General features: G+C 42.1%; 1 protein-coding gene and 1 non-coding gene across 2 annotated transcripts; one reads left to right on the forward strand and one right to left on the reverse strand.

Annotated features, from left to right (window-relative positions):
- Positions 1-30,214: 30,214 nt before the first annotated feature.
- Positions 30,215-30,378, forward strand: LOC126007809 (U1 spliceosomal RNA). The gene has a single exon (XR_007495291.1). It is a non-coding gene; the product is annotated as a U1 spliceosomal RNA (small nuclear RNA).
- Positions 30,379-37,302: 6,924 nt separating this feature from the next.
- CD24 (CD24 molecule) lies at positions 37,303-43,224 on the reverse strand. The gene is made up of 3 exons (XM_049771227.1): positions 43,047-43,224; positions 37,670-38,806; positions 37,303-37,468 (listed from the first exon to the last, which is right to left on the reverse strand). The coding sequence occupies exons 1-2, from the start codon at positions 43,113-43,115 to the stop codon at positions 38,621-38,623; spliced, it is 255 nt and encodes an 84-aa protein (XP_049627184.1). The 5' UTR covers positions 43,116-43,224; the 3' UTR covers positions 37,303-37,468; positions 37,670-38,620.
- Between the last annotated feature and the right edge of the window lie 26,677 nt (positions 43,225-69,901).

Genomic DNA, 69,901 nt, shown 5'->3' on the forward strand with positions numbered 1-69,901 from the left:
CTAACATCATGTACGAAGGTAAAATCCAAATGGATTAAAGACCTCGATATCCGACCCCAAACCATAAGATATATAGAACAACACATAGGCAAAACTCTCCAGGACATTGAGACTTCAGGCATCTTCAAGGAGGAAACTGCACTCTCCAAGCAAGTGAAAACAGAGATTAACAGATGGGAATATATTAAGTTGAGAAGCTTCTGCACCTCAAAGGAAATAGTGCCCAGGATTCAAGAGCCACCCACTGAGTGGGAGAATCTATTCACCCAATACCCATCAGACAAAGGGCTAATCTCCAAAATATACAAGGCACTGACAGAAATTTACAAGAAAAAAACATCTAATCCCATCAAAAAATGGGGAGAAGAAATGAACAGACACTTTGACAAAGAAGAAATACAAATGGCCAAAAGACACATGAAGAAATGCTCCACATCACTAATCATCAGGGAGATGCAAATCAAAACAACAATGAGATACCACCTCACACCACAGAGAATGGCACACATCACAAAGAATGAGAACAAACAGTGCTGGCGGGGATGTGGAGAGAAAGGAACCCTTATCCACTGCTGGTGGGAATGCCATCTAGTTCAACCTTTATGGAAAGCCATATGGAGATTCCTCCAAAAACTGGAAATCGAGCTCCCATACGATCCAGCTATACCACTCCTAGGAATATACCCTAAGAACACAAAAATACAATACAAAAATCCCTTCCTTACACCTATATTCATTGCAGCACTATTTACCATAGCAAGACTCTGGAAACAACCAAGATGCCCTTCAACAGACGAATGGCTAAAGAAACTGTGGTACATATACACAATGGAATATTATGCAGCTGTCAGGAGGGATGAAGTCATGAAATTTTCCTATACATGGATGTACACAGAATCTATTATGCTGAGTGAAATAAGTCAGAGAGAGAGAGAGAGAAACGCAGAATGGTCTCACTCATCTATGGGTTTTAAGAAAAATGAAAGACATTCTTGCAATAATAAATTTCAGGCACAAAAGAGAAAAGAGCTGGAAGTTCCAGCTCACCTCAGGAAGCTCACCACAAAGAGTGATGAGTTTAGTTAGAGAAATAACTACATTTTGAACTGTCCTAATATTGAGAATGTATGAGGGAAATGTAGAGCCTGTTTAGGGCACAGGCGGGGGTTGGGTGGGGAGGAGGGAGATTTGGGACTTGGGTGATGGGAATGTTGCACTGGTGATGGGTGGTGTTCCTTTTATGACTGAAACCCAAACACAATCATGTATGTAATCAAGGTGTTTAAATAAAAAAATAATAAATAAATAAATAAATAAATAAAAAGTTATCTAATCTGACTGAGGGTATTGAACTTCCTGATCCATTTTATATTCCAAACTTAGAGACTGCCATCAAGTTCAACATCAAATTTTACACTTCTCTGTTCTAGGTTTCTCTTCAGTTCAAAAGACCTAGTAGCCTCAGTTAAGAGACAGTTAAGGGTACAGAGAAGGAAAGAGTATCTCTTTCATCTAGGTCCTTCATTCTCAATAGTTTCTTTTCTTTGCCTACAGCTAAGACAATGGTCTCTTCTCACACTGGGGTGGTTATACTCTTTCAAAGTGTGGATGGTAATGATAGCAAAGCAGTATATTCTGTTCTACCTAGATAATTTTATCAAAATTAGGCATAGGTGGGAATACTTTAAATCTCCTCAAATTTCAGATATATCCTCTAGATGGACAAATTCCTATGACATTAAGCATGGCATATGGAACAACTAGTTCCATGGTATATGGGTCTATAGAACAACTGGAGAAATATGAAAACATGACCTCACATGGAGGAAGAAGAATTAAGTGATGTGATATGATTGATGTGAGATAATATTACATGATACTATATTTTGGTAATTAAGAGACAGAACTGCTAGAGTACTCAATCAATGACTTCTTATAATGAAAGTTTAAATTGTTTTGTTTGGTTTGGGGGGCACAGTGAAAGTTCTCAGGGATTACCTAGAGATTACTTCTGGCTTTTCACTGAGGGGTTCCCAGGCCAAACTCAGGAAACGATATAGGGTCTGAGGGACCAAACCCAAGTTGGCCACATGCAAGGCAAGTGCCCTACCCACTGTGCTATCACTCTGTCAATATAAAAGTTTAAAGTTTTAGAGGCAGTTCATTTATTTATTTTTTATTGGGGGGCACATCTGATAATGCCAGGAACCATGTGGTGGTAGGCTTACTGTATGCAAAGCATACACACTAAGCCTGGTGAATTGTCTTTCCAGCTCCAAAGAGAAGCTGTAAAAAACAGTAATAAAGTGAACATTCTTGTATTCCAAACTCAGATTAATAAATGGAATGTTTCTAACACATTAGCAACCTCCCACATAACACTCTTCAATAGCACTACAATTAGTACCACAATCTGCGTTTTATACTGCCCTTAATAGTTTAAACACATATTTTTTCACTTTGCCTCTTCAATAGTTTATTTCTGACATGCTTTTAAACTAACTTCTGTATTCACAAAATTTGTTTCTACTGTGTGCAACTGGGTACTATTCTGGTGTATTAATAAAACATATCTTTGGTTCTTTTTCAAGTGTATATAGCTGTTCTTGGATATATGCTTTACCATATCAATTTTAGAATTATTTGCAAAGTTTTTATAATAAAAGCTAATAGGATTTTAATTAAAAGAGCAGTGAGTTTATAGATAATATTTGTATGTGTTATATATTGCAGGTATGAGTCAATATAAATCATTATTTGCATTTTCTATACTAAGTTCACCTTCCAAAAGTCTAATACTCTTCACTCTTCTTTACTATTCAACTCAGCTGACTCTTTCAACTCAATCTATCTTCTCTCTCCTCCTGGTAATATTTTTTTTTTTGGTTTTTGGGTCACACCCGGCAGTGCTCAGGGGTTGGTTACTCCTGGCTCTACTCTCAGAAATCACTCCTGGCAGGCTCGGGGGACCATATGGGATTCCGGGATTTAAACCATCATCCTTCTGCACGTAAGGCAAACATTCTACCTCCATGCTATCTTTCCAGTCTGGTAATACTATTTTTTAATTTCCATTGTTTTTTCACATAAATTTCATCAGCTCTTCTTACCCCTCCCTACTTTATGTGCTTCTCTACTCTCACCTCTTCAACTAGTTCTTCTATCAATTTTTACTAATTTTTATATTCTTAATTTATAGTCATCTATTTACCAATTTTATATTCTAATTTGTACACATAGGTAAAAGTGATACAATACATTTTGTGTGTGGTTTTTGGGTCACACCCGGCAATGCTCAGGAGTTACTGCTGGCTCTACACTCAGAAATTTCTCCTGACAGGTTTGGGGGGACCATATGGGATGCTGGGATTCGAACCACCACCCTTTTGCATGCAAGGCAAATGCCCTACCTCCATGCTATCTCTCCAGCCCCTACAATACTTTTTTACCTTTATTAAAACACAGTGGTTTACAAAACTGTTCATAATAAAATTGTGGAATTCAAAGTTCCAATATGAATCTCACCACCAATGTTCACATTGTTCCCTCCATCACTGTCCTGAGTTTCCCACCTAACCCCCATGATATCCCCCTTGGCAGGCACAAAATAATTTATCTTATATATTACTTGCTACAACTAAATGGCATGTGAAATTATCAAAAAATAGTTCAATATAAAGCAATTTATGAGCATTGTTATATCTCACAATGATGTTATTAAAGTAATTGTCTGAGAATTTACTGAACTATTTGTTACTGTTTTTTGCTTTTGAGCTTAGTTGGCTTCTGCTCTACTTCTCTAATTTGGTGTGCTCCTACTGAGATGTTATATTATAGAATCTGGAGGTATCCCAGGGCTATGAATGAGGCTGCATGGTCTAAGAACTCCAGGATCTGTCTAACTGAGACCATTCTTAATCAGACCCCTCCTGAGAGGGCCCAGAGCTTTCAGCCCACAGACAGGTAACACGCATTAGTTTCATTGGCTTAGCGTGGCATCTCTTACAAGATCAGTTGTGAAACCATGAAACTGGGAATACTTATCTTTTTATAGCAGCATTTTATACCTGATACTAATTGATATAATACATTTTCCTTTTTCAATCATTTACCAGTGATCAATTTATAACTATCATAAATAATGGAAGATAGTTATAACTTTTTGTTAATGTTTTGCATTCTTTTTATAGATATCTGGAAGTGGCAGTATTGGATCATATGCCAGTTCTATAAAAATCAAACTTTTAGGGGTCAAGGAGATTACTCAAAGACTGAGGCACATGCACCACATGCGGAAACTCCAGGATCAAACCCATACACCAGACAGGTGTGATGTCCTAAATTCATTAAAATTGTAACCATCCATCTTTAATTGACCACCTTGTATTATTAGAAATTTTAAATGAGCATAACATATCTCTTCTATTATTTGGGTCTTCATTATAATATAATATTTCAGGGAAGTTTTATGATCTGCCACATTTAGTTCCTTTTTTATTGCTATTGCTATGTTTTTGGTAAGTTTTTGGAGTAAAATATTTTTTATTTTGTTTTGTTTTATAAGCCAGGGCTTACTCTAAGCTCTATACTCAGAGCTCACTCCGGACAGTGCTCAGAATCATATGATGCCAGGTTGGTAAGCAACTTACACACTGTACTAGCTACCTGATCTTATTGTGTTAAAAAACATTACAAATGGTAATTTTTAATTGTTGTTAACAGTAATAACAGTAGTAAGAAGCATGGTAATGATAGCAAACACTATGTTTTTACTGTATCTAGACATACATCTAGATGCATTCTGCTCATACTACACACCCTACAATCCTCATTTATTGAAATATGTGTCCAGCAGCATGCAGCTAGTAATTGTGAAAACAAGACTGAAGGCCATCAAACTTTCTCTTTGCTCATTCAACCTTCCAGGTGAGGTTATCCTCTCAGTTGACATTCCCAAGGCCTTTTTGGATTCCTCTGCCTTCCACATGGGTTTCAACAGCTTCGATACCCTACATCCACCATCTCAGGAAGCCCACATCCATATCTCAGACCCTCTGCTTTCACACTGAACCTTCCAACACAAATCTACACCTCAGCTCATAATTCTGCTTGCTCTTGCTTGTGCCCTGAACTGAGTGGTTACATGTAGTTGTGTAACAGCTCTACAATTCACACTGCACAGGTCTATCTCCTGTTACAGAGTGAATACTGGCAGGGAAAGAAAAGAGTAACACCCAGATGAATCCCTCAGAGATTTGTCCCAGTGGGATAATCCACAAAGATCCACCTTCAAAGCACAGCAAACACAATAGGGAAGCTTCAAAGAAGTCCACCAAGATCAATGAGTAAAATAATAGCAGAGAAGACCATCAGTACTGTAACCTCAGATAATTCCTATAGAGACACTATATTGAGGGCATTTAATAAGTAAATAATGGTACAGGTGTTCATCAAAAGAAAACTACAGTTAGATGACAGAAATGAAGAGTGTAGAAAGTAAAAAGAAAATTAATCCTCAATAGAGGGCATTAGCAACACAGTAACAGTGGTGATAAGCTCCAAGATAAGATTAAAGAATCCTTTGGAAATCAAAAAGTGATGGGGAGAAAACCTAAAAATAAATGAAGGATACAACAGAAAACCATGGGATGAGTTCAAGAGGAACAATATCAGAATAATAAAAATCCCTGAGGAATAGGAAGACAATTTCAATGAGAAACCACTAATAAAGAAATCTAAGAATAAGAATTTCTCAAAGATGATTCAGCCAGCTTCAAAGACTCATTCTGTTCTATTAAGAGATACAAATCAAGTATGAAAAATTGTGGGTACACTGTGCAATAGAGACAGACCCTCAGATCAATAAAATGGACTTAAATATTCTGGAAAAAAAATAATGGAGCCGAAGAGATAGCATGGAGGTAAGGCATTTGCCTTGCATGCAGAAGGCTGGTGGTTCGAACCCCAGCATCCCATATGGTCCCCCGAGCCTGCCAGGGGCGATTTCTGAGTGTAGATCTAGGAGTAACCCCTGAGCACTGCCAGGTATGACCCAAAAACCAAAAATAAAATAAAATAAAAATATTCTGAGATTGACCCCAGGTATATGATCATCTTTATAAAGGAGCAAGAAATAAGAAGAAATAAGAAGTAGAGCAAGAAAAGCTTTTTCAACAAATGGTATTGGGAAAATAGTCAACTACATGCATAAAAGTGAACTCAGGCCTCTCTTTAACACCATGCACAAATGCTAACTCAAAATGGAATTAAGATCTTGATATCATACCTGAAACCATAAGGTAAATAAAGGAAAAATAAACCATAAGGTGGATAAGGTAGGCAGAACATTACATGACATTGAAGCTAAAGGCATCTTCAAGGATCAAACACCACTGGTAAAACAAGTGGAAGCAGAGATAAACAAATGGAACTACATTAAAGTGAGAAGCTTCTGCACCTCCAAGGAAATGGTGACTAGGAAACAAAAGCTACCCTTGGAATGGGAGAAACTATTCACCCAATACCCATCAGATAAAGGGTTAATATCTGATATACAAGGAACTGGTAGAACTTAGCAAGAAAAAAAAGCATCTAACTTCATCCAAAAATGGGGGGGGGGGGATGAACAAACATTTCCTCAAAGAATAAATACATTTGGCCAAAAGGCATATGAAAATTGCTTCACAAGGCCAGAGTGGTGGCACAGGTGGTAGGGCATTTGCCTTGCTATGTGCTAATCTAGGACCAACCACCTATCTATGACAGTTTGATTTCTCGGCGTCCTATATGGTCCCCAAGCCAGAGAGCATAACCAGGAGTAACCTCTGAGCATCACTGGTGTGGCCCAAAGCCCCCAAAATAAATAAATAAAATAGTTTAAAAAAAGAAAAGGAAAAAATGCTTCACATCACTAATCATCAGGGAGATGAAACCAAAACAACAATGAAAGAGACTGGAGGAATAACACAGTGGGTAGGGAGTTTGCCTTGCAAGCAGCTAACCCGGGTTCAGTCCCCGCATCCTTATAACAGGAGCTATTTCTGAGCAGACAGCTGGGAGTAACCCTTGAGCACCGCCGGGTGTGGCCAAAAACCAAAAAAAAAAAAAAAAAAAGACTATCCAAAAGCTTCTAGAAATAATAAACTCATTTAGCAATGTGGCAAGTTACAAAATTAACACACAAAAATCAATGGCCTTTCTATACACCATTAATAATAGGGAAGAAATGGACATTAAGAAAACAACCCCATTCACAATAGTGCCACACAAACTCAAATATCTTGGAATCAACTTGACTAAAAATGTGAAGGACCTATACAAAGAAAACTATAAAACTCTGCTCCAAGAAATAAGAGAGGACACGTGGAAATGGGAATACATACCCTGCTCATGGATTGGCAGGATTAACATCATCAAAATGGCAATACTCCCCAAAGCATTGAACAGATTTAATGTGATCCCTCTAAAGATACCCATGACATTCTTCAAAGAAGTGGATCAGGCACTTTTGAAATTCATTTGGAACAATAAACACCCTAGAATAGCTAAAGAAATCATTGGGAAAAAGAATATGGGAGGAATTACTTTCCCCAACTTTAAACTTTACTATAAAGAAATAGTTATCAAAACAGCATGGTATTGGAATAAAGACAGGCCCTCAGATCAGTGGAATAGGCTTGAATACTCAGAGAATGTTCTCCAGACATACAATCACCTAATTTTTGATAAAGGAGCAAGAAATCCTAAATGGAGCAAAGAAAGCCTCTTCAACAAGTGGTGTTGGCACAACTGGCTAGCCACTTGCAAAAAATTGAACTTAGACCCCCAGTTAACATCATGTACGAAGGTTAAATCCAAATGGATGAAAGACCTGGATATCAGACCCGAAACCATAAGATATATAGAACAACATGTAGGTAAAACACTCCAGGACATTGAGACAAAAGGCATCTTCAAAGAGGAAACTGCACTCTCCAAGCAAGTGAAAGCAGAGATTAACAGATGGGAATATATTAAACTGAGAAGCTTCTGCACCTCAAAAGAAATAGTGCCCAGGATACAAGAACCCCCCCCCAACTGAGTGGGAGAAACTATTCACCCAATACCCATCAGACAAGGGGCTAATCTCCAAAATATACAAGGCACTGACAGAACTTTACAAGAAAAAAAAAAATCTAATCCCATCAAAAAATGGGGAGAAGAAATGGACAAACACTTTGACAAAGAAGAAATACAAATGGCCAAAAGACACATGAAAAAATGCTCCACATCACTAATCATCAGGGAGATGCAAATCAAAACAACTATGAGGTACCACCTCACACCCCAGAGATTGGCACACATCACAAAGAATGAGAACAAGCAGTGTTGGCGGGGATGTGGAGAGAAAGGAACTCTTATCCACTGCTGGTGGGAATGCCATCTAGTTCAACCTTTATGGAAAGCAATATGGAGATTCCTCCAAAAACTGGAAATCGAGCTCCCATACGACCTAGCTATACCACTCTTAGGAATATACCCTAGGAACACAAAAATACAATACAAAAATTCCTTCCTTACACCTATATTCATTGCAGCACTATTTACCATAGCAAGACTCTGGAAACAGCCAAGATACCCTTCAACAGACGAATGGCTAAAGAAACTGTGGTACATATACACAATGGAATATTATGCAGCTGTCAGGAGAGATGAAGTCCTGAAATTTTCCTATACATGGATGTACATGGAATCTATTATGCTGAGTGAAATAAGTCAGAGAGAGAGAAAAATGCAGAATGGTCTCACTCATCTATGGGTTTTAAGAAAAATGAAAGACATTCTTGCAATAATAATTTTCAGACACGAAAGAGAGTACAGCTGGAAGTTACAGTTCACCTCATGAAGCTCACCACAAACAGGGATGAGTTTAGTTAGAGAAATGACTACATTGTGAACTATCCTAACAATGAGAATGTATGAGGGAAATAGAAAGCCTGTCTAGAGTACAGGTGGGGTAGGGTGGGGAGGAGGGAGATTTGGGACATTGGAGATGGGAATGTTGCTCTGGTGATGGGTGGTGTTCTTTACATTGCTGAAACCTAAACACAATCATGTATGTAATCAAGTTGTTTAAATAAAATATATATATATATATAAAAAAGAAAATGAAGGAAGCCAATAGAAAAACGTGTGAGCAACAGAGTCACCCACCCACTTTCCCAAACCTGCCACCAACCAAGCCCAAGGCAAATAAAATCATTCTGCACCACACATAGAACATAACCCCAACTGGATCCACTACAAAAATACCTGTTCACACACTCACAAGCCGGCAATGCAGCTGTGTATCTTCATTACAAGGACAGAAAAGAAAGAATGTGGCAAAAAAAAAAAAAAAAAGAATCCCAGACAGAAGCATCATTTGTTCCAGAAGCTTGACCAAGGTAAGCAAATCCTGCTAAACTATAACCCTATTCAAACCCCAAACGTTTATAATTTTCAGAAGCCTGTGCCTTTGTTGATGAGGATTTTCAAAGCAGTCCAGGAGCCTTAAGCAGAAAACCACCCCCGTCCCCAACCCCACCCCGGATGGTGAAGCCCCTGCCTGCGTGGATGCTGATCTGGTGGTGACCTGGTTCATAGGGAAGTTTGTGGGCTGCTAACTTTCCTGGGTCACAACCTCCAGGAAACAAAGAAGCCAGAAACAGGGCAGAGGGGTTTTAATGAGCTGGTAGCTGGGCTTTTTAAGTCTGGAGATATTTCCCTCCAGTTCACAGCTCTGAAAGGACCCCTATGGAGGTATTAGAGGTTAATCCTTGCACAATGGGAAGGGATTTTGTTTATTATTACAATTTTGTTTTTTGCCAATTGAGGCTAGGTCAGAAATGACTGAGAAATCCCAGTCCTTTGCCTGTCATGGTGCCTGAAATAACATCATGTTACAGTCTCTTTCTGTCCTGTATTGCAACATTACACCTTAGTCACATGTAGCTTGGTATTTTTTTTTTCCTTTCTGCAGGGTGAGGGGACAGCTCTTGATGCCATACTCAGCAGCAGTGAGTGCTCAAGTACTACTCCTTGCTCTACTCATAGGGTTGCTCTGGTTAATGCTTAGAGGATCATGCAGAGTTGAGGATTTAACTGGACCTTCCACATACAAACCTCTTTTTAAAATTTACTTAGTTGGAAAAAAACATTGTTATACATTATTACATATTTCAAAAACGTCCTTTCTCACCTCTTCCACTACACCCTCAGTAAGTGGCTGAAATTTCTCCACCTCCATCTATTGCACCCCACCCATCCTTTGCGTACACTACACCACCCTCTCTGGTAATCTCAATTCTTCAGTCTGAGTCCAAGAATTATTTTTGGTTTATTTTGTGTGTGTTCCTTTACTTTCTTTTTTATCCACAAATATAAATGAGATCACTGTATGCGTTTCTTTATTTCACTTTGCCTACTAATAATACCTTCAGCCCCACCCCTGTTCTCTCAAAAGACAAGATTTGTCCTTTTTAAGAACAGAGTAGTTCCTGGGAGCCGGGAGTCTAGCAGGAGGAGGTTTGGCAGGCCCCCGCCATGCCGGAGGCCTGCTTGGCCAGGCCTACGGGGGGGTGCGGGACTTGGGTAACCCCAGCACCCCTCTGCCGCCTTGCTCCAGATCTCGAGGGCTTCCCCGGGCCACACGCCTGGGCAAGCCGGTGAGTTGGGTCCCTTGGTGGAGCTTGAAGGTACCCTAGGCCTTCCCCCACTATCCATGCGGCTCCTTAGGGAGGGTCTGGGTGGGGCTCTGCACTTCTGGTCTCCCAGCTCCTTGAAGGATCTCTCCTTCCTGGGAGCTGGGAGTCTAGCAGGAGGAGGTTTGGCTGGCACTGGTAATCTCTGTCCAGTCTACATTTTCAAACCCCGCGCACACAAGAAACATTAATAGTACTCTCACAAGAAACATTAATCGTACTCTCACAAGAAACATTAATAGTACTCACTATCATTGAATTATGTTTTTATGTATGCAGAATGTCCATTTTGTATTCTGCCCTTTTGCATACCCCTTCATAAGTTCATATTTCTCTTTAACTTCTTTAACTCCTATCATCATTACTCCTTTTTTACCCTTTCTAACTTAAGTACTGTTGAGTCCTAAGTCACAGACCAAAGTGGTGCCCTAGAGTTAACACCCACCCAACTATTTTTAAAGGCATAAAAAGGACACATATCTTTTCAACATTTTATGGGTGTTTTCTTTGACGGCTATAACTTTTGCTAAATACTTTCTTATACAGTGATGATCCCCCTCCATGTTTTTTATCTTCTCTTTGTGAACTGCTCAATATGGAATTTGGTGTGAAAGAATCCCTCAGTTTAATACTTATGTTTGAACCAAGTCATGGGTCTTGTTGGAAATGTTCTTACGCCCCCATATACTCTGATAGCACCACATGGCTTTATATCTTGTTTGCGTAGGCACACTAACATGGGAAAATACTATACATACCAATAAGTTCTTATCTAATAGAAATGAGAACACACAAATCTTGCAGTGCAATGAGACCTTACACCCTGAACATTGACATAAAGACCTGGCACAGGCCTCAGAAGAATGGGCATTCTCCATTTACCCCTTGATCTACAGAAGACATTTACAAAACATCCAAGGTTGTATATAACATCACCCGGAGGCATTCCTGTACCAGGGACAACCCTACAGCTGCACTGACATCGATCTACTTAAAAGAGACACCCCTTAACACTGAGAAGACAACAAGAACAATGACCTGCTTACTGGACAGGGCTTGCTGTATTGCCCCTTTATGGTGAGGTTTGTCTATAACATCACCTGGAAGCAATCCTCTACCACGGAAGACGCTACCACTGCTCAGACATCGTCCTGCTCAAAAGAGACTTCCCTTAACACTGAGAAGACTTAACAACAACAACCTGCTTACAGGACAGGGCTTCCTGCATTGCCCTTTCATGGTGAGGTGAAACAAGAAGGCACTCCACATCATGACTTCAATGTAGGACATGCAGATTCCAGAATCTTTAATACAGAAACATGAGACCAACAACAGAGACTGTGTGATAAGTGTGTTGGCGCTACGGACAATGTCTTGGAGCAAACGATAACTTTCCTGAGGCCTAGAGCTGGTCTTATGCCAGGAAACTTCAGGGATAGGATCTCTTTGTATTTAGGCCAAGGTTATTCCTTTCCATGCCTCTCATATTTTGGTGGGCCTATGCAAACAACAATTGCCACTCTAAAACCGTTTTTACTGTGCTCCTTTGACTTTAATCCTTAAAACGCACCCACTTAAAATTTGAGGTTAACTTAAGCTAATATGCATGTACATGGAAATGTAAAAAATACTATGCCTCTAATGTTTAAGGAGTTACGTAAGTTTTATGGCTTTAGATTGCCTTGTGTGCTGTTAAGAAATATTATAATGTGCTACAATCTGGAGACTTGAGGGACAAAGTAATTGCACATGGATTCTGTTTTATTTATCCTAACTTTCTTTGGTGAAAGTTCAAAGTTAAGATATCAGCAAGGGAACTTCTTCTGATAATTATGTTATGGGTGATTGTCCTTCCACTGTAACTTTACCTTATCCTCTTTCTTTGCATCTTTTGTTCTCATAATTCAAAATAAAAAAATTATAAAAAAAGAACAGAGTAGTATTTTATTGTGCAGTTATGCCACATCTTTATCATCTTGTCTCTGGGAAATTGGGTTGTTTTCATATCTTGATGACTGTAAGTAGTGTTGTGAACACAGGAGTACCTATGTCATTTCAAAATGGTGCTTTTAAATGTATTAGGAGATACATAGATAGAGACTTGGGAGTGGGGTTACTTGGTCACAGAATATATTTAGCATCTTGTGAAATTTCAATTCTGATTTCCAAAGAGACTGCATACCATTTTGTTTCTTTGTTTATGGTCCTGTATTACAGCATTTCACCTTAGTCACTTGATTTTCATCTGAACTTGGTAATAGCTGGGAGAAAGAATTTCTATGAAATTTAAGCAAAACTGAAACAGAGGAATAAAAAATAGTGAAGAATAGAACAACCCTGAAGAGGAAATGGTGGGGCATTAAAGAGAGCATCTTATAGCAAATCCTCATACATAAAATCTTCTTTGAGTATGAATAATTCTTCTGGATTTTTTCTCTTTTTTGTTTTGTTTTGTTTTGTTTTGTTTTTGAGCCACACCCAGTGGTGCACAGGGTATATTTCTAGCTCCATGTTCAAGCATCTCTCCTGATGGGTGTCCTGGGATCAAACCCAGGACAGTCACATTTAAAGAAAGCAAACACCTTGCCTGCTGTACTATCTTCTGGGCCCTAGTATTTCTGCTTAACTGACTGACTTAACCTCCATCTTATACATGTCCCAAAATTCTTAGTGGAACAGATAGGTTTCTTGGTAAAGATTCAAATAAAGAAGAGTTGTGGGGTAGGAATGGGAAAGGGCTAGCACTTTTATATCAAAGCTAAAAAATAATGTAAATCATAAATAAAGTCAAAGAGAATGTCACAGAGGCAACAGCATTTGTATTATTTATGTTAGTTTCTGTATGTAGTTCACTCATCAACAGAATTGATGGCTTCACCCCTGTGTTTCTTCTTTTTCTCACTCCTTCCTTCAGCTTACCTCTTCTCCATCCTAGTGTAATTTCAGAAAGAGTGCCTTTTGCTTCTGATCATTAGTGAAGAAATAACTGTGGCTAGGATCTGACTAAGCTGTGTGTGAAGTCCTGAAATCTCTAAGTATTCTTCTGTCTACCATCCCAGCTATGACTGCTGAGTGGTTCTGCTTTCGGAGGACTGAAGATTCGCTAGAACTGGAAAATCTGTGTTATATTGTTTCATAAACCACTTAAATGTTTCCATAATTATTGGAAGTTGTTGGAAAATTGGGTCAGCCTTGAAAGTTAATTGCCAGCTGTTTGGATTGTAAATATAGACACTGCTTTACAACACAATTACTTGGGTCTCCAAATTAGTTTGATTTGGGGGGTCTACATTTGTTGATCTCAAAAGATTCTGAAGAAAAAGATTATCTATGCTTTGAGTCAAAAGCAAGGGACAGAATGATAATACCTTGGTCAGGACACTTGCCTTGCATGTAGCTGACCTGGGTTTGATCCCAAAGTTTCCTATGGTCCCCCTGAGTACTGCCCAAAATAATTCCTGAGTACAAAGCCAGAAGTAACCCCTGATCATTGCTAGGTGTGACCCAAATTTTTTAAAATATCAATAGAGGAAGGTAAAGTATTTAAATCCAAAAGTCAGAATTTCTTTTGCTGTCTAGTCAAGCAGGAAATAGAGATCTTATATTTTTGTTTTCATAAGTCTCAGAAATCGCCCTGGCTTGGGTGGACCATATGGGACTCCGGGGGATCGAACCTCGGTCCTTCCTTGGCTGGCTAGCACTTTAAGGCAGACACCTTGCCTCTAGCGCCACCTCGCCGGCCCCTGTTTTCATAAGTCTTGATGTGAACAAGAGACCACCTGTTACCCAAAACAGACATTGATTTAGCGTTAGATCAGATAGAAAATTTTGCTCTGTGAGAAACAAGCAAGTTACTGAACATCCCTTTAACCCATTTCTTCATCTGTAAAATGGGTTGTCAAGTGACTTAAATACATGTCAAATTGAGATATATCTAGTGATGAATAGTTACTTGCTTTGGATCTAATGTTTATATCCCCCAAACTCATTTGTTGAAGTTCTAATTCCCAATTAGTCATTAGTATTTGCACATGAGGCCTTGGGGAGATAATTAGATTATAAGAATAGAACCCTAGTGAATAGAATTAGGGATTTCATCATGGAACTACAGCTGTCTGCAAATTAGGAAGACAATACTCACCGGAAACCAAATCAGTCAGCCCTTGAATATACAATGCTTAGCCGTGAGGACTATGAGAAATAAGTTTCTATTATTCAAACCACCCAGTTTATGGTATTTTTCTATAGATGCTCATGCCAAGACAATATATTTAACAGTTCAATAAAACATTATTTTTCAAATATGAGGGTTACTTCCTTCCTCAATATTCCTTTATAACATTTTCCTCTTTGGTACCTTTCAGATAAGAAGTGTGAGAGAAGAAGGAAGAGAAAAGGATTGTATCTTTCTAGCTTTTTTGTTTTAAAGACAAAGCATCCGACAGTAAATTGATGGGATATTGAAATAATTCTAGGCTTCATTAAGAATGTCTTATCAGCTCTTGCTCTTCCTGCACAATTGGACCAGATTCAATCCCTGGCACCACAGAGATTGTCCCCTCAGTATCACTGCCACAGATACCTAAGCTCAGAAACAAGTAATCCCTGAACAACCTATGTGTATCCATCTCCATAAAAAAAAATTTTTTTGTTTTTCTCATTAATCCTGACCATGAGGATTCCCTGGGCTAGAAGATAAAGGCTTTTCTTTTGACAGGAGTAACATGTATACCCCCTAAATGTAGGATAGATCCACATTCCTACATATATAATAACATATATAATAACATCCAGAGTCACCCCCTGTACTCATTGATTTTACTTCCCTGCTCATCATACAGACAGTGAGGAAGCACCCATCACCTCTGGGCTTGATTACCAGTGGGGTTGAAGGCAGCTTTCCCTCAATGTAAACTTATTGACCAGCAGCCTTTATAAAGTGTGTGTGTGTGTGTGTGTGTGTGTGTGTGTGTGTGTGTGTGTGATGTATATGGTCTCCCTGAGTCAAGGACCAAAGTGCATAGCGAAGAAAGTGAGTTTCTTTGAGGCCCTTGAAGTTGCTATCATCCTATGAAGTTCCTTTTGAGCAGCCAGGCAGCCTCTCTGGAGTTCTTGACTTTCTTATCTAAAATACCAATCATAATATTTTCATTTGAAAACCAAGCATGTGAATCGCCCAAAAATGTACTCTAGACCACAGCCAAATCTTTATTCATATTGATTTTAGCCATTGTTTATGGCCTTTATTGGCCTTACACATTCACTTCCCTTCTCTGAGAAATGACTGTGCTTCCCACTCAGACAGTGATGGGTTTGAAGACTTGCCTGAATGGAAACAAGAGGACTCCAGCCCTCCTGGTCAGGCATCTGTCAGGGATAAAAATCCAGCCCAATCTTACCTTGCTGCTTTATCTGAAAAACATAAAATGAGGCCAGAGAGATAGCAGAATGGGTAAGTTTGATCCCCAACATGCACATCAAAAGTGATCACTGAGCACGGAGCTAGGAGTAAGCCCTGAACAACACCAAACTGCCCCCATCATAAAAATACATAAAATTGAGCTACTTATTTAAGTATCTGTTCATATCATTAGCTTGTGAGAAAAACAACTGATAGACACTTGGATAAGGTAACTATTGGGGCAAAGATCCTTTTCTTGAAAGGACAGCTTTGATCAAGATTGTCTGGAAAGTTTTAACATAAAAGGCTCTCTCCAGATTCCTTTGTTACAGAAATCTAACTAAGAAATAGGTAGCACCCAAGAAGTATAAGGGAGGCAACTCAGTTTTAGTTCTCATGCGGACTCTAACTGGCTATTGCCACAAATAGTTTGAGCCAGTTCACAGAGCTTTCACAGGTTGGATACAGGCTGTAGCATTTCTAGGCAACCATTTCTCATCTAATATACACAATGATTGATAATATTATTATTAACATATAAACTGTTGGGCTGGAGTGATAGCACAGAGGTAGGGCATTTGCCTTGCATGTGGCCCTGGTTTGATCACCGTTATCTTATATGGTCCCTGAGCAATTTCTGAATGCAGAGCCAGGAGTCACTCCTGAGTGCTGCCAGGTGTGGCCCCAAAACAAACAAACAAAAACAGATAAACAGTTTGTACAATCAACGATTTATACAATTTGCTTTAAGTTCCATATAGACATTCAGTAATTGTTTTGTTTTGATTCATGTCCAGTGGTTATTATAATAACTCAGGGTTATTCCTATCTCTATTCTACTGGCTTTGGGGACCAGATAGGATGCCAGGAATCAAACTTGCGTCACGTGCAAGGCAAGCACCCTACCCACTGTTCTACCAGCAGACCCCTATCTTTGTATTTTTTGGGAGGAGGTACTTGGGGGTTACTCCTGACTCTGGGATAGGGGTCACTTCTGGCTGTGCTCAGGGGATGTCAGGGATCAAAGCCAGGGGGGCTGAGTGCAAGGAAAAAGCCCTACCCACTGTGCTATCACTTTGGACCCTATCTTTGTATTCTTAGAAGCCTGGTTGCTGACCAAAATTGTTAGCCTGTCAATTTCTTATCCCAAATCAATCTTCACTCCGTGTTTGGTCCTTAGCCTTTGTTAAAAAAAAAAAATCTTTCAAAAATTAGAATCACATAATATCATGGAATACAATTACTTTTATATGAATCGTCTAAGGCAAATTTTCAGATAATTGTGTTCAATAAGAAAAAAATGGGGTTGGGGGAGGGGGCGGAGAGATAGCACAGTAGTAGGGCATTTGCCTTGCATGCACCCAATCCCAGACGATCTGTGGTTCAAATCCCAGCATCTCATGTGGTCCCCGTGCCTGCTAGGAGCACATTCTTTTTTTTTTTCTTTTTTTTTTTTTTTTTTTTTTTGGTTTTTGGGTCACACCCAGCAGTGCTCAGGAGTTACTCCTGGCTCTATGTTCAGAAATTGCTCCTTGGGGCTGGAGAGATAGCATGGAGGTAAGGCGTTTGCCTTTCATGCAAGAGGTCATCGGTTCGAATCCCAGCGTCCCATATGGTCCCCCGTGCCTGCCAGGAGCAATTTCTGAGCATGGAGCCAGGAGTAACCCCTGAGCACTGCCGGGTGTGACCCAAAAACCACAAAAAAAAAAAAAAAAAAAAAAAAGAAATTGCTCCTGGCAGGCTAAGTGGACCATATGGGATGCTGGGATTCAAACCACCGTCCTTCTGCATGAAAGGCAAACGCCCTACCTCCATGCTATCTCTCCAGCCCCAAAGGAGCAATTTCTTTTTTTTTTTTTTTTTTTTTTTTTTTTGGTTTTTGGGCCACACCCTGTGACGCTCAGGGGTTACTCCTGGCTATGCGCTCAGAAGTTGCTCCTGGCTTCTTGGGAGACCATATGGGACACCGGGGGATCGAACCGCGGTCCGTCCTAGGCTAGCGCAGGCAAGGCAGGCACCTTACCTCCAGCGCCACCGCGCCGGGCCCCATAAAGGAGCAATTTCTAAGCACAGTTCAGGAGTAATCCCTGCCAGGTGTGACCCAAAATCCAAAAAAAAAAAAAAAAAGAAAAAGAAAAAAAAAATCTGGGGGGATGGAATTATAATTAAATATATAAAATATATTTAAATTATTTACCTAAATATAATTAACAGATAAGATATTTAATGTCAAATAAGCCTAAATCAAAACATTATAAATGAGAAAAGAAGTGAAAATATTGGATATAAGTGCAAAACAGTTTTTTCAGAAAGCATCATAGTATACCTGAAAAATATGGTAGGCTGATATGCAAAAGTATTAAATATGTAAATGTTTAATTCAGCAGTCATATTAACACAGAATACTTAAAAAGCTTTTAAATTAAGCCTCCATAAAGTTGAAATTAAAGTAAAGATTGCTTATGAGTTGGCAATAAGTTGGCCAAAAAATAATCCCAAAATGCTGTTTATAATAGAAATAATGTGCATCAAACACGTGGAAATAGGATGAACCTAGTTTGATCCCATATGGTCCCCTTAGCCAGGAGCGATTTCTGAGGCATAGCCAGGAGTAACCCTTGAATGTCACCAGGTATGGCCCAAAACAAACAAACAAACAAAACAAAACAGGGAGCTTCTTTGAAGCTTCTCTTTGTAACTGTCATTTTTAAATCGATATTTTATTTTTAAAAAAAACTCATATGCCTACTTCCTTTATGCATATTTTTCTGAGTACATTGTCCTGAATGCAAAATATGGCAAAATCTCAACTGTGGATATAACTATATGATAGACGGAATCTGTTCAGTTTATCTTTTTTCTGCAGCAAAATCCTGCCCTGAATCTCACAAGCTGGTTTTGTTTTGTGGTATTTGTAAAAATTAACTTTGAAAATAAACATTGGGATTATTAAAAAAAAACACGTGGAAATAAACTTCGATTAAAATATTCATGTTATGTTTAAAACATACACACACACACACACACACACACACACACACACACACACAAAATAGCCTTACAGCGTGAACAAACAAGGAAGAAAATTCTTTGCACTCTCATCAGTTGCCATCTTTGTTACCACTGCTGTGTAGGATCACTCCCCACTAACATCCAGGCCTTAGTTTCCGGGACAAATCTCTTTTCTCTGGTTCCCATAACGTACTGTGTTTAGGTTTGTTGGCACTGCTACTCAGATCCACCCTCCCTCCTTCATCCAAAGGAAGTCTAAGCAAACCCAAGTAGTGATTGCTGAATATTACAAAGTCTGAATGTCTGGTCAGTGTTTCAAATACCTTAAACCAAAGGAACTAAGAAATGGCAGTTGAGGGATGTGAAGTTGACTACAACCATAGCTAGTGTGCCTGTTTTTATCTCCCAATCGAGGCCGTCCAGCTTCTCTTGAGTTCTCAGAGCTACCTCAAATCCTTTCAAAAAATTCCTTTAGTGCACTGTAGTTCTCATTCAAACCAAAGTGTATTTATGTTTTTTATTTTTTATTGATTTTTGTGATGATTCACACCTGGCCATACTCAGAAATTATATCTTATTCTGTGTTTAAGGATCAACCCCCCTCCTCCCCTAAAAAAACTCAACATAGTAAAAATATAATATGCAAAGATAAAAGAAAGGATTGGTCTGTGTGTGTGAAGCTTGCACAAAGAGGAAGGTAGTGCAATTGGGACAGAGAAGTAAGTCAATAAGACATGATAATTGGCAAGTGATCACTCTGAACAAGAACTAGGTGCTGAATCAAGATAAAGTGATATGCATGATAGACTTTCAGTAAGAGTACTACAAATCACAGTGCCTAAAAATGGAAAAAAAAAAAAAGAGGAAAGTGTCTGCCACAGAAGCTGGGGTTGATAGTGGGTATGTGAGGGGAGGCTGGGAGGTAAACTGGACACTTTGGTGGGTGGGGAAGGGATGAATGTTGGAAAATTGTATGACTGAAACTCCTCTATCAAAAAACTTTATAACTGTCTCAAGATATTTCAATTTTTAAAAAAAGGAAAAAAGAGCCACATTGTACAATTTAAGGTATAATTTTAAATATTTACATATTTATGTGTGAATATTTATGTAATACTTAAAATATAATAAAGCAATTAAAATCAATAAGGAGGAGCCAGAGAGATGTTATGGTATTTGTCATATGCAGCAACCCTGGTTCAGTGTCTGCACTGCAAATAGTCCTCCCAAATACCATCAGGAATGAGCCTTGAGCACAAAGCCATTCTATCGCAATCTAGCATATATTTAGAATTCAAGTACCACTTCTAGTAAGTCTTTCGTAAGAGAGCTCGAAAATCTCAGTGTGGAGGCTTCAAAAAGGCAGTGCTGATCAATCAGTTGGCTCAATAATCAGCATTTGGTGCCTAGTATAACTGGAAATCAGCACTGGACATGATTCCCTAATGGCCCAGGACTACCTCCAGAAATAGATATGAAGCCTGAAAAGTAGACACATACTGAGTGCTTGCTATTTGCAGCAGCATTGCCCTAAGAATCTAGAAGCAGAAAGGTAGATCCATCAGCGGTGAAGTAATTGTATAACAGAATACAAATAGAAGGTAAATAATCTCTACAGATACTAACTTAGCACTTGAAAGTATAACCTTAATATTAATGGCACAGTGTAATGTCAAAAACTTTAATGACAAAATTCATCCATAAAGATCTAATATAGTAAATTCCCAACCATTTTTTGTCCTACTGTCCATAAATAATCTACAGAAGAGTTCCCTTAGAAAAACATTTGAAGGAGACAGGGTGATAGTACAACAGTAGGGCATTTGCCTTGCATACTGCCAACTCAAGCAGACCCAGGTTCAATCCCTAGCATCCTTTATGGTCCCCCAAGCTGTCAGGAGAGATTTCTGAGTGCAGAGCCAGGAGTAACCCCTGAACGGCCCTAAGTGTGGCCCAAAAAGAAACAAAAGAAAAGAAAGAAAGAAAAACAAATCAACTGGCAGAGGAAAAGCATCTATTCTGAAGATTCTCCTTGAGGTGAAATCCCACTCCAGAGATGGGGAAGGACAGCACAAAGAGGGACCATCACCCATCATCACTGGTTACTAATCAGGCTTACCTCCAGGCAGTCCCTCCTTCCTCACAGAGAGCTCAGGTAAAGAAGAGATTATCTATCAACACATATCTATCAACACAAATTCCCGAGGCATTTCTAAATTCTAATGTTTATGCTTATCTTCTCCCTGGAGCCACTTCTCCAGGCTATGCTTCTGTTTTGTCCTACTAACCTGCAAGTATGGGTCCCAGCTCCTCTTGTCCTATATAAACCTTGTTGAAATGGAATAAATTATTTCTGGCCTAGGACCCTTCTTTCCCTGTCATCTACTGTGGAAACTGTTCTCAGTCCCAAACACACAACTGACACACCCTGAGGTGTGAGGGGAGGTCATCCAATAAAAGACAAACTATTCATTGCTATAGATTAAGAGATTGGCAACACATTCCTCACAAATCTCCAAGATTTTGACCTTTCCATGGATCCTACAAATGTGTATATTCTAGTTCTTTTTTAGTTCTTCTCCTAGCACTCACCTTCATCATCCTTGTTTTCAATATTGTTGCCATAACAGGGAGAGGGAGGGACTCCCAGCACACCCCTGCCATGGTGTTTCCAAATGTTTAGTAGAGCTGCTCTTTGAAACTCGCCTACCAAGTTTTGGGGCTCCTGTTCACGGCTCCCTTTGGTTGAGGTACACTGCCAGAGGCTGTTGATAGGGTGGGGAGGTAGTTGAGGCTCTTCTGGGGCACCTTAGGGTTGTGGGGTTCTGATGCTCACTAGGGGTGGCTGTGCAACCACACACTTGCCAATTCCTGGGCATGGCACTTTTAGTGGGGTATGCGTTGCGAGTTACAAGCCCTTGTTTTTAAGGCACTCACCAGTACCTGGCTCCTTACAGATGGAAATCTCTTATGGTCCCAGACTCATCTTTGCTGTCCTGCAAGACTGGTGCTCCTCAGCAAAACAGGCATACTCAGCCTTAGTGTGCTTCCATAAGCCCCCCAGATTTGATTTCTTACTACAACCCTCCCCCTTGTTTTGCAGATAAGCTACCTGTCACTATCCTGCCAGGTCTTCACATGATTTTGCTGCAGGCTATCTGCATTTTACATTCTTCTTAGAAGAATGTTAGTAAAAGTACAACAGGACTAGGTCCCAACCCTAGAAGTCATTTTACCTTAATTACCTCTCTTCAAACACAGCCCACTAATTTGATTTTGTATTTTGGGGGGTTTATTTGTTCTATTTGTTTTGGGGCCACACCTGGTGATGCTCAGGGGTTACTCCTGACTGTACTCAGGAATTATTCCTGGCAGTATTTGGAAGACGATTTAGGATGTTGGAAATAGAACCTGGGTCAGCTGGATGCAAGGCAAGCACCTTACCCACTTTACTATCTGGATAAGGGTCCTACAGCCCTCTTCTTTTGGAAGCCAGGACTCCAATTTACAAATAGGGGCATTCTTCAATATTAACACCATTGCTCTTGAATAAGTCAAATTTGTGTCTAGACACTGCAGATCTTGGGCTGAGTGGCCTGAATGAAAGGTCTCAAAGGTTACCCTAATAACGTGATCAGACTTACCATGGTTCTCTCTTACCTAGAGAATGTAGCCAATGGGAAGTGCCAGGAAGAGACATGTAGGGTGGGAGTAGGTAAAAAAAACAAACAAACAAACACAAAACAATGAGGTGCTACTTCTCTCTCTCTCTCTCCTTTCAACCAGTTGTCCTTGAGTTGGTTGCATATTCCCAGGGAAAAGATGCTCCATCATTACCTCACACATACACATAAATACCTATGTGCCACTCATACACATCTGTACCTGTATCTTCCACCATCACTAAGAGTTCCTGGAGGATGGTAGCTTAAGCTTAGTTCCTTCTTTAAATTGCCCTCCAATTACTCAATTATATGTGTAATCTCTATGCCCTCCCCCAATACAATAGCTTGCAAACTCCTTTCTGGTCTATTACAAAAGACTCTACCTTCATCATACCATACTACTTTTCTCCTCACTCTCTTCAAATTTAGGCTGCAATTTATTAAATTCTCTTTAAGTTCTTTCTTTAACTTTCTGCAACTTTCTTTTAGCTCTCCAAATTGCCCCACCACTTGAAAATTAGCAACCATCCATCCTGATATTTTAAAAACATTGCAAATGCCATCTAATCCAGCCTTTATAAAAAAACACTATGGAGTTTTATCAAATAATTGGACATTGAGCTCCCATATAATCCAGCTATCCCACTCTGAGGGATATACCCTAGGAACACAAAAACACAACATAAAAATGTCTTCTGCACACCTATATTCATTGCAGCTCTATTTACAATAACTCTCAAATCTGGAAACAATCAAGATGCCCTTAAACAGATGAATGGCTAAAGAAACTGTGGTACAAATGCACAATGGAGGAGCAGAAGAGATAGCATGGAGGTAAGGTGTTTACCTTTCATGCAGAAGGACGATGGATCGAATCCTGGCATCCCATATGGTTCCCTGTGCCTGCCATGGGTGATTTATGAGCATAGAGCCAGGAGTAACCCCTGAGCACTGCCGGTTGTGACCCAAAAACCAAAAACAACAACAAAAAAAGAAACAAACAAATACGCAATGTAATATTATGCAGCCATCAGGAGAGATGAAGTTATGAAATTTTCCTATAGCTGGATGGACATGGAAACTATTATGCTAAGTGAAATAAGTCAAAGGGAGAGAGATAGACAGAGAATAGTCTCACTCATCTGTGGGTTTTAAGAAAAATAAAAGACATTATATAATAATGCCCAGAGGCAATAGAGATGAGGGCTAGCAGGAACTTCTCATGATATGAAGCTCACCACAAAGAGTGGTGAGTGCAATTAGAGAAATAACTACCACTGTGCTACCACTATGCTCCCCACCCAATAAACAGGAAGTTTATTGAGGATTTCCCAGGACCTGGACACCTATGGCAGGAATGAGGGGTGGAGAAGCAGAATTTAACAGTAGAAAATACAATTTTGGTGGTATTCAATAGACCATGTATGATTCAAGTAATCAAACCAAGGCCAGCCACATGCAAGGTGAATGTCTTAAACCCTATTCTGTCTCTGGCCAAAAGTTATCTTTAACTAGTTTGGCATTTTTTGTCTTCAGTTAAATTTCTCTGTATTTTCAAAAGTTAAATGGGTTGTCGTAACAGTATTCTACTGAATGAAGAAAGGGGAAGGGGAAGAATGAAGAAATAAGAACATTGGATACAGTGGACTTAATACTCTTTTTCATTCTTCATTCTATCCCACACGTCCATGCTCAGTTTCTTCACATCCATTTTGAAAAACAAAACTACAGTCATGCTCCCTGCATCACCAATTTGCACAATTTGTTGGTATGCCTCAGTATGAACATGCCATGCTACTTACACAGTTCTGAGCCGTCTGCTTTGCTTTATTTTTTGTGACATTTTACTGGACGTTTAAATGTAAAAATGAAGACTTTTTTTTAAACAGTAAATGACAAGGCCATACTCAGTGATCCTGGCCTCAAAACCAGAACATTGGAGAGATGTGGGTCTGAAGCAAATGCTGACACAGAAAAGAATCCACACACAGTGAAAGGGGGTAAAAGAAGTTCAGTAAACTACAATACAGAAGCCTTCTGCTCCTAAGAAGTAGATAGTTCAGTGGAGGAAATCCAGAAATGCTAAAGAATTTTCCTGAGACCTCAGATTTTTACTAGGATGAACTAGACCATGCCTGAGATGGAGAATAGGGAGGGCTCTGGTAAATCCAACACCAAACCATAAGAAAGGCGATGATAATGCAATGAGCAAATAGTCACAAGACATGAGTTTTATTCTACTGTGGGGTGAACTTGAGAAAATTACCAAATTTCTTTCTGTCCCAGGTTCCTTATCTGTAAAAAAGATGGTGATGGTGATGGTGCTCAGGGTATTTTGTTTGGTTTGGTTTGGTTTTGGGGCCACACCTGGTGGTGTTCAGGGGTTACGCCTGGCTATCTGCTCAGAAATCACTCCTGGCAGGCTTGGAGGACCATATGGGATGCCAGGATTCCAACCCCCTTTGATCCTGGGTTGGCTGCTTGCAAGGCAACGCCCTACCACTGTGCTAACTCTCCGCCCCGATGCTCAGGGCTTTGACCACATAGAAATGTTTTGAGTTGGGGGAGGGGAGAACAATAGTACAGTGCACAAGTGGCAAGGCATGCAGCTGGCCCTGATTCAATCCCTGGCACCCATATGGTACCCCATTCCCTACCAGGAATGATCCCTGAGAGCAGAAAGAAGAAATGCTTTGAGTGTTAATTGAGCAGTGTTCATCTTTACTATTTTATTTTATTTGGTTTTGGGGCCATACCTGGTGATGCTGAGGGTTACTCCTGGCTATGTACTCAGAAATAGCTTCTAGCTTGGGGGACATATGAGACACCAGGGATGAAACTGAGGTTCGTCCTGGTCAGCAGTGTGCAAGGCTAACGCCCTACTGCTGCACTACCGCTCCAGCCCCATCTTTACTATTTTAATCAATCCATATCAAAACTAACATTTATGGAGGACATTATTCATCTATTCCTGAAACTCAGTTTTTTCTGACTTTCTATTAGAAGGATTCATGTTTGGTTAGCACTGTAGCTAATATAGCTGGAAAATTGTTTTTGCTAAATTATGATTTGTCACTTTTGATAAAAAATTATAAGACATATTCATAAAATCTTCATGTATACTTGTAGAAATAGTTCAAATGACATTGATCATATTGAGCATGAACCAGGAAGCCTCTTTCATTAAAATTTCCTGTTGTTTTGGATTGTCTTTTGTTGTCCACTGATTCTAAACTATTAATAAACGTATGGTTTTAAGTGAAAAAAAAAAAACAGAAGAACAGACTGAAGGAGCTAGATAGATAGTACAGTAGTAGGGTGACCCCAGTTTGATCCCAGCATCCCCATATGGTCCCCAAAGCACAGCCAGGAGTAATTCCTGAGTGTAGAGTCAGGAGTAAGCCCTGAGCATTGCCAGGTATGGACCAAAAAACAAAAACAGAATTTATTGGAGAGATGGTACAGCACTTAGAACACTTTCCTTGCATACTGATGACCTCCGTTTAATCCCCAGTATCATATATGGTTATCCTAACTATACCAGAAGTGATCTCTGAACACAAAACTAGGAATAATCCCTGAGCTCTGCAGTTGTGATTTCCCCCCAAAATCAAAAGCTACAAGAACCTTTCTTCAGTTCTAAACACTTTCAGTTAATCAAGCATTTAAAATGTACACAACTAATTTATCTTCTGTTTCTTATCATTTCTCCTTCCTTACATTGGCTAGAGTAACTATTCAGGACTAAAACAATATAAAATTCTCTGTGATTTAATAAATAATAAACAAATAAAAACAAATACTCTTTCTCTACCTAAAATTCCTTAACTATGTATAACCTGGCATATAGTACCTATTTTTATAAACTGACTAAAAATTATTCATCACTGAAATATTTTATAAACTGACTAAAAATTATTCACCACTGAAATATGACAGAGAACAAGTAAATCAAGTAATAAGAAAATAAAAAACTAAATGCATACTGATAAGCATAATGTTCATCATGAGGTGACATGGGGAAATTGTTTCCTGATTGCACTCACACCACAGTCTCCACACAGTTGTGTCACTGGTGATATTTCTCAAGACCCACCCATGAAACAGTCCAACATTGTCACAATATCATTTAAGATGAACAGCAGCTACAATTTAGATTACACTAATAGGTTATTAAAATATGCCTTTTGGGGGGCTGGAGCAGTGGCACAGAAGTAGGGCAGTTGCCTTGCACATGGCTAACCTAGGATGAACCACAGTTTGATCCCCCAGCATCCCATATGGTCCCCCAAGTCAGGAGTGATTTCTGAGCACATAGCCAGGAGTAACCCCTTAGCATCACTGGGTGTGGTCCAAAAACAAAACAAAAAAAGCCTTTTTCAAGTCTTCAGAAAATACAGTAGGGTGCAAAACAACAACCAAAGAACAAAATATGTGAATATGCTGAATGTCAGGATGTTCTCAAGTAATAACCATAAATTCTCATTTATTCCTGTAAGCTCAGCACGGAGTAGACTCCAACTTTTCAAAGATGAAAGAGCAAGAACGAAAGAAAAAAAAAGAAAAATGAAGAAGGAAAGAAAAGAAGAAAGAAAGAAAGAAAGAAAAGGAAAGAAAGAAAGAAAAAGAAAGAAAGAAGAAAGAAAGAGAAAAAAAGAGAAAGAAAAAAAAGAAAAAGAGAAGAAGAAAGAAAGAAAGAAAGAAGAAAGAAGAAAGAAAGAAGAAAGAAAGAAAGAAAGAAAAGAAAGAAAAGAAAGAAAGAAAGAAAGAAAAGAAGAAAGAAGAAAAGAAAGAAAGAAAGAAAGAAAGAACGAAAGAAAAAGAAAGAAAGAAAGAAAAAGAAAGGAGAAAGAGAAAGAAAGAAAGATAATAAAGAAAGAAAAAGAAAGAAAGAAAAGAGAGAGAGAAAGAAATGAAGGAAAGAAGGAAAGAGAAAGAAAGAAAGAAAGAAGAAAGAAAGAAAGAAAGAAAGAAAGAAAGAAAGAAAGAAAGAAAGAAAGAAAGAAAGAAAGAAAGAAAGAAAGAAAGAAAGAAAGAAAGAAAGAAAGAAAGAAAGAAAGAGAAAGAAGAAAAAAAGAGAAAGGAAGAAAGAAAGAAAGAAAGAAAGAAGAAAGAAAGAAAGAAAGAAAGAAAAGAAAGAAAAAGAAAGAAAGAAAGAAAAAGAAAGAAAGAAGAAGAAGAAAGAGAAAGAAGAAAGAAAGAAAGAAAGAAAGAAAAAAGAAAGAAAGAAAGAAAGAAAGAGAAAGAAAAAGAAAGAAAAGAAAGGAGAAGAAAAGAAAGAAAGAAAAGAAAGAAAGAAAGAAAGAAAGAAAGAAAGAAAGAAAGAAAGAAAAGAAAGAAAGAAAGAAAAAAGAAGAAGAAAGAAAGAAAGAAAGAAAGAAAGAAAGAAAGAAAGAAAGAAAGAAAGAAAGAAAGAAAGAAAGAGAGAGAGAGAGAGAGAGAGAAAGAGAGAAAGAGAGAAAGAGAGAAAGAAAGAAAAAGAAAAAAGTGGGAAAGTGGGACCAGAGAGATAGCACAGCAGTAGGGCATTTGCCTTGCAAAAGGCCAACCAGGATGGAGTCCAGTTTGATTCCCCACCCCCACCCCCATCTTTCCAGGAGTGACTTCTGAGCACAGAGCCAGGATAACCCCTGCGCTTCGCCATGTGTGACAAAAAATATGTAAAGTTTAAATGTATAAAGCCCTTTCAGAAATAATAGGGACTGGAGAGATAGCACAGTGGTAGGGCGTTGGCCTTGCATGTGGCTAACCTGGAATGCTGGGGGATTGAATCACAGTCCATCCTAGGTTAGCTAGTGCATGCAAGGCAAACACCCTACCACTTGCACTACCACTCCAGCCCAAAGTTTGGGTCTCTTGATTCCATTGTTGTTGCTTCTGGCTTGGATATTTAGTTCTGTCTTTTTTTTTTTTTTTTTTCCTGGTTCACACCAGGTGGCCCTCAGGGGCTATTCCTGGCTCTGTGCTCAGAAATCGCCCCTGGAAGGCTTGGGTACTCTATGTGATTCTGGGAATTGAATCACTATCTGTCCTGGGTTGGCCTTGTGCAAGGCAAATGCCCTACATCTGTGATATATCTCAGGCCCAGTTCTGTCCATTTTTAACTGTCTCGATGCACCTGAGACTACTTGGCCCCCAACTTCTTCAATTCTTTCTAGAAAGTCAAGACTATTTTGGTCTTTTGACCGTACCCAGCTAAGAGTTTTGTGTTTCTCTGTTAATTCTTGGGGTATCATATAGTGCTTAGGATGAAAACTAGAGCTTCTACATGTAAATTATGTCCACTGAGCTATTTCCTAGGTCTCTGAACAATCACATGATCAGCTGAAAAAACTTAAATTGGCTTAAAGTAATTGTAATTAAATTAAGTATTGCTACTTCAAAATGATGTTAATGGAAAATAGAATAATTAGTTTTATATTATTATCTGGTTGAGTATTTTGGTTTAATTTTATGTATCATTTTAAAAGTCCAAAATAAAAATATATTTTAAATTAAAAAAAAGAAAGAAAGAGAAGGAAGGAAGGAAGAGAAAGGAAGGAAAGAAGGGAGGGAGGGAAGGAGGGAGGGAGGGAGGGAGGGAGAGGAAAAAAAAAAGAAAACACTAGCCCATGTTTGTTCAATATGTACCAGATGTCAGATTCTGTCTTAAAACTTCGTGTTTCACTTCATTTAATTCTCTCAACAACGTTAAGAGATAGGAACTAAATTATCCGGAACCTTTGCAGCCAAGAATTCTAGGCCCTGGAGAATTTACATAATTGTGTAAGATCTATCCTCTAGTCCTAGCTGATCTGATTATCCAACTGAAGCAACATGACTAGCCTCCTATCCTTTCACTATCACTCTGAGTTGGATGAGTGAATGTCTACAAAGCATGCATGAAAGTCGAATGAAGATTTAGAGAAATGAGGAGCAATCTAGTGTGACTAGAATTCAAACTAGAAACTTGGGCTGGGACCAGATTGTATACATTCTTATTAAGTGTGAGTGGTGGTTTCTATTTTATCTTCTTTTTGTTTGTTTGTTTTTTGTTTTTTGGGCCACACCCGGCGGTTCTCAGGGTTTACTCCTGGCTGTCTGCTCAGAAATAGCTCCTGGAAGGCACGGGGGACCATATGGGACACCGGGATTCGAACCAACCACCTTTGGTCCTGGATCGTCTGCTTGCAAGGCAAACTCTGCTGTGCTATCTCTCCGGGCCCCTATTTTATCTTCTTTAGACAAAAAGTAGTTAGGGGCAGGGAAATGGCTCAAAGGAATAAGCCTGCAGGGCCACAACTTGATATCCAGTACTCCATGGGTTCCTGCATTGCTGGGTCTGGCTCCCCACAATCAAAAAGTTTAAAAGAGAGCTTGTCAGGTTTGGTAAGTGAGGAGTAAATGAACCATATCTTACAGAATAACTTAGAGAAATACTTACCTGGCAGAGGTGATTACATGATCAGGAAGGTGGTTTCTCCAGGGTGAGGCTCACCCATTGCACTCCCAGTGTGCTGACCCCTGAGATTTCCCCAAATGTGGAAAACTCAACTGCGTAATTTATAATAGTGGGGGACTGTGTTCACGCTCTCCCCTACAAATATATATATATATATACATACATACATACATACATACATACATACATACATACATACATACATATTTTAGAAAAGAGAACATATTAGATAAGAGCCCTGGAATGAAGAAACAGAGATATTAGAGAGTTCTAACAGATCGAGATCTAATATCTGATGGAAATCTGATGTGATTCAGGGTACGACTCTGCATGGGGCAGAGTTGGTGCCTGAGCCATTCTGACTTAAAAGTATCCAAATTTGGGGCCAGAGAGATGGCCAGGAGGTAAGGCATTTGCCTTGCATGCAGAAGGACGGCGTTTCGAATCCCGGCATCCCATATGGTCCCCCGAGCCTGCCAGGAGCGATTTCTGAATATAGAGCCAGGAGTAACCCCTGAGCGCTGCCGGGTGTGACCCAAAAACCAAAAACAAAACAAAAACAAACAAACAAACAAAAATATCCAAATTTATGGATGATTAGCAATGAGCAGAGAAAGCAAGGTATCTCTCAAGTGTGTTTCAAGCAAGACTTGGCAGGTGATGCTCTGACGGGGAAAGCAGCACCTCTCTGGAGAGGAAGTTCAACATATAACATAGCTGCTTTCTACTGACTAGCATCTGCCAGTTGCTAAGAGGCATGACAGTCAAGCCACTTCAAATCTTTGGAATTCACAGAGACAATCTTTGTGAAAATTCCTAAAATTTCTTTAAAATGCATAGATTCAAAAGGCTGAAATACATGCTTTGCTTACAGGAAGCCTGAAATCAATCTCTAGCAATACACCATTCCCCAAGCACTTCTATGAATAACTTCCATAAATCAAGCACCAAGCTAGGAATAGCAACCAACTACCATTGTATGTTGCCTAAAAAACAAAAATGAAATAAAATAAAATAAAATAAAATACAGATGGTTTTGGGTTTGGGTTTTGGTTTTTGAGCTGCACCCAGCTTTGTTCAGGGTTTACTACTAGTTCTGTTTCAGGGATCATCCAGGTCAGCCAAGTGCAAGGCAACCACCTTCTTTACTGTATTATCTGTCCAAACTGAAAAAAAGGTATTCAAATTTAAAATGTAAGTGCAATTTTAAGAGAAACTGAGAAATAAATAGAAATGGTGATTTCGTTGTTTGAAAAGTGCCATCTTACCGAATTAGAAAATATATATATATATACTTTATACTAAGGAAGGAATTCAAAAATAACCAAGCCAACCCCAAATGAGGTCTATGAGAACTGAAAAAACACATACTTTTCAGCCACCTAAATATTTGAGCTCTATTTTAAGAACAGTGGTAAGCTTGGGTGTGTTTAGAAGGTTCCATTATAAATAGTTTTTTCTCATTAACTTATATGGCATATTAAACTATCTGTTGATCTCTAAATTATTTGCCTTTTATCTATTAAGAATAAAACAGTTTAAGAGGCACACTCATACAATGGCTTAACCATATATTATATGTTGTTATATAGTTAGCCATATGTTCCATGATTTATATATTATGTTCCTATATAGTATATATGTTATATGATTGGTATTTAACTATATTTAAAATGTAACTCCAGGGAGCCGGAGAGATAACACAGCAGTAGGGCTTTTGCCTTGCATACGGCTGACCTGGGATGGACCTGGGTTCGATTTCCAGCATCCCAATGCCCCCCCCAGCCTGCCAGGAGGGTTTTCTGAGCACAGAGCCAGGAGTAGTTTTGGGTGGGACCCAAAAACAAAAAGCCCACATTAATTTATAACTGTTTTCAAAGAATAGCTGGAAAGTAATTCTATTTCTTTCTCAAGAAGTATTCATTATATTAATATATACCCCACATTTGGAGTTGCTTTTTTTATAAATGTATAATAGACTGAGGGTTGATTTAATGGTTCCTTTTAAGATTTCTAAGCAAAACCCTGCCACAAGTTGAAGACAGCAATTATTCCTGGAGAAACAGTCCTTTTCCTGGACTTTATAAAGACTAAATGCTTAGCCATAAGCTGCCAAGTAACATGGGTTGTCCATCATTAACTGAGTGCCGTCTAGCCCAACAAACCATAAAGTCGGGTGTGTATAGCCAAAATGGTATTCATTTGCAAGTAAAAGAGATACTCAAGAGGCCTGACTTAGCAGGTCTCAAAGATACAAGTTAATTCTGTAAGGAAGGAGCCCGAATACCATTGGGCTTATTTCTATCTCCCAGCCTGCACTTTTGTTTTCACTGATACTTTCCTATAATCTATTAACTAAAAAAGAGGAAACTTGGATTTGGTGTTCAGCAGTTTTGTGTGTGTGTGTGTGTGTGTGTGTGTGTGTGTGTGTGTGTGTGTGTGTGTGTGTGTGTGTGTTTATTTTTGGGCCACACCCAGCGGCACTCAGGGGTTATTTCTGGCTCTACACTCAGAAATCACTCCTGACTCTGGGTACCATATGGAATGCCAAGGATTGAACCCGGGTCGGCCACGTCCTACCCACTGTGCTATTGCTCCTGCCCCAGGAGTTTCTATATATTGTCAGATGCCACCTCAGAGTAGATATCCACAGTGCTATAATGCTATTCTGGGCTTCCCCAGAAAGGCAGTAATGAAGGGAAATATTCCCAGTGGACATAATTGTAAACAGAGAACCTAGTTGTTCATTTTTTTAGGAGAAATGCCAAACCATCAGTTTATGCCTGTTCATGAGCTGTAGCAAATAGTTTAACTGAACAACTTGAAAGAAACATCATTAGAACATTGAAGAGGGGCCCGGAGAGATAGCACAGCGGTTTTGCCTTGCAAGAGCCGATCCAGGACCTAAGATGGTTGGTTCGAATCCCGGTGTCCCATATGGTCCCCCGTGCCTGCCAGGAGCTGTTTCTGAGCAGACAGTCAGGAGTAACCCCTGAGCACCACTGGGTGTGGCCCAAAAACCAAAAAAAAAAAAAAAAAAAAAGAAGGAAGGAAGGAAGGAAGGAAGGAAGGAAGGAAGGAAGGAAGGAAGGAAGGAAGGAAAGAAGGAAGGAAAGAAAGAGGATAAATATATATATGAATAAATCTGTACTAACACGTTTTTAGAGTTTACATGAAATAAGTAAATTCAGGGCCGGGCGGTGGCGCTAAAGGTAAGGTGCCTGCCTTACCTGCGCTAGCCTAGGACGGACCATGGTTCGATCCCCCGGCGTCCCATATGGTCCCCCAAGCCAGGAGCGACTTCTGAGCACATAGCCAGGAGTAACCCCTGAGCGTCACCGGGTGTGGCCCAAAAACCAAAAAAAAAAAAAAAAAAAAAAAAGAAATAAGTAAATTCTACATTTGTAAAATTTAGGACTGAAGAAAACTAATGGAAAATTCTGAATAGACCTATGAAAGTGTATTTTATATAGCAAAGGGTATCTTGGAGGGCAGATGTGATAGCACAGCAGTAGAGCATTTGCCTTGCAAGCTGTCAACCCGGGACAAACCCGGGACAAATCCGGGTTCTATCCCTGGCAGCCCATATGGTCCCCAGAGCCTGCCAGGAGCGATTTCTGAGCCCCAAGTCAGGAGTAATCCCTCCTTTTGGTGTGGCCAAAAATATAAAAAACAAACAAACAAAAACAACAACAAAAAGGGTATACTGGTTTTATATTAGAAAATATTACATATTTAAATGCCTACATTTATAAGTAAAATATTGTAATAAAAATCTTTATGGATGTAAAAATAACATCAGATATAGTGCATTTAATGTAAGTTATTAGAAATGTATAAATTCGGGGCCGAAGCGGTGGTGCAGAGGTAGTATGTTTGCCTTGCACACACTAACCTAGAATGGACCTCAGTTCTATCTCCTGGGGTCTCATATGATCCCCCAAGCCAGGAGAGATTTCTGAGTGCATAGCCAATAGTAACCCCTGAGTGTCACCAGGTGTGGCCCCCCCAAAAAAAAATAATAAAGAAATGTATAAATCCCTTAGTAAGGTAGGAGTAAACATACCTTTCTCAATCTAGTAGAGGGCAATCATTAGCATCATGAATGAATACCAATACTCAGTGCCTAGTTCTGGAAAACTAACCCTGTCCTTTGGAGGAAGTTCTTTAGGGCCAGAAAAATAGTAAGTAATCAAGAAGAGCGTTTTTGTTGCAGGTGGCCAACCTGGATTTAATTTCCAGCACCATGATTTTCCTGAGTACCACAAGGAGTGATCCCTTAGTGCAGAACTCAGAGTAAGTCCTGACCATCTCTGGGTGTGGCACTCACTCTCCTCTCAGTTATCCCCCACACAGAAAATGGTTTTTAATGCTCTGGAAAACTAGTTTCAAAAGGGCCAGAGTGGATAGGACATTTGCCTTGCACACAGGCAGATCCAGACATCAATTCCTCTCATCCCATATGGTCTCCCAAGCCTGATTGAAGTAGATTTGTTGTTGTTGTTTTGTTGTTTTTAGGCATACCCCGTGGCACTCAGGGGTTACTCCTGGCTTTGCACTCAGAAATCACTCCTGGCAGGCTCGAGGGACCAAATGGGATGCCAGAGATCCAAACTAGGTTGGTCCTTCAAATCTGAATAATAATATAACTGGATTCTTGGTGAAACATTCATGAATTTTTGTACTACTTACTTCCAATCTCTTCTGGTTTCATAGCCTCATTTGATAGATCTGCTGTAAATCTTATAGGCTTTCCTTTGTTTGTAAGTTTTTTTTTAATCTTGCTGCTTTCAATATTCTATTTTTGATTTTTGTCATTCTGAGCAAATGTGTCATGCTATTTTCTTAAGTCAAATTTATTTTCTCTGGGATATTATATTTATATCTGGGATTCTAATATTTTGTTGTCTAAGATTGCTTTATTCATGATTTGTAAATATTGTCAATAGTCTAGTTGAGTTTAATTGTATGTCAAGACACACACACACACACACACTAAGATTGAAAAGGGGCCGGAAAGATAGCATGGAGGTAAGGCGTTTGCCTTTCATGCAGAAGGTCATCAGTTCGAATCCTGGCATCCCATATGGTCCCCCGAGCCTGCCAGGAGCAATTTCTGAGCATGGAGCCAGGAATAACCCCTAAGCACTGCCAGGTATGACCTAAAAACCACAAAAAATATATTATATGTCAAGAAAGAGTCTGAAGCAGTTTAATTTCATGCACAGAAAGACAAAACAAAGAACTGAGATTAGGGGCTGGAGCTGTGGCTCAGCAGTAAGACGTTGCCTTGCATGCAGCTGACCCAGGACGGACCTTGGTTCGATCCCCAGCATTCCAGATGGTCCCCCAAGCCAGGAGTGATTTCTGAGCTCATAGCCAGGAGTAACCCCTGAGCATCACAGGATGTAGCCACATTTCCATTCACACTCTGATGAACATGCAAAACCACTCATCTGATAACTTCTGCCATCCTGATCTATTCTTACTAAATATCATGCTTATTACAAGCATTTGCAATTACAGACATACTCTTTCTTTGCTAAGGCAGAAAACCTTGTTCAAAAAATTAAGCACTCCTTAGTACTAAAAAGTAGCCAGCAGGTAGGGCAATTTACCCTGCACACACGGACCTGGGTTCAATCCCCAGCAAACCCATATGGTCCCATACACATGCTAGTAGTGATTTCTGTACTCAGAAAGTTTAGCATCTTATCTTCACTGTCCTGGGTGGTTGTTTTTCATTTGTTTGTTTGGTTGGTTTTGGGGTCACACCCAGCAGCACTAATCAGAAATCACTTCTGGCAGGCTCAGGGCACTATATGAGATGTCGGGGATTGAACTAATGTCAGCCCCAAGTCGGATATGTGTAAGACAAGCACTCTACCGCTGTGCTAACGTTCCGGAGCCTCATCTTCACTATCCTGGTTCACAACTAGCAGCCAATAAATAGCTGCTGAGAAACTAGTGGAAACCCTTAAAGATGACTTTCTGGGACCATAGCAATAGTACATCTGGTAGAGCACTTGCCTTACATGCAGTTGACCCAGGTTAGAACCTCAGCATCCCATGTAGCCCTATAGCACCACCAGGAATAAATCCAGAGTGCAGAGCCAAGGGCAACTCCTGAGCATCACTGGACATGGCCAAAAACAAAGAAAAACAAGATAATGACTTTCTGAAGTCAGAATGTGATGCTAGTTGGCAGTACAATATAACTATACCACAATGTTCTGGTTAATGAGAAAATATTGAATTATGTTTCCTATGATTTACTCAACAACTCCAAAACACTCCTGATATAAAAGAAAAACCAAACAACTATTTTCAGTCATTTATTTTTATTTACAGTTTGTGTTCAATGCAAATCAATTCCATAACATAAGAAGTTACTATGAATCAAAGCATAAATACACAAACACAATATACAATGCAAAAGAGATGTACAGCATTCAAATATGAAACAAAAAGGAATGTTCATTCACACACACAGTAGCTTGAGATTTGTTGAATAGGACTGATTCCATGTAGATTTCTAAAGATGGAAAAAGAAGGACTTTGGTTATCACGACTACTGTGGCCATATTAAAATACTGGGATATCTAAGCATCAGTGTGTGACCATGCGAACAAAAGACTTAGAGAGTGTCTATTTTTTTAAAATTTCTGTGCATTGTGGCAGCTGTGAAGAGTTTCTTTTAAAAATCAAGCTGACTTTGGGTTTAGGATCAAACTATCTAAAAATATTAACCGATTACAGAAAGTGTTCCAAATGTAGCTATTTTGATTCTTTTTTAAAAAAAAAGTATTTACATTAAAAGTATAAAAGTTTTCTAAATTTAATGCAGATTAGCTTCCAGTCTTCACTTCCCAAATACCTGATTTACAGTTTTGGCTACATTACCTATTTACTTTAATTTCAAGATGTATAGATTTTGTCATCAAAACATAATTTTTTCTCATTGTAAAAAAGTATTTGACATATGCATTAATCAAAAGCATTGTAAAATCGGCTGAAGTCAATACCCTTCTATTCCTTGAAATCACTTTAGCTAAATGTTGAACAGGAATAGATGATTAAGTATAGAAGCAAAATTTACTCACTCATGCTTAGATTTGGGGAAATTCCAAACCATCATTTCCTAAGCACATGTCAATTAGTACACACAGGTCAGGTGCAATGTCAAATCCAAAACTGCAGAGGAAGGCTTTCAGGCCCCAAGACAACACTAATATCTTAACATTGTAAAACTTTCTTTTTTTTTTTTTTTTGGTTTTTGGGTCACACCTGGTAACACTCAGGGGTTACTCCTGGCTATGTGCTCAGAAGTTGCTCCTGGCTTGGGGGACCATATGGGACATCGGGGGATCGAACCGCGGTCCATCCAAGGCTAGCGCAGGCAAGGCAGGCACCTTACCTTTAGCGCCACCACCAGGCCCAACATTGTAAAACTTTCTATCTGAAGTTTATTATCATTGAATTAGTATGCTACATTGAGGATTTGCAGTCACACTTGTCAATTTCTTCTCATGTATACATAAATAGAACCACATTCATTTTTTTAATGTAGCTGTCTTATGGCCTGTTGTGTATGTAAACATTTCCATGGGATTATTTTGTTACTGATTCTACCCTGATCTGTGATTGTGCCCTACCCTAGGGTGTGACCTGGCATTCTGCTCCCACCCTAGGGTGGTCCCTGATTCTGATGTATAAAAGCAAGGGTCTGTGGAAGGCAAGGGGCTTTTTTTCCTGGGGCTGATTCTGAGGCTTTTGGTTTCAGCCTTATGCACGGAATAAAGCTGTTACCTTCAGAAGCCTGACTGCCTGTTAGCTTTATAACTGCCATCTGAATAAGGTAGCAGATGCGTGGTCTGAGCTGGAGGAGAAAGACCTCATCCTCCATCCCTCCCCATCAGTCAACCCCATCAAGGGTTGTTCTGCAACATAATAATCCCATGAAATGTTTACATACACAACAATGGCCATAACAACTTAAAGAACAAAAAAAATTTAATCTTAGTTCTACATCCCATCCTTTATATCTGGGTAAGATAAAATCTATTCTTATTTTCAAGACTGAGTTTTACGTGTGCATATTCCTGAAGCCACATTTAAGGAAATCATCACAATTAATTTTAGATGTTGTCTTTCTTCATCTTCTACAAGACTCTTCAGCATTTAATATTGGCATTCACCATCTAGTCAATCACTCGCATGCTCTTCAAATCAAATTTGGGATCCTCAATATTTTCCATTTCAACAAAACAAGGAGTAGAATTAGCAGATACAGTGAAGACCTGTATTTTCCTTGCTGCAGTAGACATCTGGACACCGCTTAGAAGATGGAGAAGAATAGGTATTTCTTGGCCTGAGTCTCTTAACAGTAGAGATGTAGAAGCGAGAACAAGATCATGAAGAGACATGAGACTGACTGCAGAACGCTGTCACTCCCATTGGTGGTATTAGTAGTAGTTGCTGAAGTTGTAGTAGTAGTAGTAGTCGAATGAGTGGTGCTATTTGTAACTGTTGAAGGAGTTGTGGTAGTTGAGTTATTTGAATAAACCTAAAACATATAGAAAGTGACACCAATTAATTTGTTCCAGATGGAACAATGACCTTCACATATTCTTAACAAACAAGTAATAAGGCTTTATATGCTTAAATTGCTCTTTCTCCATTATTCCCTTATCCATATCATTTAATTATACTTAGACCTACCAAACACTAAAGATGTCCAGGGGCTGGAGCAATAGCAATGATAGGGCACTTGCCTTGCATGTGGCCAACCTGGGATGAATCCAGGTTCAATTCCCGGCATCTCATATGATCCTCCGAGCCTGCCAGGAGCTATTTCTGAACTCAGAGGCAAGAGTAACCCCCCTGAGCCTTGCCAGGTGTGGCAAAAATAAATAAATAAATAAATAAATAAATAAATAAATAAATAAATAAATAAAAATCTAATGCTGGGCCCAGAGAGATAGCACAGCGGTGTTTGCCTTGCAAGCAGCCGATCCAGGACCTAAGGTGGTTGGTTCGAATCCCGGTGTCCCATATGGTCCCCCGTGCCTGCCAGGAGCTATTTCTGAGCAGATAGCCAGGAGTAACCCCTGAGCACCGCCAGGTATGACCCAAAAACAAAAAAATAAAAAATAAAAAAAATAAAATCTAATGCCTACAAATAGCCACTACCAAAAACTAAAAATGTTCCTTAAGACATACATAGTTCTCCCCTAAAACAAGAATTTTTCAATCCTTTTTTTTTTTTGGGGGGGGGGATTGGTTTTTGGTTTTTGGTCACTCCCAGTGACTCTTAGAGGTTACTCCTGGCTCTGCACTGAGAAATCGATCCTGGGTTGAAGGACTATATGGGAGACTGGGGATCAAATCAAGGTCCATCCTAAGTCAGCCACATGCAAGGCAAACGTTCTATCGCTGTGCTACAGCTCCGGCTTCAAATTTTTCATTCTTAATAAAGGGATAAAATGAACTAAGTACTCTTTATCACTATGTGGATTTACTGCACTACAAAAGTTTTGTTTTTTTTTTGTTTTGTTTTTCGTTTCTGGGTCACACACACGGCAGCACTCAGGGGTTACTCCTGGCTCTGCGCTCAGAAATCGCTCCTGGCAGGCTCAGGGGACCATATGGGATGCTGGGAATCGAACCAAGGTCCAACCCAGGTTGGCAGCATACAAGGGAAATAACCCTACGCTGTGCTTTCTCTCCGGCTCCCAAAAGATTTCTATTTTCCCAGAAAGAGGAGATTTTTGGTACTAGGAGCTGAGGGAAGGGAAGTCATGAAGATTTATTGTATTTTTTATTTTACGTTTTGTTGCCAGGGATCCAACGTCAGGTTTCAAGCAGAAAAGGTATGTTCTACACATGTCTACACCCTGGCCCACCAAGGAGCTTAAAGATGTACTATTTGTATTTTAAAAGTCTTAAATTTTAAACTCATAATACTAGACTTAATACACTATATGGGGCCAGAATGATAGTAGAGTGGCTAAGGCACTTGACTTAAATGCAACCAACCCAGGTTCAATCCTTGGAACTACATATTGTCTCCGGAGCCTCATTAAGAATGATCCCTGAATACAGAGCCAGAAATAAGCCCTGAGAACTGCCAGCTGTAGCCCCCAAACAAAAACTTAAAAAAAAAAAAAAAATGGGGCCGGAGAGATAGTATGGAGGTAAGGCGTTTGCCTTTCATGCAGAAGGTCATCAGTTTGAATCCCGGCGTCCCATATGGTCTCCGTGCCTGTCAGGAACAATTTCTGAGCATGGAGCCAGGAGTATCCCCTGAGCACTGCCGGGTATGACCCAAAAACCACAAAAAAAAAAAAAAAAAAAAAAAGACACCATCTATCCTGAATTTTCAAGGAAACTTTCACAGAGCTATTGCACTCTTGGTGTTATTGGCGGGGACTTGGGAAATCTTATGTACCTCTTGAAATCATATAAACTTCTTCCAAAAAATGGCCACATAATTTCTCTTAGGTTTTATTGCTTGTTTGTCACATTCTGTTGCTCAGGGCACCACACAGCATGGGGAAAGAACTGAGACCTCCTGCATTGATCCCTGAACCATCTCTTAAACCTACAAACCTTGTTTTAAATGGAAAACTATACTGGGCCATTCCCTTAATTAAAAAAAAAAAAAAAAAAGCTTACACTGGAATCAGCAGGTTTTCCAGGTTTTGTGCAAAGTTCTCACCAGCAGGAGCCTCTTAGTGACTGTCTGGTCACTAAGCTCAGTGCAGTGGCCAGGAACCAAGGTTCCCCCAGTGTCCCCAGGGCCTGAGTGGCATCATTCAGCGCACTGATTTTTCCAGTCACAGAATGCAGTCCGGTGGGCACGTGATACTCTCTCCTTTGTCACTGAACAAAGGCAGATGGGAGATTTCAGCTCTCACAGCGGGGAGAGCTTCCAAGGGTTCTGATAACGGGAAGAGGCACCGAGCAGGTTTGGCGACACAGGACACTGAGTTGCCTCATTAAGGCAAAGATTAAAAAAAAATTTTTTTTTCCTGGTATCAGCACCATCAACTTTAATGGTAAAACCCCTAAGGTCACACAAAGCAAACTAAAGAAATGTCTAAAGAAATGCCCCCACCCTGCTTAGAAATTAAATAAAAAGAAAAAGAAAGAAAGGAAGAAAGAAAAATATGGTTCAGAGCAATACAGTACAGGGGCTGGGCAATTGCCTTCCACTCAGCAGACCCCCGTTCCAATCCCTGCCACCACAGTTGGTGCCCTGTACAATACCAGGAGTGAACCTGAGCACCACTGGGTGTGGCCAAAAATTAAAAATGAAATAAAATAAACCTCTTGATCAAGTCAGATATCATGGACGCCTAATGTGTGCAAGATTCAGCTTGCCAGAGAGAACACAGAACTTGCACTTAAAGCAGAGACGACGGGAACCTGCCTGTAGCTTATAGAACCCAGTATTTTTTTTTTCAGTATTGAGTACTTTGTTCTCCTTTTGCAAAAAGACTTTTTTTCATTGGAGTACGCCGTCGTCCACACCAAAGAAACAAAAATATGTTACTGTTCTAAATGATCCATTAACTGCCACTAACTATTTCTTCATTCAATGTTTGGAGAACCCCTCTTCCCAGTACTGGGGAGCCGGAGTCAGGTTGGAATAGGGAGTGGGGTGCGGCTGCTGCGCCCCTCTCCCACCAAGCTGTTGAAAGCTGGGAAACAGCCGCCCCGCAAGACAATAGGATATAGTTACCCGGCCCGCGAGCAAAAATCCAAGCAGCGCCGTCCGCGCCCAGGTAAGCTGGGTGCCTAGGGACCGAGATGCCGCGCACCCAACTTTCTGGGCGCAGGTTGATCTCCGATGCAAAAGCCCCAGCTATTGGGGACCCCCTTTCCCCCCACCCCGCACGCGCCACCACGCCTCCTCTCCGAGCTTGAGTATCGGCTGAGAAAGGCTCCCCCTTTCCTTAGCCCCCAGCCCCAACCTGCCCCAACCTGCCCGGGGCTCAATCAATCCCTGGCCTCCCTCCCCGCCAGGCAGCTCGAACCCGAACCCCACCCCTCAAGACCTGCGCTTCGGAGAGGTCGTTCCCGGGACAAAGCCGGGAGGGAGGGGACACGCGGCACAGACGTCCACGCCGCCGCCAGAACGGGGTGCCCGGGAGGTGGGACAGGTTCAGGAGTGGGGTCCCAGCGCTGGTTTCAGCCTAGAGCCTTAGAACCAGATTTGGGGGTGTAGGGGGGTCCCTTGGATCTCAGAAGCAGCTCCGAGTGGAGGACGGGAGGGAGCAGCGCTTCCCATCATCACCACCAAGGCGACCACCCCCTTCTCTTTGTGTGCGAAGCTTTGGGAGTCCCCAGACGCCGGCACGACCCGGAGACCCGAGGTTTCGGGGCTCTCCGGAGGTGGGGAGCGCACATCTGCCTATTAGTGCCTCGGACCTTTGGGGAGGTGGAGCTGGTGGCGCAGGCCAAAACGCCAGGGACCCGCGGGCCGCTCGGGGTGCGGGGTGGGGCCGGGACCTCCCAGCCTGCGCACGGAGGGAGCCGCATTGTTCTCCAGAACTGCCAGTGGGATTGGGGCGCAGCCCTAAAGGGGACGGGAAGTCGAACCCCTAACCCCAACCCGTCTCGCCCTCTCCACTCCTGCCCAGATCCAGCGGCTCCACTCGAGCCTCTCCGTGCGCCCCGGACGGCGCTCCGGAGTGGGGTGGCAAACCGGAGCGCGCTCCCATCAGGACTTGGAAAGGAGGCTCGGCTTCCCCTCCCCAACTAGCCCCTCTAAGTTCTCTGGGGTGCCTAGGGGACCTCACCTGCGCGGGGAGGAGTAGAGCCAGGAGCAGCAGCCCCAGTCCCAGCCTGGCCACCATCGCTCTGCCCATGTCCGCTCCGTCGGCGCTCCGGGGGCGCGTGTGTGTCGTGGGATGCGGGGTGCGCGGGGAAGCAAGCAAGGGCTAGCCGAGTCAGGCCGAGCGCTGGCAAGGTGGGGAAGGCGGCTGGCGGGCGGGATCTTATATACCGGGACCTCCACAATAGCCGCGACGTGGCACCGCCCCCCCCTCCGCGCCGCGCCCGCCGCCTCCCCGCCTCCCCCGCGCCCTGCCGGCTCCCGGGCGCCCCCTCTCTCCACTCCACGGCCGCCTGCCACGGCGAGACCCCCGGGCTGCTGCAGCGCGCGGCAGGTGGGCGGCGGGGAGCGGCCGACCCGGGAGCGGCGCTTTGTGCGTCTCCGAGCGCGCTGCCCCTGCGCCCCGCGACTCCCCCCACGGGACCCCGGGCCATCTCGCCCACCCCACGGCCCGCTCTCGGGACCCGGGCCAAGTTTCCTTTGTTTCCCGGAACCTGCCATCTTACCCCTCCCTCCCCGGACACCCCACCCCAAAGAAAAGTCCGAACCCCCCAACCCCACGCTGCAGGGCTATAGCCAAGACTAGCCGCAGGCTGCGCGGGCACCGAGGCTCCCTGGACCGGGCTTTGCCCAAATGCCCTCCCCAGCCGAAGAGGGGGAGAACGAACGGTCCCGGGCTTTGTGTGAACCCCGCAACTGGCGCTGGGAACCGGGCGTCGCGCGCCAAGCTTTCCAGCGCCGGCTGGGTTTGGAGGGATCGTCGGACTCGGAGCTAGTCGTGCGTGGGGCTTCGCACCCGCCCCACGACTCTCGCTCCGGGTTTTAAGCTACTCGTTCTCTCCAGGCCGAGCGCTCTCAGGGGGGCTCAACATCCTCCTCCTGGGAGTTAGGGGGCGGCCCCCAAGCCCGCGGACGCCGGGTGGAAAACGCCACCACCACATCCATCTTTTTGGTCCCCGGGGCTCCTCCCAGCCGCGCCCAGCCAAAGAGGGCCAGAAGAGATGCGCCCCCAAAGGAGACCCTCCTCCTTCTCGGGAAAGATCTGCTGGCCCTCCCCTGGCCGCTTGGCACCAAAGTCCCGGGTTCCCAGGGGAACAGGAATGCCCTGGCCTGGAGCTAAAATTCTCTGCCCCCCCCAGTTTCCACCCACCCCCATCCCCCCTTCGGCTCCTTTAGTCTCTGCTGCCCAAGTGCTTTCCTATCTTTCTTGTAAAGAGCAGAAAGAGCTCTCGGGTTGGGACACTGGCTTTCGCCGAGTTGCCTTCAGACCTAGATTCCTCCTGCAGATCTTAGCAGACTCGGTTTCTCAATCTTTCTATTGTGAAAACTTTCAGCCTCACGGCAAAAGTCGAAATCACTCGACCGCTGCTAGGATATTTTTGGTTAAATTTTCCATGGCAGGATTTTAAATACAACCCCACCTTTTTAGGTTAGTGTGTGTGTGTGTGTGTGTGTGTGTGTGTGTGTGTGTGTGTGTGTGTGTGTTTGGGGTTTAGGGAGGGGGGATTGTTGGTTGTTTGGTTGTTTTCAACTTTCATACAACAGAAATTCATGACGGAGGTAGATTTGTTTTTATGTCTCCATGCAAAATGTTCATATTTTATGCAAACCGGGTGACAAAGGAGCCCATAGTGGTGAGGTATGTAACTGCGCCCGACCTGCACCTTATTGCTCAGCCCTTTGAACTCAGTAACTTTCCAATGCGGATGTCCTTCTTGGAACACGGGCACCAGTGGACTTTTCTGTCCAACGGCATGCCACATTGTCTAGAAATACCCTGTTGATGCTCCTCATCTCCATCCTCTAGCCGGAATCTACGGTAGCCAGGATGCCCCACCATAGTCCCGACGGACGTTCTGCCAGAATCTTGAATGAAGGCTCATATTCATAGAATTTGTTCACTTTTGTCTGCCATCTTTCTTTATCCCCGTTCCCTTCCTCTGTCCCTGCTCCTTTTGAATTTAAAGTAATAGATTAAAGGGTGCATGTATACAGGACTGTGACCTAGAGAGAGTGCAGGGTGTGAGGCGTTTGCCTTGCACACAGCCCACCCAGATTCGGTCCCCAGCACCATATATAGGGCCATCGAGCACCTCCAGGAGTGACCTTTGGATGTGGCAAGCAAAGGAAAGAAGGAAGGAAGGAAGGAAGGAAGGAAGGAGGAAGGAAGGAAGGAAGGAAGGAAGGAAGGAAGGAAGGAAGGAAGGAAGGAAGGAAGGAAGGAAGGAAGGAGAAAGAAGAAAGAAAAAGAGAAAGAAAGAAAGAAAGAAAGAAAGAAAGAAAGAAAGAAAGAAAGAAAGAAAGAAGAAAGAAAGAAAGAAAGAAAGAAAGAAAGAGAAGAAAGAAGAAAGAAAAGAAAGAAAGAAAAAAAAGAAAGAAAAAAGAAAGAAAGAAAGAAGAAAGAAGAAAAGGAAGGGAGGGAAAGGGAAGGGAGGGAGGAGGAGGGAGTGAGGGAGGGGAAGGGAAGGGAAGAAAAGGGAAGGGAAGGGAGGGAGGAGGGAGGAAGGAAGGAAGGAAGGAAGGAAGGAAGGAAGGAGGAAGGAAGGAAGGAAGGAAGGAAGGAAGGGAGAGAGAGAGAAAAAGAAAGAAAGAAAGAAAGAAAGAAAGAAAGAAAGAAAGAAGAAAGAAAGAAGAAAGAAAGAAAGAAAGAAAGAAAGAAAGAAAGAAAGAAAGAAAGAAAGAAAGAAAGAAAGAAAGAAAGAAAGAAAGAAAGAAGAGAGAAAGGAAGGAAGGAGAGAGAAAGGAAGGAAGGAAGGAAGGAAGGAAGGAAGGAAGGAAGGAAGGAAGGAAGGAAGGAAGGAAGGAAGGAAGGAGAGGGAATGGACTCCAATAATAGAGTACATGCTTCGATCACCATGGAGGCTCTCGCTTCAATAGTTGGCACAGAAAAAAAAAAAGAAGCAGTATGGCGGTATGGAGGGGAGATGGGAGGAGAGGAGTGGAAAAGGAAGGTCAGAGAGATAGTTCAGAGTTAAGACATTTATTTGTGTGCAGAACAACCCCAGTTAAATTTTCAGCACCCCTTAGGGTCCCCAAGAGTATAACCAGGAGTAATCTCTAAAGCTGTCTGATGTGACCCAAAAAGACAAAAAAAAAAAAAAATTAAAGGAATAGACTCTTAACCAAATTGCCTGAGTCCAAATTCAAATTATGCCTCTTAGGGATAGATAAGGAAAAGGCACACCTGATGTACTACTATGGGGTTGGGTTGTGTGTGATGCTGTTAATCCTAGCTCAGAAAACTGGATATGCAGTCCCAGGATTGAACCTGAGCCTCCCACATGCAAACCATGCTCTCAGCCCATCCAACTGCTTCTCCAATCCATTTAGCACCACTTTTACTTGTGGCAACAACAACAACAAAAAATTTTAAGGGGGAAGATAAAGGAAAATAAATCCATTTTCTCATTATGAAATGAAGAAAGTGGTTCCAACCATTGTAATTAATATTGTGGATAATTGAGTTTTGTGCATTAGAACAGAAAATTGGATTCTCCAGTCAAGAATCATGGGCTCTTCCCTTCTTCAGAGTCATGTGGTTCAGGAAAGAATGATCAAATTCTTAGCATCCCAACTTGAGAAGGCCTTGAGATTTGCAGTTGCAAGCCACCTCTTCCCTAGCTAATGAGACATTTAATTCACTGAACAAGGTCTTTTCATCTGGCATACAGCACCCTGGCATCCCAGAGGAGTGTCACCCTGGAGGCTAAGCACCCCTAGGGAAGTCCTCTTAGCTAATTCTTCACCCGCTGTACTCTATGGCAAATACTAGAAGCCCGTCTACACCTTCCCTCCTTAGAGTTTTCCCATTTGTAGCTTCTTCCTCCTGTTTATTATCTTCTGTTTCTAATTCTCCATCAGTATTTGTTTGTTCTTCCCAAAGCCAGTGCAACTAAATTAAATATTGAATTAATAGAATTTTTCTATGTCACGTGGTCAGTTTTTGTTTTAAAGGGAAGTATCTCATGGAATGACCTTGAAGCTATTTCACTCCATCATTGTGTGGAAAGCTATAGTTTTTAAGCTTGAATACTGTTGCATAAAATAGCACAGGACTGACGTAGTCTCCTCTTTCCCCTTTGCCTCACCCTAGCCTCTCCTTTTCCTTTGCTAAGGCTGTGTTGACCAGGGAGTGCTTTCACACATTTGGTTTCTGTGTGCCTGAGGTCACAGGACTGTCGTGGTGCTGGGTATCACAAAAGCAATCAGGACTCGAATTCCTGCCTACAAGGCAGTTGCTCTACCTAGTGAACCATCCTGAGGCCTATATTCTAGTTAATACTTTGACACTAATGCTCTTATTGCTTTTGTGAGTGCAATCCTTTTCTCATTTATCATTTGCTTTTCTTTGTTTTGCGGTCACACCTATCAGTGCTCAGGAATTACTCCAGGCTCTCTGCTCAAGGATTATTCCTGGAGGGCTCCAAGGACCATATTGGCTGCTAGGGATTGAACCCAGGTTGACCACATGCAAGACAAGTACACCATACCCTCCCTTCTGTACTATTCTCTGGCCTCAGGTGAATACATTTCTACCTGAAGAAATGGGGGGGATTGATGAAGAAGCAGACTGATACCACTTGTAATGACTTTTGGAGTCAATCCTAGATTGAATCCTGCTATTTGGTTTTGGATGAGTTTCCCAGCCCCCTGCATCATATTGTCCTCATTTGGAAATGACTATTAGTAATACCTGTGTTCCAGGAGTATGAGATCATTTTGTTTTGTTTTGGGGCCACATCTGGTGGTATTCAGTGCTACCCTCAGCTCTGTGCCCAGGTGTCACTACCTATAGGCTCTGGAACCATATAGTGCCAGGGATGAAACTGGAGTCAGCCAGGTGCATCCCTCCAGCTTTCAGAAGTATGAGCTTTAACTGAAGTAGTAAATATGTTTAGCACCATGGCATGTGATAAGAATTCACTAAACTGCTACATTTAGTCGCTAAGCTACTAATTTTATAAATACTAATTTCCATACGTGCTTCTATGTATAACTTCTACATATATATTTACTTCTATATCTACTGTATGTATATGTTTATATATAAAGAAAGGGGGAAGAGGAAAAGAAAAATGAGGGCTGGGTAGGTGGCGCTAGAGGTAAGGTGTCTGCCTTGCAAGCGCTAGCCAAGGAAGGACCTCGGTTCGATCCCCCGGCGTCCCATATGGTCCCCCCAAGCCAGGGGCGATTTCTGAGCACATAGCCAGGAGTAACCCCTGAGCGTCAAACGGGTGTGGCCCAAAAACCAAAAAAAAAAGAAAAGAAAAATGAATATATTCCTTATTGTGTGGCTTTTAAGATCTCTCATTTATATTGTGTGTGCTCTTTTGGGGGATGGGCTGTGCTCAGAGCTTACTCCTGGTTCTGTGCTCAAGGATCACTCTTGGCAAGGCTCAAGGGGACAATATGTGGTACTGTGGATCAAAGCAGGATCAGCAATGTTTTACTGAGCAAGGGTAAGCGTCTTAAAATCTATACCATCTCTCCAGCCCCAGCTCTTCTGATACCTTCTCCCTTAGCTCCTTGCTAGCATCTAATATTTTAATGTATACTGGTGCTTCAGTTCAACTTTGCTCCCTTCTCAGGCTGTTAATCCATTTCAATGAGACACTGAAAGTATCAAAGTGAAGGGTGTCTAAATGCCTGGTTAGGAAGGAGCATGTTGCAGAAAATTCCTGTTGTCGTCATTTGACTCTAAGTGGGAATATGCTGCCCCCTGCTGGACATAGGAACCCTTCCACTCTCGCTGTCAAAAATTACAACTGTGGGGGGCCTGAGAGATAGCAGCATGGAAATGGGGCGTTTGCCTTCCATGCAAAAGGACGGTGGTTCGAATCCCAGCCTCCCATATGATCCCCTGAGACTGCCAGGAGCGGTTTCTGAGTGTAGAGCCAGGAATAACCCCTGAGCACTGCCGGGTGTTACCCATTTAAAAAAATTACAACTGTGTAATCTTGCTCACTTAAGGGACTTAAGAAAAATAAAAGATGGGGCTGGAGAGATAGCATGGAGGTAAGGCGTTTGCCTTTCATGCAGAAGGATGGTGGTTCAAATCCCAGCATCCCATATGGTCCCCTGAGCCTGCCAGGAGTAATTTCTGAGCATAGAGCCAGGAGTAACCCCTGAGCACTGCCGGGTGTGACCCAAAGAAACAAAACAAAACAAAAATTAAAAAATAATAAAAAAATAAAAGATAGTATGGCAATATCCAGCGACAATAGAGATGAGGTTTGAAAGGACCAGCCCATAATATGAATCTTACCACAAAGATTGATGAGTGCAATTAGAGAAATATCATTACAATGGTAGTGAGTGAGAGAAATAGAATGCCTGTCTAGAAGACAGGTAGGGGGGGAGAGGAAGAAGATAGGGGATGGGAATGTCGCACTGATGAAGGGGGTGTACTTTTTTATGACTGAAACCCAACTATAAACATGTTTGTATCATGGTGCTTAAATAAATAAATAAATAAATATATATATATATATTTAGGTTTTGGGGCCACACCCGGTAACGCTCAGGGGTTACTCCTGGCTATGCGCTCAGAAGTCGCTCCTGGCTTGGGGGACCATGTGGGACACCGGGGAATCGAACCGTGGTCCATCCTAGGCTAGCACTGGCAAGGCAGACACCTTACCACTAGCGCCACCATGCCAGCCCCAATAAATATATTAATAAAAAATAATCACATCCGTGCTGAGTACAAAAGCCCTGATTTCTTTTTTTTTTTGGGGGGGGGAGGGTTTGGGCCACACCCGGGGGTGATCAGGGGTTACTCCTGGCTGTCTGCTCAGAAATAGCTCCTGGCAGGCACGGGGGACCATATGGGACACCGGGATTCGAACCACCTACCTTTGGTCCTGGATCGGCTGCTTGCAAGGCAAACGCTGCTGGGCTATCTCTCCGAAGCCCTGATTTCTTTAGCCTCATGAAATTACCGTATTTTCTGGCGTATAAGACGACCCCCTAATTTTACAGTTAAAACATAGGGTTAGGCCTATATTTCCTATATAAGACAGAATGTTCCTGTGCTGCAACTGTGTCTTCCACAGTGAGCCAATCACAACAAGCAAAGGTCCATAGGTTATACTGTAATAGACGTCCTTTCTGACTCTGGCCAATCTGAGCAGGCTTTTTACAGTGTAGATTTGGGTCCAGAACACTGTCTAATTTGCATGCATAAAAAGCCTGCTTGGATTGGCTGAGTTAGAGAGGCGGTCCGAGCAGCCTGGCAGTGATTGGTGCTGGATGGAGTTGGAAAATTTGTTTTGTGGCAATATTCAGACAATTTTTTTTTTTTGATTTTTGGGCCACACCCGGTAATGCTCAGGGGTTACTCCTGGCTATGTGCTCAGAAGTTGCTCCTGGCTTGGGGGACCATATGGGACACCGGGGGATCGAACTGCGGTCCGTCCAAGGCTAGCGCAGGCAAGGCAGGCACCTTACCTTTAGCGCCACCGCCCGGCCCCAATTTTTGTTTTTTGAAACATTTTTCGGGATATACTCGACGTATGAGACGACCCCCGATTTTCGGTTGACTTTTTTTGTTTCAAAAGTAGTCTTATATGCCGGAAAATACGGTAATAAACTACAAAGACCAGGACCGACGAGGTGGCGCTAGAGGTAAGCCTTGCAAGCGCTAGCCAAGGAAGGACCGCGGTTTGATTCCCCCAGCGTCCCATATGGGTCCCCCAAACCAGGGGCGATTTCTGAGTGCTTAGCCAGGAGTAACTCCTGAGCATCAAACGGGTGTGGCCCAAAAAAACAAACAAACAAACAAAAACTACAAAGACCTTCTTCAGTTCAGTGGTTTGGGACTTCAAACTGCCCTCTGCCTCCTATCATTCACAGTTATCGTTTCTTCTCCAGGTGCCTAGCCTCTGACTACTACAAGGCCAGTGTTCTTTTTTTTTTTTTTTTTTCCCCAGTTTTTGGGTCACACCCGGCAGCGCTCAGGGATTACTACTGGTTCTATGCTCAGAAATCGCTCCTGGCAGGCTCAGAGGACCATATGGGATGCCGGGATTTGAACCACCGTCCTTCTGCATGCAAGGCAAACACCCTACCTCCATGCTATCTTTCCGGTCCCCAAGGCCAGTGTTTTTGAACCCAGGTGGCACACTCAGAAAAGCTTTAGGCAAAATTAAAGAAAATTAAAGAACTACACTGTACAAAATTTTGATGAGAAATCATGTTACCAAAGCATCCCCTTCTCATTTGTTCTCCTGCAAGCACCTTGAGAAGCACTTGGAACTTGAGCTAATTCACCTCAGTAAAAGACTAAGTTGGATGGGTTCATCCCTATGAAAAACATCTTTGATAGCTCTTCCTTGCACTCCCGAACAGACATGGTGTGAAAATCTAATAGGCTCTTGAAACTCTAAGTCAATAAAAATACATCCACACCTCCCTTGAGAGAATCTGCAGCCTGGAAGGGATGATGGGAACCCCAAATGGGTTAAAAACAAACATTCCCCAAGATGGGTCACTTGAACATGCAGATTATTTTTTAACAGAAAGCAATGGAGAGTCTGCAGCCTCCAGAGAAAACTTATGTTTCTCCATTAAATACCTTGGAGAATTTTTTTATTGTTGTAGGGGACTCACTGACAGTACTAGGAGATGCTGGAGTTATTGGACACACACACACACACACACACACACACACACACACACACAGCTGTAGCACTGGAAGAGAATGGAGGGGCAAGGGAATGGCAGGCAATTTTAGGAATGGAGTCAAACCTACAGCCTCAAAGCCAGATTATACAGGTTTAAGGCACTTGTCTTTCATGCAACTCACCCTGATTCTATCCCAACACCACATATGGTCCCTCAAGCAACACAAAAAGTAACCCCTGAGCATAGAGTCAGGTGTAGCCCAAACACACACACACACACACACACACACACACACACACACACACAGAGCCTTACACATGAAACTTAAACTCTACCCTTAAGACACATACCTAGTCTCCAACTTGTGTGTACATATGTATGTATGTGCATAGAATCAAGCCCAAAGTCTCCCACATTCTAGGTTCATTTTCTACCATTGAGCTATATCCCCTTGCTTCTACTTAGAAGACTTTATACAGGGCCATGCTCTTAACAAGTAGTATTGACAAAATTAAAATGTTCTGACCTATCTGTTTGGCTGGGTCAACAAATAATCACTATACCTGTACATGTAGCCCATTGTGAAGTACAGCCCCCTCAATTTTATCCAACTGTCTCTAGGCCCTTCAAATCTACATGTGCTCTCTGTATATATAGAATTTTGTTTATTCTCAAGTTAATTTTTTTTGTTTTGGGGGGGGGCCATAACTGACAACACTCAGGGGTTACTACTGGCTCTGCACTCAGAAATAGTCCCTGGGGACCAGAAAGATAACACAGCGGTGAGGCATTGGCCTTGCATGTAGCCAACCTGGGAGGACCCAGTTCGATTCCTGACATCCCATATAGTCCCCCAGCCTGCCAGGGGTGATATCTGAGTGCAGAGCCAGGAGTGACCCCTGAGCACCCCCCAAAAAAACAATCAACCAAATAATCAATAAATAAATAAAGTTTAAAGAAATAAATCTCGCCTGGCTCAGGGACCATATGGGATGCCAGGGATTGAACCTGTGTCCGTCCTGGGTTAGCCGCATGCAAGACAAATGCCCTACCCTGTGCTACCACTCGGCCCTCAAGTTTATTTTTCATGTATTTACTTAATTATTAGACTAGACTAAAGAGCCCTTGAAGAGTAAAGAGAATTTACTGCACCTAAACATTTTGCTTGGAAATAATAAAATGGATGAGTGGGAATAAATGCATTTTTTAGATTTCTGTGATTTTCAGGCTTATTAACTTTGTCACTTTCCTTTCTCCAGACTTTCAGTTTATGCTAGGTTTATGCTACAACAGATTCCTAAAATGCTTAAGTGACCAGGAAAAATTGGATTAAACATTGTTATAATCCCAAAGAATGTTAAGATGTGTATGTAACACAATGGTACATTTAATGAAATGTTATATTGAGCCTGAAATAGGTACCACATTTTCAGGCTTTGTAAAATCCCCTCTGAACCTATTAACAAGGATTTTCAAGGCTCCACTCAATTATATCTAAAGCAGATGCTGCTTACATTTCATCCAATATAACTTCAAGATGCCACTCAGAAAGAAAGATGCAAAGAAACAACCAAGAACAAATAACCAAAAAAGAGGAAGATACATACTATAATAGCCAACCATTAAAATAAGACAGATGGGGGCCAGGTGGTGGCGCTAAAGGTAAGGTGCCTGCCTTGCCTGCTCTAGCCTTGGACGGACCGCGGTTCGATCCCCCGGTGTCCCATATGGTCCCCCAAGCCAGGAGCAACTTCTGAGCACATAGCCAGGAGTAACCCCTGAGCGTTAATGGGTGTGGCCCAAAAACCAAAAAAAAAAAAAAAAAAAAAAAAAAAAGACAGATGAATTTAGTTAGCTAGATAGAAGGATTTTCCCCTAGGAGTCATACATATTAGTAGAGATCTTTGAGGATTTTGTTAAGTTCCTCTGAAAATCCATGATGTGGGGATGGTACATGAGTCTTACAAGTGTTCTGAGGACCATCTGACTCCAGAGGTAGAACCCCAGACTGTTCGTGCAAAGCATTAGCTCCAGTTCTTTGAGCCATCTTCCTGGCCTCCTGTTAGCAATATTTTATTTACTTTTTCACTTTTCAGATTCTAAGCACCATTTGTCTAAATGGTTTTTATGGGGGAAAAGAAAAACCCAATCAATAAGAATAGTAAAATTACCTACATCCCAGTAACAAGAGTAAATTTTCTTTTAATATATGTATATGTATATTTAAATTTTGTTGGGAGTTTAAAAGATAGTAGAGGAAGTAAGGCAATTACCTTGCATACATCCAACCCCAGTTTGATCCCCAACACTGCATATGGTCCCCCAACACTGTCAACTGATCTCTGCACTACCAGGAGTGATTCCTGAGCATAAAGCCAGGAATAGTTTCAGAGCACATAGGAATGGCTCAAATCCCCTGTGCACATCCCCAAAAAGTGTCTCCAGGATTTGATTACCCAAGGCCAGCGAGATAGCACAGTGGTAGGCCATTTGCCTTGCACACAGCCAATTCTTGATGGACGGTGGCTAGAATTCTGGCATCCCATATGAACCCCCAAGCCTGCTAGGAATGATTTCTGAGCACAGAGCCAGAAATAACCCCTGAGCACCGCTGGTTGTGACCGAAAAAACAAAACAAAACAAACAAACAAAAGAATTTGATTACCTATTTTGCTGAATTAGAATGAATGTACATAAAGTTTTCTTTGGAGGAGTGGAGCATAATTTGAGGGCCACACTTTGATTCTCAGGGACAGCTGACTCTGAACTCAGGTTTTACTCCAGATGGGCTCAGGGGGGCATAGAGGGCACCAGGGATCAAATCCAGGTTGACCTATGCAAGGTAAGTACCCTACCAACTCTATTTTCTCTCTGGCCCACACATGAAGAATTTTTGTTTTGTTTTGTTTTGATTTTTTGGTTTTTGGGCCACACCCATTGGCGCTCAGGGATTACTCCTAGCTATTCGCTCAGAAATCGCCCTTGGCTTGGGGGACTATATGGGACGCCGAGGGATCAAACCACAGTCCGTTCTAGGCTAGCCCTTGCAAGGCATACAGCCTTAGCTCTAGCGCCACCGCTCCAGCCCCACACATGAAGTTTTAGATCTTGCATTTTTCATTTAATAAAATATAGAGAAAGTTTGGAAGCATGGGAAAGGAGGTGATATACCTAGCGGAGTTCCAAGGTTTACTCCTGGCACTATGCTCAAGGATTGCTTCTAGTGTTGTTGCAAGCCCTTTAATCCCCTATACTATCTCTTTGCCCTCCCCCCCCCCCCAGTAGTTTTATCACAGTTTGCTCCACATTGCTCCAGAGTAAATAAAAATCTCTGGATGGTCATCTGAATGGGAGCAGCAGTCAGAACAGCAAGACCCAAATCACCAGATCTTGGTTTCTGTTTGGGCCACCTAGTGCCCTTTTCTACTTCACATGTTGTATATGTAAAAATCAACATTATTCTGGGTTCAGGAGTAGACAGTGACAATTCCTAGAATCTTTTTTTGTTTTTGGGTCACACCTAGCAGCACTCAGGGATTACTCTTGGCTCTACTCTCAGAAATCGCTCCTGGCAGGCTTGGGGGACCAAATGGGATGCCGGGATTCGAACCACCATTCTTCTGCATGCAAAGCAAACACCCTGCCTCCATACTATCTCTCCAGCCCCAACTCCTAATATCTTTGAGAGCTTGAACAGCACAGTGGCAGAACTCTTTGCTCCAGAGGCCCACACACAGTGCTAGTGTGTTTGCCTTACATGAGGCCTACCTGGGTGTTGTGTATGTAAACATTTCCATGAGATTATTATGTTATTGATCCTACCCTGATCTGTGATTGTGCCTATCCTAGGGTGTGACCTGGCATTCTGCTCCCACCCTAGGGTGGTACCTGATTCTGATGTATAAAAGCAAGGGTCTGTGGAAGGCAGGGGCTTTTTTCTGGGGCTGATTCTGGGGCTTTTGGCTTTAGCCTTATACACAGAATAAAGCTGTTATCTTCAAAAGGCTGACTGCCTGTTAGCTTTATACCTGCCGCATTCACCTTAGAACTGCCAGCTGAACAGGGTAGCAGAGGCGTGGTCCGAGCTGGAGGAGAAAGATCTCATCCTCCATCTCTCCATCAGTCAACCCCATCAAGGGCTGAATTGCAACACCTGGGTTTGATTCCCAGCATCCCATATGGTCCCCCTGTCTGCCAGGAGCAAATTCTGAGCTTAAAGCCAGGAGTGACCCCTGAGCACTGCCGGGCCTTGCCCTAAAACAAACAAAAAAACTCTCTGCTCCCATTTCCGAAAAGAAATGCATGTTATTACATACACACACACACACACACACACACACACACACACACACACACACACACACACACACCTCAGCCTGCCCTCTACATTCTCCACACTCCAGTTAATAAGTTAGACAGCTGCCTTTTTTTTTTTTTTAGACAGCTGCCTCTTGACATGTGCTGAGAGCCAATGGTCCTGCAGCAAATCTGCCCTATTGCAGCACATGGTTTTGGCAAGTTGTGCCATATTTTTCTTCATCCATTACATTTTCAAAGAAAAAATTTTGGGTATTCAAAGATAGTCTTTGGGGCCGGGCGGTGGCGCTGGAGGTAAGGTGCCTGCCTTGCCTGCGCTAACCTAGGACGGACCGCGGTTCGATCCCCCGGCGTCCCATATGGTCCCCCAAGAAGCCAGGAGCAACTTCTGAGCGCATAGCCAGGAGTAACCCCTGAGCCTCACAGGGTGTGGCCCAAAAACCAAAAAAAAAAAAAAAAAAAAAAAAAAAAACAAAGATAGTCTTTAAGATCTACAATATTATTTCTAATCAAACAGTTGTTCCCATTATAGATAATCTCAGAGCTATTCAGAGATATCATGTTTTGTTTCTTGTTTTGGTTGTTTTCTTACACCTTCCTAAAAGGGAAGTTTTGATTTTTTTTTCTTTTTCTTTTTTTTTTTGGTTTTTGGTTTTTGGGCCACACCCTGTGACGCTCAGGGGTTACTCCTGGCTATGCGCTCAGAAGTTGCTCCTGGCTTCTTAGGGGACCATATGGGACGCCGGGGGATCGAACCGCGGTCCGTCCTAGGCTAGCGCAGGCAAGGAAGGCACCTTACCTCCAGCGCCACCGCCTGGCCCCAGTTTTGATTTTTTTTTGTTTTTGTTTTTGAGTCACACCTGGTGGCGGCGGCAGCAGTGCTCAGGGGTTACTCCATGCTCTGCACTCAGAACTCGCACCTGGCAGCCCTGGGGGACCATATGATTGCTAGAAATCAAACCGGTGTTCGTCCAGGGTTGGCCGCATGCAAGGCAAATGCCCTACCGATGTGCTATTGCTCCAGCCCCCGGAAGTTTTGATCTTAACATGCACTGTCACAATATGTCAGATGTCCTAATTCACACATTGTCACTAAATGTAAAATTAACATGTAAATATCTTCGTAATTTTATAGTTGGAGGGTGAATCTTGTTTTTTTTGTTTTGTTTGGTTGGTCTTGATTGGGAGTCCACCAAGCAGTGCTCAAAACTTACTCTAGCTCTGTACTCAAGAAATACTCCTAACAGTGCTCAGGGGACCATATGGAATACCAGGAAAAACCCAGATTGACCAAGTGCAAAGCAAGCACCATAGAGAGATATAACAATTATTTCAAACTTACTATTCTTTTTTTTTTTTTTTTAAGTTTTGGGTCACACCCTGCAGCACCTCTACTCTCAGAAATTGCTCCTGGCAGGCTCCGAGGGGCCATATGGGATGCCGGGATTCTAACCACCGTCCTTATATATGCAAGGTAAATCCCCTACCTCCATGCTACCTCTCCGGCCCCAAACTGACTATTCTTGTTTTGTTTGGGGGCCACATCCAGCTGTGCTCAGTGATTATTCCTGGATCTATGCTCAGAAATCACACCTGGCAGACTCAGGAGACCATATGGGATGCCAGGGATTGAACTCGGATCTGTCCTGGGTCATCTGCATGCAAGGCTAATGCCCTACCACTGTGCTATTACTCCAGTCCTCAAATTGACTATTCTTTTTTTTTTTGTTTTGTTTTTGTTTTTTGTTTGTTTTTGGGTCATACTCAGTGGTGCTCAGGGGTTCCTCCTGGCTCTGTGCTCAGAAATCACTCCTGGCAGACTCGGGGGACCATATAGGATGGACCATATTTGAATACAGATCAGCTGCATACAAAGCAAATGCCCTACTCACTGTGCTATCACTCTTTTTTTTTTTTTTTTTTTTTTTTTTGGTTTTTGGGTCACACCCGGCGGTGCTCAGGGGTTACTCCTGGCTGTCTGCTCAGAAATAGCTCCTGGCAGCCACGGGGTACCATATGGGACACCGGGATTCGAACCAACCACCTTTGGTCCTGGATCGGCTGCTTGCAAGGCAAACACCACTGTGCTATCTCTCCGGGCCCTGTGCTATCACTCTGATCCCAGTAATTCTATTTGCCTTTCTATTGTAATAAACATATGAAATAAACTTCTACCTGCAAGGGACAAGCCATGGTGGTAAGTGGAAATTGAGGACACAGGTGAAAGGAAGGTCACACTGGTGGTGGGATTGGTGTTTCAACATTTAATGTCTGAAGCAACTGTATAATTAATATTTTAGTAAATGACAGTGTTATAATTTTAAAAATATAGCTACCCATATGGAGCTTAAGACTAAGGACTCCATGACTTTCTGGTTATTTTCAGCACTTTTTTCTGTCACTCACACCAAAGGGTATTAACAACCTACATTAGCATCAGTTACTCCACTAGCAGCCATTCCAATGAACCAGATTCCCTCCACTCATACCTAGGGAAATGCCTATCCAGAAGGGATGTGGTTTAAAGCATCTCCGAGAATTCAAAATTCCTAACCTCAGCATTATGGCTTTGGTAATTAGCCATAAAAAGTATAAAATAAATTGTGGTGCATTAATCAGTAAAAGGCATATATATCACACAATGAGTAAACAAATAATTCAAAATAATTAGCATGTATTCCCTGAATTCCATTGCAAAAAAAAAAAAAGATTAAAATATCAAACTTAATTTGTGATTTTATTTTATTTCATCCTTTAATTGTATCTGCCACCTGCTGTGCATTTGAAACAAATTAAGCATTAGAAGCAGCATCCAAAAGTGAGAGGGCTAGAAAATGAAAGTGTAGCTTCGTGGTAAAATGCCTGCTTTGGAAAGAGATACCAAGTGTCTATTTTTTTTTTATTTTTATTTTTTTTAGTTTTGAGGCCACACCGGCCAGTGCTCAGGGATTACTCCTTGGCTCTTCATTTAGAAATTACTCCTGGCAGGCTTGAGGAATCATATGGAATGCCTAGGATCTAACCTCAGTTGGCTGAGAGCAAAGCAAATGTCCTACCCACTGTGCTATTGCTCCGGTCCCAAGACAGTGTCATGACACAAACTCTCATACTCCCTGCACTCTGTCACCACACAGAGTAAAAAAAGCTTAAAAATATTTTTTTTTACCTTTGGGCAAAAATATAAATGTTTTCCTTATCTTCAGACAAGGTGAATTTTTAATTTTCAGAAATAATGACTCTTTTTGGGGGGGGGGGGTCACACCTGGTGGCACTCAGGAGTTACTGCTGGCTCTGTGCGTAGAAATTTAGAAATTTCTGGCAGAGCCAGAGAGATAGCATGGAGTAAGGCAGGGGTCTCAAACTCAATTTACCTGGGGGGCTGCAGGAGGCAAAGTCAGGGTGAGGCAGGACCGCATAAGGGATTTTACTTACCGAATATTCTCAATAGTAAATGGCATTACTAAGGAAAAAAATCGCAAAAAAAACGCATTAAACATTTGCATACCCCGAATGGAACTGCAAATATACAAAATGTACAAAATGTACAAATGTACAAAATGTTGTACGGAGGGCTGCAAATGGCCCGCGGGCTGCGAGTTTGAGATCCCTGAAGTAAGGTGTTTGCCTTGCATGAAGAAGGACAGTGGTTTGAATCCCAGCATCCCATGTGCTCCCTAGAGCCTGCCAGCAGCAGTTTCTAGAGCATAAGGTGTTTCCCTTGCAGGCAGCTGATAGCGGGAGAGGGGGTTTCGATCCCTGGCATTTCTGAGCGTAGTCATAAATAATCCTTGAGTTCTGCCCAGGTATAGCTAAAAATAAATAAATAAATAAAACTCTCCCTCTCTCTCTCTCCCTCTCCTTCTCTTTCCTTTTCTCCTTCCACTCCTCTTCTCTCTCTCTCTCTCTCTCTCTCTCTCTCTCTCTCTCTCTCTCTCACACACACACACACTCTCTCTCTCTCTCTCTCTCTCTCTCTCTGCCATACCTAGTGGGTGTGCAGGACTTACAGTGATCTCTCCTAGTAGTGCTTGGGGAACCATTTGCAGAGCCAAGATGTGAATCACTGTCATGGCACAACTGCATCAGGACCAGAACCTGACACTCTGTTCTCTCGCTCCAACACGGGAGAGAAATTTTTGGTTCTCGGAGAAGGACATCACCTTTCTTCTGGCTGTCAATTAGAAGTTGCTCTCAGTTCCTTGCCACTAGGGTCTCCTCATACTGTGGTTATGTCATCAAAAGCATGACACAAAGAATCCCAGTCAGCCCCCCAGATGGACTTACAACCTGTGTCACATTATCATATGAAGTGCATTATATCACTATTGCCATCTTTGATAAAAAGCAAATCCAGGGCTGGAGCATTAGCACAGCAAGTAGAGGTTTTGCCTTGCTCGTGGCTGACTTGGGTTCAATCTCCAGCATCCCATATGGTCCCCAGTGGCTGCCAGGAGTAAGTTCTGAGCACAGAGCGCTCTCTCTGAGTGCCGCTGGGTGTGGTCCCAAACCCCAAAAAACTAAATTAAATTAAATAAGTAAAAGCAAATACAGCTCCCCATCAATCAGGAGTTTAAGAAGTCTGCGGGGGGGGGGGTGAGGTGGCGCTAGAAGTAAGGTGTCTGCCTTGCAATTGCTAGCCAAGGAAGGACAGCGGTTCGATCCCCCGGCGTCCCATATGGTCCCCCCTCCCAAGCCAGGGGCGATTTCTGAGCGTGTAGCCAGGAGTAACCCCTAAGCGTCAAACGGCTGTGGCCCCCCCCCAAAAAAAAAAAACATTCTGCAGGGCATGAACACCAGGACAGCAAGGCATCTGGAGTTGCATTGGAATCTGGTAGCTCTGCCTGCACATGAGCATAGCACACTTCAAAATATACCAGACAAATTTAAAATGCTCAGCAGCCTCTGGCCAGTGGCTACCCTATAGGAATCTCAGCATTATTCAGCAAGCCAACTGAGAGGTCAGAGGGAATCAATCAAACTATATACAAAATTATATAAGCTATTATATGTGTACATAGTGAATTCAATCTCCAACAAAATTGGCTTTTGTTTTCTTTAGGCAGTGTGTTTGTTGGGCCTCACCTAGTGATTAGGCTTACTGGGCTGACTCCTAGATCAACACTGATAATGCTCAGGAAATCAACCAACTACTTACTATAAGGAAATAGAGACTCTTATGGTCCCTGGTCAGCCATAAGCACGCTACTGTCCCTTTAAGGGTAAAGATGTTAATGCTCTCTCTCTCTCTCTCTCTCTCTCTCTCTCTCTCTCTCTCTCTCTCTCTCTCTCTCTCTCTCTCTCTCTCTCTCTCTCTCTCTCTCTCTCTCTCTCACACACACACACACACACACACACACACACACACACACACACACACAATTGTTGCTGGAGAGGCGTTGGCCTGGGGTATATAAAGCTAGGGCTGATGTGCTAGAAACCTTGGCCCTCTGCCAGATTGCACCTGTTGGATGGTTGCTACTGAAATGCTAAATAAACTGTTTTCTGGACTCTGTCCATCATGCCTTTTGCTGCCTTTGCTACTGTTTCACTTTGTCCTTTTCCTGGCTGACTACTTGCCCTGGTCCCATCTCTCTCCTATTCTAGGCTTAGGGGACTGGCTGTAAGGCCACTGGCCTGCCTGCTTTGCCTCTCCCTCAATTGAACCCTATTTCTAGTCCTTTCTTGTTGGGATCTTGATTAGCCCTGACCAAATACGCAATGCTGGAGACTGACATACAAAACAAGCATCTTACCCACTGTACTATATCCTCAGAGTCTGCTTATTATTGCTGTGTGTTATGCCAGGCACTTAACCCAGGGCCTCACACAGGTGAAGCCTGTTTTCACTGCTGAGTCACATCCTCAGTTCCTCTCTCTCTTCTCTGTCTCACCTAAACATCAGGAACCTGTCAGCAAAATACTCAGATACATGCAACAATAATTAGAGTCAGTTACATTTCACTGACTTTCATTCAAATCAATTTCATCACTTTAAAGATGCTTGATGTTGTTGTCATTATGAAGGTATAGTTGGCAATGCAGGAGGAGAAAGCAATATTTCATCTAACAGTTGTTAACTTGATTTATATCTTTTATGTGCATAGACACTTGGAATATGCCTCCATTTATATGCTTGTCCCATATGTTCATGACCCAAGATGAATTAGGGACCTGGTATCAATCCATCAGCATTAAGAACACACCTGCCTGCCTCATTGTCTCCACTGGAATCCCTCAGTCACTCAGAAATCAGAGATGCCTTAACGGAGATGGAGCTGTTCCTGAAAAGCATCCATTTAGGATGCCTTCTTATGATGGGATGTCTTTGTGTCCAGTCTACATAGATTTGAGACATCCTTTGTAAAGTTTTATGCAGAAAGGTCATATATCACAAAAGAACAAGAACAACATAGGAAAAAGCAGATGAGTTGAAGAAGACATTTTATCTGTGGCTGAAAAGACCCTATCAGCCAGCCCCTAAATGGATAAGAGGGTGAGATGTTGTCAGACTTAATAGCCAGGGAAATGAACAGAAAAATTGGTCACTTTGAGAGGTTTAGAAACACATGAAGGGGCCCGGAGAGATAGCACAGCAGTGTTTGCTTTGCAAACAGCCGATCCAGGACCAAAGGTGGTTGGTTCGAATCCCGGTGTCCCATATAGTCCCCCGTGCCTGCCAGGAGCTATTTCTGAGCAGACAGCCAGAAGTAACCCCTGAGCGCCACCGGGTGTGGCCCAAAAACCAAAAAAAAAAAAAAAACACATGAAGGATGAGTGGGAAAGAAGCAGCAATGTGTTAAAAGAGAAACAAATATGCAAGAAAAAAAAACGGACCAGAGGAGGCAGAGGGGTACAATGGGGAGGGTGCTTGCCTTGTATAGCCAAACCAACTTCTAGCCACAGCGTCCGTATGGTCTCCTTCGCACTACCAAAAGTAATTCTTTTTTTTTTGGGGGGGGGGGGCCCACACCCCGGCGGTGCTCAGGAGTTACTCCTGGCTCTGTGCTCAGAAATCACTCCTGAGTTGGAGAGATAGCACAAAGGTAGGGCGTTTGCCTTGCAAGTGGCCGACCGAGGACCATCCTTGATTTGAATTCCGGCATCCTATATGGTCCCCTGTGCCTGCTAGGAGTTCAAAAACAAACAAAACAGGACTTAAGGTGGAGCTGAGCAATAGTACAGCAGGTATTTTGCTTACCTTGCACATAGCTGACTTAGGTTTGGTCACCAGTATCCTGCATGGTACTTGAGTCCCTTCAAGAGTGATTCCTGCGGCCGGCACGGTGGCGCTAGAGGTAAGGTGTCTGCCTTGCCAGCACTAGCCTAGTATGGACCACGGTTCGATCCCCCAGCGTCCCATATGGTTCCCCAAGCCAGGAGTGACTTCTGAGTGCATAGCCAGGAGTAGCCCCTGAACGTCACCGGGTGTGGCCCAAAATTAAAAAAAAAAAAGTGATTTCTAAGAAAAGAAACAGGAGTAATCCTTAGTATTTACAGATATGTCACACAACACACACACACACACACACACACACAGAGCAACATACACATACACGCACAGAACAACAAATGAAAATTATGATACATAATTTAAGGGTTAAAAAGATAGTATAAGGGCCCGGAGAGATAGCACAGCGGCGTTTGCCTTGCAAGCAGCCGATCCAGGACCAAAGGTGGTTGGTTCGAATCCCGGTGTCCCATAGGGTCCCCCGTGCCTGCCAGGAGCTATTTCTGAGCAGACAGCCAGGAGGAATCCCTGAGCACAGCCGGGTGTGGCCCAAAAACCAAGAAAAAAAAAAAAAAAAGATAGTATAGGAGTACATTTGTCTTACATGAGGGTGTTAACCTGGTTCTCTTCCCAACACCAAATATGATTCCTGAGCACTTCAGGATCATATTCTTTACTATAGAACAAACTAGGCCTTGAGCATCACTGAGAATCACCAACTCCCACCAACCCTGTACCAAAAAATTGGGACTTACTTAAAACTCTATGACAGAGAGTCTTTTACAAGTCTTGATTGTTGACAACACAAAGTTGAAGCTTTTTGTGACCCTGTTGGGATGGCTCAGAAGTAGAAAGTTCTCCCATTGCAAGCTTAAGACCATGTACTCGTGGAGTGCAGGGGATCCCAGTGTCGCCTACATTTTCCGGAGGAGGCCCGAGAGATAGCATAGAGGTAAGGCGTTTGTCTTTCATGCAGAAGATCATTGGTTCGAATCCATGCATCCCATATGGTCCCCCGAGCTTGCCAGGAGTGATTTCTGAGCGTGGAGCCAGGAGTAACCCATGAGCGCTGCCGGGTGTGACCCCTGCAAAAAAAAAAAAAAAAAAAAAAAAAAAAACATTTTCAAGAGTGATCCCAGTGCTACGTGGGCCTCTGAATGATGCAGCAGAGAGTGCAACCTCTAATCTCTATGTGTGACCTGTGAACCAGTGTGCAATCACCACAACCAAGCCCAATTATTCCATAACAATAAAGGGAAGGCAAGGAGAGTGGGAAAAGAGCAAAACTTAAAACTTTTTAGTAGTTTACCTACTAGTAAACTTACCTAGTAGCTGATCTTACTTAGTACTTAATAGTATTTAGTAGCTTATCTACTTAATGAACTACCTCATCTCCCACCACAAAATCCCCCTCCAGCTTCCTCCAGCTTCTCTCACTTGCCACTGTTCTTACCTCTGTGCCTTTGCACATCCTGTTTGTGAAGCTGACAGTGCCCTCACCCACTGGCAAATTCCTGCCCATCTCTCAAACCTCAATAAATATGTCACCTGGTCTCTGTTAAGTTGTGTTTAATTCCGCCAGACCCAGCAAGTTTATTTCCTCTTTTGCCCTCCATCAAATGTTCCATAGCATTATACATATTGAAGCAATCTGCTCCTTTGTCTCCTCTGACTGCTGCTTTCTGTGGTCCTGTCATGTCCTAAGCTATTCCTAGAAAACAGTAGGAGGGAATAAATTCACACCAAGAGAAAGAATAATTGAAGGAATATACACATGTACGTCAATGTCTTTACTGAACTGTCAACAGCAGATGTGGAAGCATCCAGTGAGGCCTCCATCATCTGTTTTTAAAGAAATCACAGATGAGTGAGACTACACTGTCTATCTTTCTTCCTCTGACTTATTTCACTCAGCATAAGAGTTTCCATGAAAGATAGACACAGAATAATCTCACTCATCTATGGGATTTAAGAAAAATAAAAGACATTATTGTAATAATACCCAGAAACAATAGAGATGAGGGCTGGAAGAACCAGCCACAATATGAAGCTTATCACAAAATGTGGTGAGTGCAGTTCAAAAATAACTACACTAACAGCTATCATGACAATGGTAGTGAGTGAGAGAAGTAGTGTGCCTGTCTCAATTATAGGTAGGGGATGGGGGAGGAGTGAAATGGGGACATTGTACAGAACAATGTATTTTGTTGCTTTAAGACTTGCTCTGACCCCACCCTCACCACCTTGGAAATTCATTTATTTTGTGAAATGAAGTGTAACTATGTTTCTTTTTTTTTTGTTTTTTTGTTTTTGTTTTTGTTTTTTTGTTTTTGGGCCACACCCGTAAGCTCAGGGGTTACTCCTGGCTATGCGCTCAGAAGTCGCTCCTGGCTTGGGGGACCATATGGGACACCGGGGGATCGAACCGCGGTCCGTCCTAGGCTAGTGCTGGCAAGGCAGGCACCTTACCTTTAGCGCCACCGCCTGGCCCCGTAACTATGTTTCTAAGTGAAACAACTTAGGGGTATATCATTCCTGAATAAATTTAGCATCAACCTTTAAATTCAAGCACTCTAAACAATAGAATAATCCTAACTCATGCATGTTGCCTCCTCATTCAACTTGTTCTTTTTCTTTATGAGCTTCCATACATTAAATGAAAAATATACAATGTCTGAAGGCCCAAGTGTCAGATTTTTGATAAATATTTTTCTTTCTGGAAATAAGAATCTCCTAAGTTTCACCAGGACCACGGAGAATGACTCAGGTTGGACAGACTGATATGCCTGGAACCCAGAGTCGGTCTTATGCCAATAAACTTCTGGGGTGAGGCCTTTTTGTAAACAGGTCAAGGATTTTTTTCCATTTTTTCCCCATTTTTCTGGACCTATGCAAACAACGGCAATTGCCACTATCACATCTTTACTATATTTTTTTTACTCTTATCCTTTAAGGAAAAAAAAATACAATTTACTGAACTTAAAAACAAATAACTATAGTAGAATGCCTGTCTTGAATACAGGCAGGGGATGGGAAGGAGGGAGGGGGGAATGTTACACTGGTGAAGGGGGATTGTTCTGTTTGTGGCTGTAACCCAACTATGATCATGTTACTTAAATAAAAAATATATTTAAAAAAAAGAATCTCCTTATGACATTTAATGATTTGACCTGAATACATTCCATAGAGTACCGGATCCAAATTTAAATACTCAGTCTTTGTCTTCAGACTCCAACATCAACATTCATTTGATATTGAATAAAGATAAGCATTTTTTTTCCTTTAAAAGAATAAAAACAATGGGCCCGGATGCCTTGCAAGCAGCCGATCCAGGACCAAAGGTGGTTGGTTCGAATCCCGGTGTCCCAAATGGTCCCCCGTGCCTGCCAGGAGCTATTTCTGAGCAGACAGCCAGGAGTAACTGCTGAGCACCGCTGGGTGTGGCCCAAAAACCAAAAAATAAAAAATAAATAAATAAATAAAAATAAAAACAAAATCAGTAACTAGACAAAAAAAAAAAAAAAAAACTTGTGTTGACAACCAGTGGTGAAGACATCACAGATTTTTCAATCTGCTTCTTACTTCAGGCAAATTCATTTCCTCACCCTGCTCCCTGCAGAGTCTTATGTTAATACAAGATGGTAGGGAAAATGATACAAAACAGCAGAGATCATCATTCTCTGGAAGCTAAGTCTGGAAGAAGGAGAGGATGTGTTGTGGTCCTCAGTCTAAGGACAAAACCACACAATTGGAGTAAAGCTAAACAAAACTTTATTATGCCAGCCATAAGCTCCAAATTGACCAGTCAGCCCATGCCCAAGGTAACATGTCAGATTATATAGGGAGATGGGGTCTGGAGAGACAGCATAGCGGTAAGCATTGGCCTTGCATGAGGCAACCAAGACGAACCCAGTTAGATTTCTGCCATCCCATATGGTCCCCCAGCTTGGCAGGAGCTATTTCTGAGCACAGAGCCAGGAGTAACCCCTGACCATTACCAGTGTGGCCCAAAAACTAATCAATCAATCAACAAATAACTGCTAAATAAAACAATTATATAGGGAGAGGAGGTAGGGAGGACCTAGTTTCTGATCATCATTAAACTAATGGACTCTTGAGGCTGGAGTTGGGTTGGCTGTGTGCCACACAAGTGCCCTGCCCACTATACTACCTCTCTGGCCCTACAGCACAATGACAATAGTTCCTTGTAAAATCACCCATGGACTGTATCTCCAAACCCAGGTGAATGAGTCTGAATCAAGGTCACGCATAAAATAATTCAAACCAGGCTGAGGCTGAAACACATATATTCTGGCAATCTCCTACCTCATATGGAGTGCAAGCTGACTGCCAGAACTGCTGTTTTTATTGAGTATAGAGACACCCCTGGGTGGAGCAAGCAGTAAGGACAGATAACTCGGGCTAGCCTGAACCAGTCCCACCCAGGTTTACAAGTAAGACTATCTGTTTTGGGGTAAATTCAAGTTGTAAACAAACATACAAAGGAACGAGAGATGATCTTAGTTTTAGATAAAATAAGGTGTAACCTAACAGTTCATAACACTATATTTTTCTTTTTTGCAGTGCCAGTGTTTGAACCCAGTGTCTCACATGTGAAAAAGCAAGTATTTTACTGCTGGGCCACATCCCCCAGCCCAATAACATTGTGTACCCCCTCACTTTCCTTGGCTGTTGTTGTGATGACTGCTGATCACACACATCTTTGGCCAGTGCTCTCAAGGACTTGCATCTCTAGTTGCTCACACACTCAGCTGCTGTGCCACCAAGGCGCTATAGTTGTGACGCTTACACAGTTGGCTGTGTGCCAGATATTGCATACCCTGTTAGGGGTTCCAGATAGCAGAGCCTCAAAGATTGTACTCAGCACATGTAAGCAGTACCAGGGATCAAACCCTCGGTCTCATACTTGTAAGGCAGGCACAATTGTGGCTGAGCCATCCCCATCCTGGTCCCAGCAACACTGTACAGAATGTTGGAAATTGACAGTAAACTATAGGAGCTCTCACCAAAACAAAAAAAAAAGTGTTAAAGTGTATTTTTTTGGGTTTTTTTTTTTTTGGGGGGGGGCCACACCCGGCGGTGCTCAGGGGTGACTCCTGGCTGTCTGCTCAGAAATAGCTCCTGGCAGGCACGGGGGACCATATGGGACACCGGGATTCGAACCAACCACCTTTGGTCCTGGATCGGCTGCTTGCAAGGCAAACACCGCTGTGCTATTTCTCCGGGCCCTAAAGTGTATTTTTTAAGCAATTTTGATATTTTGAAGTTGAAGAGTGTTTTATCTTTTTTTCTTTTTAATTGAAAGTGTGTCTTCAGAAAGTTAGTTCAATAGACTGGAATGTAAACTTCGCAATTAGATGGCCTAGATTTAATTTCTATCTCTTTAAATTTCCCTGAATTAAATTCCCAGACCTTAAGGGCACCCACATCCCCTCCCTTAGGGCTGATCCCCCATAAGATTTTTTTTTTTTTTTTGGTTTTTGGGTCACACCTGGTAGCGCTCAGGAGTTATATTCCTGGCTCTACACTCAGAAATCACTCCTGGCAGGCTCGGGGGACCATATGGGATGCTAGGATTCGAACCACCATCCTTCTGTATGCACGGCAAATGCCTTACCTCCATGCTATCTCTCCAGCACCCCTCCACAAGATTTTTGCTTGTTTGTTTGTTTTTTGATTTTTGGGCCACACCTGGTGACACTCAGGGGTTACTCCTGGCTATGCGCTCAGAAGTCGCTCCTGGCTTGGGGGATCATATGGGATGCAGGGGCATCGAACTTGGTCTGTCCTAGGCTAGCACTGGCAAGGCAGACACCTTACTTCTAGCGCCAACACACCGGCCCCTCCACAAGATTTTTTTGTTTTTGTTTTTTGTTTTTTCGGGTCACACCCGTTTGATGCTCAGGGGTTACTCCTGGCTAAGCGCTCAGAAATTGCCCCTGGCTTGGGGGGACCATATGGGACGCTGGTGGGTCGAACCGCGGTTGCGATCTTTCCTTGGCTAGCACTTGCAAGGCAGACACCTTACCTCTAGCACCACCTCGCCGGTCCCTCCACAAGATATTTTTTAAGGTCACAAGAGGGAGGGACTGAGATGAGAAGGTCCTTGAAAGGGATGACTACATGTGACATTTACATTTATCTAAAACACACAGATCAGGACCCACCCAGAGATCACCTGAAGAAATCACACCTTTTTTTTCTGGTTACAATATTGGATGTTTTTTAAATTATAACAGTTGTGTGAACCAATGAAAGTCTGAAGTTTAAAACCTATTTATCATATGGATTACTATAAAAGCCCTGGGTTTCTAAAAATCAGTTTCCACTGGTGAACTTGCTGCATCAAGATTATGCACCCCAGAGCTCTGGTTTAATAAACCCACTTTGCTGTTTACATTCTCTGAAGGTATTTTTTTGTGGTCTTATTGAGGTGGTGGGCTTTCCTGGGCCATGGGTTTTCCCAGACCCTTGGCTATTTTGAGCCTTGGGCTATTATGGGCCCTTTTATGGACCCTTTAACAAAAGCATAACTATAAAGGGTGATAGAAAATAAGTTTGACTACAGTAATTCTTTCACTTTAGATCAATCGTGCATACATTAAACATACATTTTTTGTTTTTGTTTT

The sequence above is a fragment of the Suncus etruscus genome, chromosome 4 (assembly GCF_024139225.1).
Source record: "Suncus etruscus isolate mSunEtr1 chromosome 4, mSunEtr1.pri.cur, whole genome shotgun sequence".
Classification (NCBI taxonomy): domain Eukaryota; kingdom Metazoa; phylum Chordata; class Mammalia; order Eulipotyphla; family Soricidae; genus Suncus; species Suncus etruscus.

What these genes read in the sequence shown, in the direction of transcription:
- CD24 (XM_049771227.1), bottom strand. Translation starts at nt 43,115, where the DNA reads ATGGGCAGAGCGATGGTGGCCAGGCTGGGACTGGGGCTGCTGCTCCTG. An exon ending in CTCTACTCCTCCCCGCGCAG is followed by an intron (nt 38,807 to 43,046) that starts GTGAGGTCCCCT and finishes TATATGTTTTAG; the next exon opens with GTTTATTCAAATAACTCAAC.